This window comes from Macaca thibetana, chromosome 14 (assembly GCF_024542745.1).
Source record: "Macaca thibetana thibetana isolate TM-01 chromosome 14, ASM2454274v1, whole genome shotgun sequence".
Classification (NCBI taxonomy): Eukaryota; Metazoa; Chordata; class Mammalia; order Primates; family Cercopithecidae; genus Macaca; species Macaca thibetana.
Window position 1 is genome coordinate 102,252,590 of NC_065591.1, and position 72,089 is coordinate 102,324,678.

General features: G+C 41.0%; 1 protein-coding gene across 1 annotated transcript; it reads left to right on the plus strand.

Moving 5' to 3' along the window:
- The first annotated feature begins 2,880 nt into the window (after positions 1-2,880).
- FDX1 (ferredoxin 1) lies at positions 2,881-42,880 on the plus strand. The gene is made up of 4 exons (XM_050757752.1): positions 2,881-3,297; positions 9,412-9,536; positions 32,512-32,641; positions 38,304-42,880. Exons 1-4 carry the CDS (start codon positions 3,113-3,115, stop codon positions 38,416-38,418), a joined length of 555 nt encoding a protein of 184 aa, XP_050613709.1. The 5' UTR covers positions 2,881-3,112; the 3' UTR covers positions 38,419-42,880.
- The last annotated feature ends 29,209 nt before the right edge of the window (positions 42,881-72,089 follow it).

Here is a 72,089-nt window from a genome sequence, read left to right on the forward strand (position 1 = left end):
AAAAAGAAGGGAAAATGTGAATGGAAATTAAATCTTGAGACCCCAAACTCATTAAGCCAAAGGGAAAAGCTAAGCTGGGAACTGGGTCATGCAAACCTGCCTCCCCCTTTTGGTTTCTAGATAAGATGGCTGCAAGATGAAAAGCTACATGCCTCCTCCATATTTTGCCCACAAAGAAAATTCCTAGGGAGCTGCAAGATCTTTTAAGGTAGTTCTGTTAAAATTTCACCACGGCAATGTAAATGGATAGATAATCTTTACAGCTGCAGTCACCCCGCTGCCCACCAGACACAAATGCATATCTCATTGTTCCCCTGCCCCATTTTGTCTATGCTACCTTATGTAAAAATGTAGATGTCCTGCATTTTTCCTCTGCTCCATTTGTCTATGTCATCTTATATATATAAAATCAGATTCACTGAGCTAGACACAGGCATGAATGACTACTTTTCCTTATCCCCCTCATACATGAAAATTAGGTACTTCTCAAAATCCCACCTTTTCCCCTTTAAATTTGGAATCTTCAAAATCATCTTCAGAAAAGGCATAGAACTGTCTCCTGGGCGTGCATCCTTAACTTTGGCAAATCAATCTCCTAAAATGATTGAGAGTTGTCTCATAATTTTTCTCGATTGACACCTTTATAAAAGGACTGGAGGAAATTAGGCATGTTTGCCCTTCCTTCTTGCATCATGTGAGGACACCATCATATCAGGACAACAGGACAGGATCTTGGGACAGGACACCATCTCGGAAGCAGAGACTGGGCCTCTCCATCAGACATTAAACCGGCTGGCACCTGGGCGACCCACTCTCCAGACCTGTGAGAAAAGAAATTTCTGTTCTTTACACATTACCCAGTCTGTGTGGTATTTTGTTATAGCATCATAAACAGAATAAGACAAAAGTCTTTAAACAATGAATGGATTTCGAAAGGAGTAAAAGATGGGCTGGGCATGGTGGCTCACGCCTGTAGTCCTGGCATTTTGGAAGGCTGAGGTGGGCAGACTGCTTGAGCTCAGGAGTTCCAGACCAGCCTGGGCAACATGGCAAAACCCCATCTCTAAGGAAAAAAAGAAAATAAAAAAAAAAAAAAAAAAAGGGAATGGAGGGGTGGGAGTTTTATAGACAAGAAAACAATAAGCAAACAGATAAGCAAAAGCACGTCCTTAGTAATTCCGTGTTGCTTTATCTGTATTCATGACCATGTTTACAAATCCCTTTTGGAATTCTGCTGACTACTGGTATTTGCGATTTTTGGCATTACCCCTCATCCACCTTTGAAAACCTGGAGAACATTTTCTCTATCTTTAATCTTCATATACAGGCTTAATGAATTCTGATGATTATTAATGGAAATTACATAACATTAATTTATTCGCCAATATTTATTGGACCCTTGATATTCAAGATCCTGTAGCTGGTGCTGTCGGAGTTATTAAGATGAACTATACATACAACTACTCTATGTATACAAACAACTACTCTACAAAGCAGAAAACTGTCAAGTGCCTTAAAGGAGTTGAAACTGTATTTGCTACAGGAGGGCTGAGAGAAGAGAGAACGTCTACAATTTTTTTTTTCTTTCCAATTCTCTTCCTACAACTAATTCATCTGACCTTGGAGGTTTGATCTTATTTAAAAAAAAAAAAGTTAACTGTTCTTTTACAACCTCCTCTTCAAGATTACTTGTCAGGGTTTGCTGTGCCCTTCGCAGATTTTTCTTTACCCAAAGAGTTGAGGCAATTAGGAGCCATTGCCTTCTCTCTGCCATTGGGTTCGAGAAAGCACCATACATTGTCCGCAGAGACTTTACTCAGGTTTACACTTTCTTGTTCTGAATTATCAAAAATTAGTGGGGCGTGGTGGCACACGCCTGTAGTCCTAGCTACTCGGGAGGCTGAAGCAGGAGAATCACTTTAACCTGGAAGGCGGAGGTTACAGTGAGCCGAGATCGCACCACTGCACTCCAGCCTGGACAAAAGAGAGGCTCCATGCCAAGAAAGAAGAAAAAAAAGTATCTGATTGTGTTTAGCATATCTGCAATATCCCCTTGACTTTGGCCTTTAGCCTCTTTATGAGTACCCTGATGGAGGAAGGCCCAGGAAGTGGTAGCCTTCCTGGTTTGTGACGCACTGTATGTTTTGCGTGTTTGTTTAACATCGGAATGGCCCTGAAGGCTGGAACATCTTATCTGTGTTTGAAAATTATGGAAACTCTGATCCTCTAGGAGAATAATTTTTCCAAGGTCTCAGATCTCTAAGGTAGTAGACCTTGGATCTGAACATTGCTATTTCTGACCTTAAAGCCCATGCATTTCCCACAACATATTAACCATGATAAAGTGTTTTTAAAGTTAGTTCATCTTTTCTGGCTTTTGTGAAAGTCTTTTAGAAATCTCAGCTCATCACAAAGTTTCCTGTTCAGTCTCGTGGGTTTCATGTACTCAGCATTTATTTGCCAGTCAAGGTCTAGGATGGCTGCCTGTCCTCTGCAGCAGCCCCAAGCCTATTCATTATTGTCATTTACAATTTTACAGTCATAATTATTTCTTTGTATAATAGCATTCTGAGATTTTTCAAAATTTCCCCCTGTTCTTGTTTTACAGTGCGCAGAATTCACTTTTGCTCTAACTTGACTCTAAGATGACACAATTTCCCAGTTTTTTCTTTTTTTAACGGCTGGGGGATGGGGGGACACGGAACAGAACACAGTGGTCTAGCTAACTGGTTTCCGCTAGACGTCCTATCTTTTAAAATATTTTGTTTCTGCATGGCAACTCTGGGCGCTAAGAAACCACCCAGCTTACGACGGAACCTAGAGGATAGGTAAAGGTCCCCTGCGCTGGCCCCGCCCCGTGGGACTTGGCGGCGTGGGCGGGAGAGGCGGGGCGGGGCCTCACTTTGCTCGCCAGTGTCTTTATAGGTCACCCGGAAGGCACGCGGGGCCTCGGCGCGCTGCTCCCAGTGGGGCCTCTCCGCCACTCCAGCCCCGCGCCCTTCGCCACGGCCCTCTGGCGTCTGCGCTGCAGCTGCGGCCCCCGCCTCTTTGGAGTCTCTCGCGGCCGCAGCCCGCGGCCTGCGTCGCTTCCGGCAGTTCCGGACCGCGGGCGATGGCTGCCGCTGGGGGCGCCCGGCTGCTGCGCGCCGCTTCTGCGGTACTCGGCGGCCCGGCCGGCCGGTGGCTGCACCACGCTGGGTCCTGCGCTGGAGTCAGCGGCCTGCTGAGGAGCCGGGGGCCGGGCGGGAGAGCCGGGGCGAGCCGGCCGCTGAGCGTGTCGGCGCGGGCGCGGAGCAGGTAGGGCGCCATGTGGGCACGGGCCGGGGTCCCCGGTGGGTGGCGTCTGGCTGGTTGGGCCCAGTCTGGTTCCGCCGCCTTCTACGCGCCGGGCCCACACCCCGGAGGCCTGCCTCTCGCCTAGCTCTTCTGGGGTGCCCTCGCGGCTCCGTTTTGCTGCTCGGTGGCGTCGCTGCCTCCCTTCCGTCGCACCGCAAAGTTCCTTCGCGTATTACCCACTCCTGGCGGGAATCGGGGACTCTGGACGCCCAGCTACCTTTCCCAGCGCCTCCCGTGCCCACAGGAAAGCCGGGACTTTGCTGGTGCTTGTTCTCCGTGTGATTTGTCTGGGATCTGACCTTTGCTCTGCCCGAAACTGACAGTGACCTTCGCGACAGGCTCCGCTGCTGCTGTCCTGGCCTGACACTCCTGCCAGCCGTTTCTTTCCCGGCCTTGCCCTGCTTTGGGAGGACACCTAGGTCCCAGGTCTCTGTCAGGGGGTGTCCAGGTAGAATACACCAAGCCCATAACCTCTGCTGCTCTGTAGGCCCTTTGCTAGTTGCTCAAGTGTTGAAAGCCCCTGCGTTGAAGTAATCCGCCGGGACTTGAAACTTCGCTTTGGCACGGATTGTCTGACGTGCCTAACTTCGTCAGTCCTTAGGAACCCAATTTCCCCATTTGCAAGTTGAAGATAATAACAGTTTAGACCTCCTACGGTTAATTGAAGAATAAATGAGTTAATACAGCGATGCGGGTAGTCTTGTGCCTGGCACATAGGGCTCAGTAAATGCCACTTGGTGGTAGCAGCAGCAGCAGCAGCAGTCTCCTAGCCTCACAATGTTGAGAGGGTTTTGTTTTAAATATTTTAAGAGATGTGAACAATTTCCCCCAAATGTGTTGAAGTTTTAGGTTCTTGGGCATATTTGTTTTTCAAAGACACTCCCTAGATATACTAGAGATAAAATTTAAACATGATTTCTAGCAGCAAGGAGGCTAGAAACATGGTGGCGATTTATATAAAGCAGATCTCTCAACAGCCCTTTGACCCCGTAATGTAGGGTAGCAGGAATAGAGAACTAGAGGGAGAGTATGTTGGATTTATATGCTGCTTTTTCTAGTTTCTTCTTGAGAAGGTCTCTCTGAGAGTAGGGAGTAAGACTTTCAGTCATCTTTTCCTCACTAATCCCGTTATCTAGTGGGTGCTCCATACATTTTTGTTGTGTGAACTTTGGGGGAAATCAGGAAGAAGGCAAGCCAGATTTATTTGTTCCTGTTTCCTCTGCACTTCCCTGCCTTTGATCTGTGTGGGTGCCTTGCTTTCTGTTATACAATGGATGAGTTTTGGACAATTGTGTAAATTGGGACAGATACTGAACATACTTGTGTAACTGGTACAAGGGAATATGAATGTTTTTGTAATAATTGGGAGTTATCTTTCTCAAATTTGTTTTTTTGGATTTGGATATGTCAGGTTGTCTTAAAAGGGAGCACATCTATTTCCTCATAATCCTGCTGCCCTCTTTATTGGCACAATTTCTTTCTTTTTTTGTTTTTTTGAGAGGGAGTCTCGCTCTGTTGCCCAGGCTAGATTGCAGTGGTGCAATCTCGGCTCACTGCAAGCTCCGCCTCCCGGGTTCACGCCATTCTCCTGCCTCAGCCTCCCAAGTAGCTGGGACTACAGGAGCCCGCCACCACGCCCGGCTAATTTTTTGTATTTTTAATAGAGACGGGGTTTCACCGTGTTAGCCAGGATGGTCTTGATCTCCTGACCTCGTGATCCGCCCTCCTTGGCCTCCCAAAGTGCTGGGATTACAGGCGTGAGCCACAGCACCTGGCCTGGCACAATTTCTATTCATGGTCTTATCATTTCTGTTACAGACTTTGGAGCTACAACTGGATTTTCCAGTTCTTACTGTGTTAATGAAACTTGTGCTGTCCAATACAGTAGCTACTAATCACATATGGCTATTGAAGTTTAAGATAATTAAAGGTAAATAAAATTAAAGATTCAATCTCCCAGTTACACTAGCCACATTTCAGGTACTCAGTAGCCACATGTGGCTAGTGGCTGCTGTATTGGACATTGCAGGTATGTGTAGAACATCTTTGTTATGGCACAAAGTTCTTAGGGACAGGCAGAGCAGTTCTAGACACTGTAGTTCTGTGTTTGAAGTTTAACAACTCGATAAGCTATCAGTAATTGAGAGTCAGAAAAACTCCTTTTACTCTAAAATACAGTGACACAATACTTTACATTTTGCAGTGGTTTAGGTAGCAAAGAGCTTTCACGTGTATTATTTCATGTGACTCTTAAGATAATTCTATGAGGTAGGGAGGGTAGGTAAATGGGAATAAAAATTTCATATTAAGTAGCTGGCAAAACTAGGACTAGAACTCAAGAAGTTTTTGTGAATTTAAAATTTTTTTTTTTTTTGAGATGGAGTCTTGCTCTGTGCCCCAGGGTGGAGTGCAGTGGCGCGATCTCGGCTCACTGCAAGCTCTACCCCACCCGGGTTCACACCATTCTCCTGCCTCAGCCTCCTGAGTAGCTGGGACTACAGGCGCCCGCCACCTCGCCCGGCTAATTTTCTTGTATTTTTAGTAGAGACGGGGTTTCACCATGTTAGCCAGGATGGTCTCGATCTCCTGACCTCGTGATCCGCCCGTCTTGGCCTCCCAAAGTGCTGGGATTACAGGCTTGAGCCACCGCGCCCGGCCTTAAAAATTTTTTAAATTTTTATTTATTTTTAAAATTTCAGTAGTTTTTGGGGCTCAGGTGGTGTTTGGTTAATGGGTACATTCTTTAGTGGTGATTTTGGTGTACTCTTCACCTGAGTGCAGTGGTGCCATCATGGCTCACTGCAACCTCTGCCTCCCAGGTTCAAGTGATTCTCGTGCCTCAGCCACCCGAATAGCTGGGATTACAGGCGCGTGCCACCACACTTGGCTAAGTTTTGTAGTTTTAGTATAGATGAGGTTTCACCATGTTGGCCAGCCTGGTCTGGAACCTCTGGCCTCAAGTAATCTGCCTGCCTCAGCCTCCCAAAGTATTGGGATTATAGGTGTGAGTGACCACTCCCGGCATAGTGTCTACATCTTCGGACTCTTAGGTTCCATACTCTTTCAACTGAAGAATTACTTTTTTCTCTCGTTTCCACTTCCTCTCCTATTCTTTGGTAAACCTGTTAATACTCTTACTTGGCAGTTTTTTGTGGGGCTGTTGACTTTTAATGACCAACAGGTTAGACTTCTTAGCAAAAGGGTTTGGTCTTTAAATAAAAGTTATTAATCAGTGTTTGTTGAATTCTACTATGTGTTACATATTTTGCATACATTGTCAGAACTGTAAGATTAATGTTGTCCTGATTTTATAGAAGAGGAGGCTGATGTAAAAGAGATTTTGAATTCCTTTGCTGTAAGCTTAACTCTAGAGTGCTTCAGAAGAACAACAACGCTAAAACCTCTGGCTTTCAGTAGTGTGTATAAATGATGGAATTCTTTCTAATGTACTTCCTGTAGCTTTAGCTACCAGGCATTCATTGATGTCAAATCTCTAGACTTCCCTGCTGGGCTCAGACCCATACCCTTATTTCCATCTGGCTTTTGGACATTCTTATCCGGCTTTTTCATTATTAAATTCAGCAGGTCTAATCTTCAACTTATTTCCGTCTTCCCCAAAGCTCCTTTGTTTCCTGTCTTAAATCTAGGTTAAATGGTACCACCTAATTGCGTGAGCCGGAAATCCCAGTGTTTTTCTTCTTCACTTTTCAATTTAGCTTAAGTAGATGGTGAGTAAAACCTTTCGGTCTACCTCCTGGATGTCTGTTACGTCACTGTGTTCTCCGTCCTTGATTAGTTTATGCTGTTTTGATAACTTCCAAAGTGGTCTCCCTGCCTCTGGGGTATTTTCATTCTCAGTCATTCTACTTTGAAAAAAATTGCAGTTATTCATATTGAAAGTCATGAATAATATGTGGGAATACTAGTTTTAAAGCATTTTTGGCTGTGAAAAGAAGTTGGAGAGCGCAGGCCCTTTTGAGGAACATTCCTGAACACACACACCCTTTTGATGAGTTTTCATGAATAGAATCCTGGTTTTTTTTCCAGTGTTGTAATATTAGGGAGGGCATTATCCAGTGGGGCTTCAGTTGCCTCATTTGTGAAATGGGATCATTGGACTTGGTAACTTTTAAGATAGTGATGGCTCTGAAATTATTTAATTCTGAGTTTTACTTATATTAAAGATTTGTTTGATGGGCTATTGCCATCTATTGGTAGTAGTAAGAATAACAACTCATTATTTTAAGTTGAAGAGAATCTTTTCAAGTGTGAGGTAAAAATTAAAATGACCAATGGTGGAGGAATAAGGATCTAGTTGCTAGTATAATGTCTTCTCAAGTTTTGGAGGGATGTTTGTGAGAAGTGAAGGAAATTTAAGTCAGCTGATAGCTAACCTACTATCTTATAAAACATGTAAGGAGGTATTTATCTTACAGATTCAAACAAATAAAAAACTTTTTCTAGTCCCTTTGATTTGTAAGTATACAATGTGGACTGAAATGAGATGTCAAATACGCAGGAAACTATTAAACAACGTCACTCAGCAATAGTAGTCTATGTAGCACTTGCACAGCAGTTGCTGTGTTGAGAGCAGAATGATTTCCTTTTTTTTTTTTTTTGGAGACAGAGTTTCACTCTGCCACCCAGGCTGGAGCACAGTGGTGTGATCTCAGCTCACTGCAACCTCCGCCTTCCGGGTTCAAGCGATTCTTCTGCCTCAGCCTCCCAAGTAGCTGGGATTACAGGCATGTACCACCACATCTGACTAATTTTTGTATTTTTAGTAGAGATGGGGTTTCACCACATTGGCCAGGCTGGTCTTGAACTTCTGACCTTAGGTGATCCGCCCGCCTTGGCCTCCCAAAGTGCTGGGATTACAGGCATGAGTCACCATGCCCGGCCATGATTGGCTTTTTAAAAGCTCACTACAACCCTGGTCTAGTCTTTTATGGACACATTCATGTTTTTCAGAGTCATGTGACTACGTTTTTACGTGTTTTTTTTGAGACAGGGCCTTGAGCTGTTGGCCAGGTTAGAGTGCAATGGTGTAATCACGGCTCACTACATCCCTGAACTTCTGGGCTCAGGTGATCCACCTCAGCCCCCTGAGTAGCTGGTACTACAGGCAAATACCACCATGCCCTTTATTTTTCACACACCTACAATCATCTCATTTTTATTTTTATTTTTTGTACTATAGGGTCTCTCTATGTTGCTCAGGCCGGTCTCAAACTTCTGGGCTCAAGCAGTCCCCAGCCTCGGCCTCCCCAAGTGCTCCTGTACAGGTGTGAGCCACCACACTTGGCCTTTTCTTTTTAAACAACAGGGTCTTGCTATGTTGCCCAGGCTGGAGTGCAGTGGTGCAGTCATATCCCATTGCAGCCTCCTCCTCCTCCTGGGCTCAAGGGATCCTCCTGTCTCAGCCTCCCAATTAGCTGGGACTACAGATCACATCACCACACCTGGCTAATTATTTTATTTTTTGTGAAGATGGGATCTTGCCTTGTTGCCCAGGCTGGTCTCAAACTCCTGGCCTCAAATGGTCTTCTCACTTCAGCTTCTCAAAGTACTGGGGTTACAGGTGCAAGCTATTGCACTGGCTTGTATGAGAGTAAAATAGAGTTCATGAGTGATAATAATTGCCAAATGTTTTATAACTGTGACTATTAGGGAGACATATACTGAGGCCATTTGACCAGGTAGTCATTGCCATTTCCTGTAAGGTAGTAGAGCTGGGTAGATATAGATGCCTTTGATTTGTGTTGCCTTCTTCCCAAATAAGCTTTGGAAAGAAAAGAAAATACTTTCGGCTAGTCATGGTGGCTCAGGCCTGTAATCTCAGAGTTTTAGGAGGCCAGATTGAGAAGATTGCTTGAGGCCAGGAATTTGAGACCAGCTTGAGTAACATGGTGACACCCTGTCACTACAAAAAATGAAAATAAAAAAATTAGCCAGGCATGGTGTTGGGCACCTGTGTTCCCATCTACTCTGAAGGCCTTATAGGCTTTTAAACCAATTATTTTGAATTATGTTTTGAAATTACTAAAAATACTAAAGGACTGCTTTCTTTTCCAGCTCAGAAGATAAAATAACAGTCCACTTTATAAACCGTGATGGTGAAACATTAACAACCAAAGGAAAAGTTGGTGATTCTCTGCTAGATGTTGTGGTTGAAAATAATCTAGATATTGATGGCTTTGGTGAGTATGAAACGTTTCTTAAAATGCATAAGTGAAACTGTTAGATTTCAAATTTTTGTTTTGTTTTGTTTTTTTAAGAAGTTTAACCTATAGCATGCTAGGTAAAATATTAACATTCGGGATGTGTTAGTGTTATATTCTTGTTTATAAATAATAATAGAGTGACACCGTTGTTCTGTTCTTTGTAGATTTAAATAACTCATGATCAGAAATCTGCTGTGGCCTCATTACCTTACTGTTTATGTATGCGATGCAAAGCTGATGGTACGGAGTAGAGTTAAAAGATACCAGGTTAGAGAGAATAAATGTCCTAGCACAGAGGGGTACTTAAATATCTTGAATGTCAGCTCACCTTCCTAGGAAAGGTAACTTATCCTAGAAAGTGATTTATTTAGAAAGTTTTCATTTTTAGACTTCTGACCATATGCCTTAACTACACGTGCAAAGCCTGTGTTCCTGCAGCTGCCCTTTTACACTTCCTGAGGCATACCCTGTATATCACCTGTCAGTTTTGTTCAAGCACTGTGTGTCTAGATTAGCAGTTCTCAGAGGGTTTCCTTGACCATTAGCATGAGTGTCACCTGGGAAATAGAGATTCTCAGACACTCCTCCCCCACCCGCCACCCCTGCCCTTGCCCCAGACTTACTGAGTCACAAAGTCTGGGATAGGTCCAGCATTGTGTGTTGTAACAGCTGTCTGTGTGATATTGATGCATGTTCAAGTTTGAGAACCACTGGTCTGGAATAAGGTTCGAGGAGTGTATCTGACTCTGCTTCTTTCAAGGCACTGTTCACATTACCTTTAAAGAACCATTTCTAGATCAGAATTAATTTATCTTTCTTCGGTTTTCCCATGATTTATTAAATCTACCTCTCCTTGTTAATGCTTTTAACAGTTTTCCTTTTTAGAGAGAATGGCTATCTCTCTTATTAGATTATTAGTTTTTGAAAGACGGCTCCATGAGGTTACTCAGGTACAGTAGACTTTGTCGAGAGTTGGCACTCAATAATATTTGCTGAGTATCTTTAAAAAATTTTTTTTTGACAGGATCTTGCTCTGTCACCCAGGCTGGAGTGCGGTGGTGTAATCACAGTTCACTGCAGCCTCAACCTCCTGGACTCAAGTGATCCTCCTGACTCTGCCTCCTTAGTAGCTGGGACTACAGGTGCACCATCACACCCGGCTGAATTTTGTAATTTTTGTAGAGACAGGGTTTTGCCACATTGCCCAACCTGGTCCTGAACTCCTGGGCTCAAGAGATCTTCCTGCCTTGGCTTCCCAAAGTGCTGGCATTACAGGCATGAGCCACCATGGATATCCTTGGATATCTAAATCTAATTTTTTTTTTTGCTAGTTTTAAAATAATTATAACAACTAGAATTTGAGTGTATACTACATTCCAGCATATGTTAAATGAAGTAGACTTTTTTTTTTTTTTTAGCTCTCCATTTGATAGTTGAAGAAACTGAGTCTCATGGAAATTAAGTTTCCCTGTTTATACACGCAGGAAGTGAGAGGGCTAAGACTCAAACCTGTCTTGAAGTCAAGATTGGTGTATCTCATTGTGGTTTTGATTGCCGTTTCTCTGGTGATTAGTGATGTGGAACATTTTTCCGTATGTTTGTTGGCTGCTTTTGTGTCTGTGTCTTCTTTTGAGAGGTGTCTGTTCATGTCTTTTTTTTTTTCCCAACTTTTATTTAGATTCAGGGAGTATATATGCAAGTTTGTTAAATGGATGTATCATGTGATGCTGAAGTCTGGGGTATGAATGATCCTGTCACCTAGGCAGTATGCTTAGTAACCAATAGGTAGTTTTCCTCCTTGCCCCTCTCCCTTCCCCCTCTGGTAGTGCCCAGTATCTGCTGTTCCCAACTTTATGTCCATGGGACCCAGTATTTAGCTTGCACTTTTAAGTGAGAACACTTTGCTTTTCTGGGTCTCTATTAATTTACTCAGGATAATGGCCTTGAGCTGTATCCATGTTGCTGGAAAGGACGTAGTTTTGTTTTTTTCTAATGGCTTTGTATTCTGTGATATATATGTACTACATTTTCTTTATCCAATCCACCATGACGGGCACCCAGATTGATTCCATATCTTTGCTATTATGAGTAGTGCTGAGGTAAACATACAAGTGCATGTGTCTTTTGGTAGAATAATTTGTTTTCTCCTGGGTATGTACCCAGTAGTAGGATTGTTTGGTTAAATGGTAGTTCCATTTTTAGTCCTTTGAGAAATCTCCAAACTGCTTTCCGCAGTGGCTTAACTAATTTACATTCCCACCAGCAGTGGCTAAGTGTTTCCTTTTCTTTGTAGCCTTGCCAACATCTATAATTTTTTGACTTTTTAATGATACTCTTTATGACTGGTGCAAGATGGTATCTCATTGTGGTTTTGGTTTGCAGAGTGGAGTATTTCTTCATGTGTCATGTTTGTTGGCCACTTGTTTGTCAACAGTGAGACGAACTCTCACTGTCACCCAGGCTGGAGTGCCGTGGCACAATCTCGGCTCACTACAACCTTCACCTCCCAAGTTCAAGCGATTCTCATGCCTCGGTCTCCCGAGTAGCTGGAATTATAAAGGTGTGCCACCATGCCCAGCTAATTTATATTTTTAGTAGAGACAGAGTTTTGCTGCGTTGGCCAGGCTGGTGTTGAACTCCTGACCTCAAGTGATCCGCCCTCCTTGGCTTCCCAAAGTGCTGGGATTACAGGTGTGAGCCACCATGCTTGACCTCTGCCCACTTTTTAATGAGGTTATTTGTTTTTTGCTTGTTGATCTGTTTAAATTCCCTATAGATTCTGGATATTAGATCTTTGTCGGATGCACAGTTGGTGAATATTTTCTCTCATTCTGTAGGGTGTTTACTTTGCTTTTTTTAGTTTGTTTGTTTTTTGAGACGGAGTCTTGCTCTGTCGCCCAGGCTGGAGTGCAATGATGTAATCTTGGCTCACTGAAACCTCCACCTCCTGGGTTCAAGTGATTCTCCTGCCTCAGCCTCTTGAGTAGCTGGGATTACAGGCGCCCGCCACCATGCCCAGCTAATTTCTGTATTTTTAGCAGAGATAGGGTTTCACCATGTTGGCCAGGCTGGTCTCGAACTCCTGACCTCATGATCTGCCCGCCTTGGCCTCCCAAAGTGCTGGGAATACAGATGTGAGCCGCCATGCCCAGCCCTCTGCCCACTTTTTAATGAGGTTATTTGTTGTTTGCTTGTTGATCTGTTTAAGTTCCCTATAGATTCTGGATATTAGACCTTTGTCTCATGCATAGTTTGTGAATATTTTCTCTCATTTTGTAGGGTGTTTACTTTGTTGACAGTTTCTTTAATGTGTCAAAGCTCTTTAATCAGGTCCCATTTGTCAGTTTTTGTTTTTGTTGGAATTGCTTTTAAGGACTTAGTCATAAATTCTTCGCCAAGGCCAATTTCCAGGAGAGCATTTCTGAGGTTTTCTTCTAGAACTTCTGCAGCTTTAGGTCTTACATTTAAGTCTTTAATCTGTTTTGAGTTAAATTTTGTATATAGTGATAGGGGTCTAGTTTCATTCTTCTGCATATAATAGCCAACTATCCCAGCACCATTTATTGAATAGGGAGTTCTTTCTTCATTGCTTATTTTTGTTGACTTTGTCAAAGATCAGATTTTCTAGATGAATAGCTTTATTTCTCGGTTCTCTATTCTGTTCCTTTGGTCTGTGTCTGGGTTTTCTAGTTTATGTGCATAGGGGTATTGATAATAGTCTCTAGGATCTTTGTATCTTTATGGGATTGGTTGTAATGCCATCTTTGTCATTTCTGATTGAGCTTATTTGGATCATCTCTTTTTTCTTTGTTAATCTAGCTACTGGTCTATCCGTTTCGTTTATTCTTTCAGAAAACCAACCTTTGGTTTCCTTGATCCTTTGTATAGATTTTTGGGTCTCAGTTTTGTTCAGTTCTGCTTTGAGTTTAGTTATTTCTTTTCTTCTGCTAGCTTTGGGGTTTTTGTTTTTCAAGTTCTTCTAGGTTAATGTTGATTGTTATTTGAGAGCTTTCTAACTTCTCAATGTAGGCATTCAGTGCTCTGAACTTCATCTTAACACTGCTTTTGCTGCATCCCAGAGATTTTGGTACTTGTGTCTCTGCTTTTATTTATTTCAAAGAATTTTTTGATTTCTGTTATATGGTGGAGCCACTTTAGCTGGTAGATATATTTCCTGATCTTTGACAGAAGTGGGTCAACCATGCTGTTGTTTGTGTGCATTGGAAGTTGTGGCTGTTATGCCATTGAAAAATTTAAATCTTAGTATCTCATAACAGTGTTAACTAAACTTTCATTTAGTGATGGTGTGGTACTGAAATATATCCCAAATCAATAACATTGGAATGGATGCTAAACATGATCTTACATGGAAAAAGGCTAAACAATCAGCCTGACATTTGGTGCTGTTGATTTGGGAGTAGATACTGTATAGACAAAAGTGCTTAGAAAATAGGATTTTAAAAGGCATTACAGTAGGAATATTTTTAAGCTCACAAAAAAATCACTTGATGTAGGGTAATGGAAAACAATACTGGTGATACGGTCTGGCTGTGTCCACACCCAGATCTCATCTTGAATTCCCATGTGTTGTAGGAGGGACCTGGTGGGAGGTAATTGAATCCTGGGGGCAGGTCTTCCTTATGCTGTTCTTGTCATAGTGAATAAGTCTCCCAAGATCTGACAGTTTTATAGGAGGGAGTTTCCCTGCAGAAGCTCTCTGATTGCCTGCTGCCATCTGTGTAAGATATGACTTGCTTCTCCTCACCTTCTGCCAGTATTGTGAGGCTTCCTCAGCCATGTGGAACTGTAAGTCCATTAAACACTTTTTCCTGTGTAAATTACCCAGTTTCGGATATGTCTTTGTCAGCAGTGTGAAAATGGACTAATTAAACAAATTGGTACCAGGAGTAGGGTGCTGCTGAAAAGATACCCCAAATGTGGAAGCAACCTTGGAACTGGTTAACAGGCAGATGTTGGAAAAGTTTGGAGGGCTCAGGAGAAGAGAGGAAAATATGGGAAAGTTTGGAAATCCCTAGAGACTTGTGGAATGGCTTTGGCCAAAATACTGATAATGATATGGACAATGAAATTCAGGCTGAGGTGGTCTCATGGAGATGAGGAACTTGTTGGTCTCATGGAGATGAGGAACTTGTTGGTCATTGGAGTAAAGGTGACTCTTGCTATGTTTTAGCAAAGAAACTAGTGGCATTTTGCCCCTGCCCTAGAGATTTGTACTTTGAACTTAAGAGATGACTTAGGGTATCTGGCAGAAGAAATTTCTAAGCAGCAAAACATTCAAGAGGTGACTTGGGTGCTGTTAAAAGCATTCAGTTTTAAAAGGAAACAGAGCATTGAAAAAGTTTGGAAAATTTGCAGCCTGACAATGCGATAAAGAAAACCCCATTTTCTGGGGAGAAATTCAAGTCGGCTGCAGAAATTTTGATAAGGAATGAGGAGCTGAATGTTAATCCCTGAGACACTGGGGAAAATGTCTCCAGGGCATGTCAGAGATCTTCATGGCAGCCCCTGCCATCACAGGCCCAGAAGCCTAGGAGGAAAAAGTAGTTTTGTGGGCTGGGCCCAGGGCCCCCTTGCTGTGTACAGCCTGGGGACTTGGTGCCCTGTGTCCCAGCTGTCCCAGCTGTCCCTGCTTTGGCTGAAAGGGCCAATGTAGAGCTAGGGCTGTGGCTTCAGAGAGTGCAAACCTCAAGCCTTGGCAGCTTCCATGTGGTATTGAGCCTGCTAGTGTACAGAAGTCAAGAATTGGGGCTTGGGAACCTCCACCTAGATTTCAGAAGTTGTATAGAAATGCCTGGATGTTCCAGGCAGTAGTTTTTTGCAGGGTCAGGGCTCACACGGAGAACTTCTGCTAGGGCAGTGCAGAAGGGAAATGTGGGGTTGGAGCCCCCACACAGAGTCCCTATTGGGGCATCACCTAGTGGAGCTGTGAGAAGAGGGCCACTGCTCTCCAAACCTCAGAATGGTAGATCCACTGACAGCTTGTATGGTATGCCTGAAAAAGCCACACTCAATGCCAGCCCATGAAAGCAGCCGGGAGGGAGGCTATATCCTGCAAAGCCACAGGGGTGGAGCTGCCCAAGAGTGTGGGAACCCACCTCTAGTATCAGTGTGACCTGGATGTGAGACATGGAGTCAAAGGAGGTCATTTTGGAGCTTTAAGATTTGACTGCCCCACTTTATTTTGGACTTGCATGGGGTCTGTAGCTCCTTTGTTTTGGCCGATTTCTCACATTTGGAATGGCTGTATTTACCCAATACCTGTACCCCCATTGTAGCTAGGAAGTGACTAACCTGCTTTTGATTTTACAGGCTCATAGGCAGGAGGGACTTGCCTTGTCTTGGATGAGACTTTGCACTGTGGACTTTTGAATTAATGCTGAAATGAGTTAAGAGTGTTGGGAAGGCATACTTGGTTTTGAAATGTGTGGACATGAGATTTGGGAGGGACCAGGGGCAGAATAATATGGTCTAGCTCCGTCCCCTCCTACACAAACCTCATCTTGAATTCCCATGTGTTGTGGGAGGGACCCAGTGGGAGGTAATTGAATCTTGGGGGCAGGTCTTTCCCATGCTGTTCTATGATAAGACTCACAATATCTGACAGTTTTATAAGGGGTGGGGGGGTTCCCTGTGTAAGCTCTCTGTTTGCCTGCTGCCATCCATGTAAGATGTGACTTGCTCCTCCTTGCCTTCCGCCAGGATTGTGAGGCTTCCCCAGCCATTGTGGAACTAAGTTCAGTAAACCCTTTTTCCTGTATAAGTTACCCAGTTTCAAGTGTGTCTTTATCAGCAGCGTGAAAATGGACTAATACAACTGGTTATATAGTTGAAGGCACAAAACTGTGGCAGTGTACCTCAGTCTGCAATGACTGATGTTTATGGGTGCTGAAAATTCATCTTTACCCCTGCCTTGCCTCTCTATCTTTTTTTTTTTTTTCTGTAGGAAAATTATCTCAACTGAAGTTTTAAATTATGTGAAGCTTTCAGCACTAGCATCTCTTGTATAAAAAAACATGATTGGATTTAGATTATCTTCCCTCCCCGCCACATCATTTAACATGGCATCTGTTGTTTTTTGATTTTTTAATAATACCCTTTTTTTTTTTTTGAGATGTAGTTTAGCTCTTGTTGCCCAGGCTGGAATGCAATGGCACGATCTCGGCTCATTGAAACCTCTGCCTCCTTGATTCAAGTGATTCTCCTGCCTCAGCCTCCTGAGTAGCTGGGATTACAGGTGTCTACCACCACGTCTACCTAATTTTTAAAATATTTTTAGCAGAGATGGGGTTTCACCATGTTGGCCAGGCTGATTTCGAACTCCTGACCTCAAGTGATCTGCCCGCCTTGGCCTCCCAAAGTGCTAGGATTACAGGTGTGAGCCACTATGCCCGGCCAACAGCTAATACCCTTTCTGACTGGTGTGAGATGATATGTCATTGTGGTTTTGATTTGCATTTCTCTGATGATTAGTGATGTGGAGCAATTTTTTCATGTTTGTTGGCTGCTTGTATGGCTTTTTTTGAGAAGTATCTGTTCATGTCCTTTGCCTATTTTTTAATGAGGTTGTTTTTTGCTTGTTGATTTAAGTTCCCTATAGATTCTGGATATTAGACCTTTGTTAGGTGCATAGTTGGTGAATATTTTCTCCCACTCTGTAGGTTGTCTGTTTACTTTGTTGATAGTTTCTTTTGCTGTCTAGAAGCTCTTTGTTTAATTAGGTCCCACTTACCAATTTTTGCTTTTGTTGGAATTGTTTTTGGGGACTTAGCCAAAAATCCTTTGCCAATCCAATGTCTACAAGAGTATTTCCTTGGTTGTCTTTTTTATAGTTTGAGGTCTTACATTTAAATCTTTGATCCATTTTGGGTTAATTTTTGTATATGGTGAAAGGTAGGGAGTCCAAGTTCAGACTTCTGCATATGTCTAGCCAGACATCCCAGCACCATTATTGAATAGGGAGTCTCTTAAAAAGAGTAAGTGCTGGCCAGGTGTGGTGGCTCATGCCTGTAATCCTGGCACTTTGGGAGGCCAAGGCGGGCAGGTCACTGAGGTCAGGAGTTTGAGACTAGCCTGGCCAACATGGTGAAACCCCATCTCTACTAAAAATACAAAAATTAGCCAGGTGTGGTGGTGCACACCTGTAGTCTCAGCTACCTGGGAGGCTGAGGCACAAGAATCAGTTGAATCTGGGAGGCGGAGGTTGCAGTGAGCTGAGATAGTGCCACTGTACTCCACTCTGGGTGACTGAGCAAGACTGTCTAAAAAAAAAAAAAATATATATATATATATATATGTATGTATATATGTGTGTATATGTATGTGTGTATATATGTATGTATATATGTATGTGTGTATATATATGTGTGCATATATATATATATGTAACTGCAGAACAACCTCTGAGCTGCTACTCTGGGCACACTGCCTGTGGGGTAGCCCTGCTCCGCAAGGAGTCCTACCTCTGCTGCTGCTTACGCTGCTGCTTCAATGAAAGTTGCTGTTTAACACCACCGGCTTGCCCTGAATCCTTTCCTGGGCAAAGCCAAGAACCTTCCTGAGCTAAGCCCTAATTTTGGGGCTCATCTACCCTGCATCAATTTCATATGAATTTTAGAATAGTTTTTTTATAGTTCTGTGAAAAACGATGTTGGTAGTTTGATAGGAATAGTGTTGAATCTGTAAATTGCTTTGGGCAGTATTATTTGCCTATTTTTTGATGAAGTATTGTTTATTTTTGTAGGTTAGCAAAAGCTCTTTAAATGTCCTGTTTGATTGTGAAGACAGATTTTTAACATTTATTTAAATGGCTTCCAACTGCTGTTTTACATGAAGCTACATATTCTCAAAATAGTGTAAAATGCTTTTTGCATAAATAATTTGTGGATTGCTTTATATTAATTTCTTTTAAATTAAAACACAAGTATTATGATGTTAATACTTGAAAATATTCTTTTAAGTTTTTAAAAGTATTTTTTTCTTCATCACTTGTGACTATGTATTACAGTCCAGTTTTTTTTTAAACTGCAGGTGGCAACTATTACAGGATCATGAAATCAATTTAGTCACTCCCAACTAGCATTTTAAAGAAATCAAAAAGAACAGAACATATAAAAACATACCATCGGCCGGGCGCGGTGGCTCACGCCTGTAATCCCAGCACTTTGGGAGGCCGAGGCGGGCGGATCACAAGGTCAGGAGATCGAGACCACGGTGAAACCCCGTCTCTATTAAAAATACAAAAGATTAGCCGGGCGCGGTGGCGGGCGCCTGTAGTCCCAGCTACTCGGGAGGCTGAGGCAGGAGAATGGCGTGAACCCGGGAGGCGGAGCTTGCAGTGAGCCGAGATTGCGCCACTACACTCCAGCCTGGGGCACAGAACGAGACTCTGTCTCAAAAAAAAAAAAAAAAAAAACAAAACAAACAAACAAAAAAAATACCATCTTTTGCAAGAGTATTATCTTATTAAATGTTTATTTAGCTATTTACAAGTATGTGTGTACTGGGTCATGATGTAAAATGAAATTCATACTCTGAATCACAGTTAAACAAAGTGTTTTCTGAAAGTCATTGGTTGGAATGGAAGAATGTCCTGCCTGGGCTTCTTTCCCAGCTCTATCACTTTTTCAGCTTTGTGACATTGGGTTAGGTATCTAACCTACTCATACCTCATCTTTTCATCTGTAAAGAGGGGATAATATTAATATCTACCTCATAAAATTGCTGTAAAGATCAAATTAGTAAATCCAAGCAACTGCTAAATAAATATTAGCTAATATTGTTAACATAGGTATTAATACAGATTCATTGTTCATTATAGCAAATTTTGAAAATAGATTTAAAAAGAATTTAACCCTTCATATCATCACACAGAGATAAGCACTGGAATAATCTTTTTTCCCAATGCCCAAGAGATAAGAAAATTTAATGTAAATGTAATTAAAGAATTCTGCTGGTATCATAGAAATTCACATATTCAGACTCAGAAGAAAAGCTTTAAAGATAAGTATCTTGACATGTCCACAAATCTTTGTATTTAAAGATAAGCTCGAGATAAGTAAGCTAAACTAGATTCACCAAAGATAGAGTTAAGCCTAAGCCTCTTTCTAGAATAAAGATGAAAGAAATGAAATCAGGAAGGGTGCAGTGTTATCGTTATAAAGAAGAGCTTATTACCACAACATTATGGTGGCAGCTGTTTCATTAATTCCTAAGGCTGAATGCAGGAGCCCATCTAAATACCACACTTGTCATAAGTCCTACTCACAGATGAACACCGTACTCCAAACGTGGCTGACCAAAGTACTCAGTTTCTTTACAGTTTCTCCCTGGGTGATCTCATCTGTTCTATGACCTTAAATCCTTTCTAGATGTTGATAAACTCTTAAATTTACATCCTTAGCTCAGACCTCTCCTCTGAGCCCTGACTTACAGGTCTAACTTCTTGCTTTACATCTCTTCTTGGAAATCTAACATATTTAAAACAGGTTTTGGCTTTTTTCCTCCTGATGTAACCTGTCCTTCCTCGAATCTTTCCTATCTCAGTAATGAGCACCACCCGGCTGCTTGAACCTGAAACCGTAGAGCACCATTCCTTCCTCTTTCTGCCCCACCTGACATCCAGTCCATCGGCACCTCCTGCCAGTTGTGCCCCCAAGATTCGTCTCTAGCACCTCCTGTTGGCTCCATCCCTACAGTCGGCACGTGGGGCTGGCCAGCCACTGTGCGCCTGGAGCTGTGCTAACCTGCTTCTGCTGTGGAGCTTAGCAGCTGGGTAATTTGTCCTAACAGAAATCAGACATATCAGTCCCCTGATTAAAAACCATGAGTGGGCCTGGCACTCATGGGCTGATGCATGTAATCCCAGCACTTTGGGAGGCCTAGGCGGGCAGATCACAAGGTCACGAGTTTGAGACCAGCCTGGGCAACATGGTGAAAACCCGTCTCTACTAAAAATACAAAATTTAGCCAGGTGTGGTGGCACGCACCTATAATTTCAGCTACTTGGGAGACTGAGACAGGAGAATTGATTTAACCCAAGAGTCAGAGGTTGCAGTGAGCCGAGATTGCACCATTGCACTCCAGCCTGGGTTACAGAGTAAGACTCCGTCTTGGGAAAAAAATAAAAAAAAAAAACAAAAAAAAACCCGAGACAGGCGGATCACGAGGTCAAGAGATAAAAACCATCCTGGCCAACATAATGAAACCCTGTCTCTACTAAAAAAAAAAAAAAAAAAAAAAAAAACCCAAAAAACAAAAAAAGAAAACAGCTGGGCGTGGTGGTGGGCGCATGTAATCCCAGCTACTTGGGAGGCTGAGGCAGGAGAATTGCTTGAACCAGGGAGTCGGAGGTTGCAGTGAGCCGAGATCGCACCACTGCGCTCCAGTCTGGCAACAAAGTGAGACTCTGTCGAACAGAACAAAACCATGAGTGCCTTTCTTTGCACATGGGATAAAATCTGTATTCCCAACCATAAAAGGCTCTGCATTATCTGGCCCTATCTGCCACTCTTCCTCTTTTTTTTCTCAATGTCCTTTGTCTCACTTTGGTGATACTGGCCTTTTCTCAAGAGCTTGAACTCACCCAAAATTCCTACCTTTGAGACTTTATAGATACTTCACCCTCTCCCTGCGATACATCCCTCTCTCTCCCATCCCCAAAATTTAGCTTTTCATCTCTCAAATCTCAATTTATATACTTCCTTAGCAAGGCTTTGCCCAGCCACCCAGTCCAAAGTAGTGGTTCACTTGTTATCTTGAACCTATTATCCTCCTTCTCAGCATCTTGTTCATTTGTTTCACAGTATTTGTCACAGTTTAGTAATTATGTATTTCTTGTGTATCTTTCCCAATAAACTTCAATGAGGGATAAAGTCATTCCTATTTTATTCCTCATTGTATATGAAATGAAGTAGTGAATGAACAAATGAATAAAAAGGGACAGTCATACATTTTGGAAACAGTGCAAACTTATAAACATTCTCATTGCCAACTTTTATATTAATATAGGTCTTTTGGATGATGCAGGTACCTGTTTTCAGAGTGTATCATAATATTCTGTCACTAGGGGGCAGTTACACACCTGCGATTCAACTTACCTAGTTTACTCTCAAGACATTTTTTTTCTTCAATATTACTTATTTTCATGTGTCTGTTTTGAGGGAAATTATACAAATTGGAAGATCCTGATTGTGTTTGTATAAGTTTATATTTTTTCCCTTCATACTTGAGTCGCTATTGATATAATGTATTTCTGACTATGCTAGATCAATCTTTACTCGAGAAAATTAGATTTTGTGTTTACACATAATTTCCATTTCTAATATATAATATTCCCATGCAGCCATCCTCTAGATTTTTGTTTGGGAAAGGGGTTGGGTGTCGGGGCGGGCAATCTGTATTGTCAGCATCGTAGTAGATAATACAAAATGATCTTAATATGAGATGCATACACACAAAATGTCTTTTCCCATTGGCAAACACTGAAGTTACATGAAAGGAAAGGAAAAACAGTCTGCAGAGATCTAACTTTCTCTAGGAATTAATTTCGCAGCTAGAACTTCTGAGGATTTGCCCAAGTGCTTACTATCATTATTCCTGTTTAAAAAAAACAAAACTTCATTCATGAGTTCACCAACCTTGAAATTAGTAAGCATGCTTCACTATTCTTCGTGTAATTTTATATGCATATTTGAAATTGTGCAGATTAACAGTATTGAGATTCTTCCTCTAGCAAAATCAGAAGTATTGTGAAAACCAAAACTTTTGTCAGGAATCCTATAATTTTAAGCTGGCAGGCTGTGTGAGTTGTAAATTTTATGTTTGTTACTGCAGCTAAAGATGTACCATTTTAGCTTATAAACAAATCCCTGCCATCCTTTGTCAGCACCATGTGAACCACACTGTTTATAGACATCTGAATATCTGTATGATTTTCTTGACTATGGTGATGATATTTTAAACTGTGGTTATAATTTAAAATCATTTTTAAAGCCTGTATCAGTTTCAGCCAAGCATTAAGTGCTAATACTGAAAAATGTATCTGAAAATTAGTTATTTTGTAACAGAGGTTAGATATAACAAAATGCTAGGAAGAAAGCCAAAAACCTGTCATGATACCTATTACTGTTAGTTTAGGAGAAAGAACTCTGAATTGTTAGCCAAAATGTCAACAAAATCAAAGCAGTACTAAAATGTATATACTTTTAAGTTCATGAAAATTGTTGTATAACCAAGCCAGGATGGTGGGTAAAATGCTGGCCCCAGGGGCTAATATTAGCGTGGCTGTAACGTGTTCCTAAATCAGGTTATTTTCGGTGCTAAGGCATGAAATATGTTTTATTATTAATTTTAATTGACGATCATAATTGTATTTATGGGGTAGGTACAGTGTGATATTTTGATACATGTATACAATGTGCTTCACCTCAGTTATTTTTTGTGATGAGACATCTGAAATTTGCTGATAGTAACTTTTGAAATACACAATACATTATTATTAACTGCAGTCACCATGCTGTGCTATAGATTTTTTAAAATTCTTTTTAAATAATTTTTTGAGACAGAGTCTTACTCTGTCACCCAGGCTGGAGTACAGTGGCGTGATGTTGGCTCACTGCAGCCTCCACCTCCTGGGCTCAGGTGAATCTTGTGCCTCAGCCTCCCTAGTAGCTGGGATTATGGACGAGTACCATGACACCTGGCTAATTTTTGTATTTTTAGGAAAGATGGGGTTTCACCATGTTGGCCAGGCTGGTCTCGAACACCTGACCTCAAAAGTTTGCCTGCCTCAGCCTCCCAAAGTACTGGGATTACAGGCGTGAGCCACCGTGCCCGGCCTGTGCTAGACATGTTAAACACAAATTCCTCCTAACTGAAACTTTGTACCCTTTGAACAGCACATGCTCGTTTCATTTCCTCACCCCGACTCCCATCCGCTGGTAACTACCATTTTATTTTCTATGGCCGTGGCCCCCAACCTTTTTGGCACTAGGGACTGGTTTCGTGGAAGACAAATTTTCCATGGACGAGGTTGGGGTGGGGATGGTTTTGGGATGATTCAAGTGCATTACATTTATTGTGCACTTTATTTCTATTATTATTACACTGTATCATATAATGAAATAATTATGCAACTCATCATAAGGTAGAATCAGTGGGAGCCCTGAGCTTCTTTTCCTGCAACTAGATGTAGGTGTCATCTGGAGGTGATGGGAGATAGTAACAGATCATCAGGCATTAGATTCTCATAAGGAGGGTGCACCCTAGACCCCCCACATGCGCAGTTCACAATAGGGTTCTCACTCCTGTGAGAATCTCATGCAGCTGCTGATCTGACAGAGATGGAGCTCAGGCGGTAATGCGAGCAGCGGGGAGTGGTGGTAAATACAGATGGAGCTTCCCTCGCTCGCCCTCTGCTCACCTGCTGTGTGGCCTGTGGCCCGGGCCTGCTGTAAGACATGATGTATTTTTGGTTATTTGAATGGTGGGTATAGTAATGTAAAGAATTTTACTTCATACATTTGTTCTACTTAAGTATATTTTAAAACAAAAATGTTTGAGTATTTTAGATTTTTAAACTTTAGGAATCCACTTTCTATTTTGTTTCATTGAGAAAATAATTCTTGAAATATGAGACTTGTACAATTCTCAAAATCTTTGAGAATGCATTTCTCATAAAACATGATCACTTTGTGTTTACATATATGTGTATATCCATGTACATATATACATGCATATACATATATACATATACATACACATTTTCCCTATTCATTTACTTTTATATAGCCAACCACTTACAGGGACACTAAAAGCTGACAGCCACCAATATTACTCTGGGGCAGTGTATATAATAAGTTATATAAATTTTGCACCTTATTCCTTCATATACATAATGTATTAGTATGCCCATATTGTGATCAGCTGCAAGTTTTAGCCTTGTAGTTATTGTTTGTTATTTTATATCCTTTATTCTTTTATAGTTTTATAGGTTATCTTCTACTGTTTGTTTGTTTTGTGGGGTTCTCTGTGTATGTGAAAAGCAAAAAAAAAAAAAAAAATGCTCCCCATTTTGTGAATTGTGGATAGGTTTTGTTTCCATAATCTATTTTCAGGTCAGCTGCTTGTTATTTGGAATTTGTTTTCCCATAAACATAATGTTGGCTAAATTTTTGAGCCAACATGCAGAACCTATTTCTTCACAACTGACTTAATTACCATTTATAGCTTGTTTTTTTGGGATAAAATGCATTGCACCTTCTAACTCTTGTAATTATAGCTGTTGCTGCTTCTTTCTTCTACTTTTAAAAAGAGCCAGGGTCTCATGCCAGTCAGAATGGTGATTATTAAGAAGTCAAGAAACAACAGATTCTGGTGAGGTTACAGAGAAATATGAACACTTTTACACTGTTGGTGGGAATGTAAATTAGTTCAACCATTGTGGAAGACAGTGTGGTGATTCCTCAAAGATTTAGAACTGGAAATACCGTTTGACCCAGCAATCTCATTACTGGGTATATACCCAAAGGAATATAAATCATTCTATTATAAAGATACATGCACGTATATGTCCATTGTAGCACTATTCGCAAGAGCAAAGACATAGAATCAACCCAAATGTTAATCAATGATAGGCTGGATAAAGAAAATGTACATATACACCATGGAATACTACACAGCCATAAAAGGAACGAGATCGTGTCCTTTGCAGGGACATGGATGGAGCTGGAAGCCATTATCCTCAGCAAACTAATGCAGGAACAGAAAACCAAACACTGCATGTTCTCACTTGTAAGTGGGAGCTGAAAAAGAGAACACATGGACACAGGGAAGGGAACAACACTTACTGGGGCCTGCTGGGGGAGGGCACAGAGGGGAGAGCATTAGGGAAAAGAGCTAATGCATATGGGGCTTAATATCTAGGTGATGGGTTGATAGGTGTAGCAAACCACCATGGCACACATTTACCTATGTAACAAACCTGCACATGTACCCCAAAACTTAAACAAAAAGAGATGGGGTCTCGCTTTGTTACCCAGGCTGAAGTGTAGTGGTATGATCATAGCTCGCTGCAGCCTTGACCTCCTGGGCTCAGGTGATCCTCCTGCTTTAGCCTCCTAAGTAGCTGGGACTACAGGTGTGCGCCACCACACCCAGCTAATTTTTAACTTTTTTGTAGAAATGGGATCTTGCTATGTTGCCCAGGCTGTTCTCAAACTCCTGTCCTCAAGAGATCCTCATACTGCGGCCTCCCAAAGTGCCGGGATTATAGGCATGAGCCACCATGCCCAGTCTGTACCTTCTAATCTCAGATCAGGGACCCACCCTACACACATGAACGCACACACACACATCAGGAACACCTTAACTCCCTGGGCCCACCCTACACACACACACACACACACACACACACACACACACACACACACAAAACAAAACAAAAAAACAAACAGAGACTCCTTTCTCTGTGTTGCACCCAAGTCTGATAGTGGGAATATATGCATGGGTGATCTCAGTGCAGAAGATACCATGGTGGATAGGAGCCTGGGAATTCTGTGATGCTGAAGAAAGAAGACTTAGAAGATGACGCCTAATGACAATGTTATCTACTTTGTTTCTGCGGATAGGCTTTGGCATCTGGGGCTGTGACTCTAGCATAGTTGGGAGCTATAGGGATGCTCATTATGGCTCTGAACTCTGTGTCAAAAGAGAGAGAGAATTGGTGGCAGTTCTCATGTTTTAACTGGAAATAAGAAGGCAGTGCCAGATCAACTCTATGCAAAATAAGGTGCTGATAAAAGGAATCTACAAAAAACTCTATAACTGACATCATGCTTTATGGTGAAAAATGGAATGTCTTTCCTGTAAAATCGGAGACAAGGCAAGGATGTCTACTTTCACCACTCCTATTTAACATCACGCTGGATGTCTTAACCAGTGTATTAAGGCCAGAGAAAGAAAGAAAAGGCACATAGATTGAAAAAATAAAAGTGGTTTTAGATGACATGATTGTTTATGAGGAAAGTCACAAGGAATCTACAAAAAAATTCTTAGAGCTAATAAGTAAGTTTAGCAAGGTCCTAGAATATAAGGTCAACACACACACACACACACACACACACACACACCAGTTGTATTGCTATGTACTTAACAGTGAATGTTTGGAAATGAAAACTAAAAAAAATCCATTTATAATAGTTTCCTAAATGAAAATTTTAGGTTTAAATCTAACAAAGTATGTTTATGGAAAAGCAAATTAACTAGAAGAGCTAAAACAAGTTTAAAAGAAGAATAAAGTTAGAAGAAGCACAGTACAGGTCTTAAGACTTACAATGACACCACAGTGATGAAGATGGTATAATATCAGCAGAGAGACAAGCAAACATGTAGATCAGTGAAACAGAATAAAGGGTTCAGTGACAGACCCATAAAAGATGGGCAGTTTTTTTGATAACAGCTTTATTGAAGTATCATTTAAATACCAAACAAGTCACCTATTTAAAGTATGCAGTGAATTTTTTTTAGTATATTCAGAGTTGTGCAACATTACCTTAAAACATTTTCATCACTTCAAAAGGAAACCCCATCCTCTTTAGCTAGCACCTCTCAATCCCCCATTTCCCTAGCCCTAAGCAGCCACTACTTTCTGTATCTATAGATTTGCCTATTCTGGACATTTCTCATCAATGGAATCATATAATGTGTGGTCCTTTGTGAGCGACTTCCACTTAACATAATGTTTTCAATGTTCATCTTGTGTTTTAGTTTGTATACTTCATTCCTTTTTGCGGCCAAATAATATTTCATTTGATGAATGTATACCACATTTTCTTTGTCTGTTTATCACCTGAGAGATATTTGGGTTGTTTCCACCTCTTGGCAGTGGCCAATTGGTTTTTGACAGAGGTGCAGAACAATTAGTGAAGGAAGAGTATTGTTTTCAACAGGTGATGCTGAATCAATTGGATATTCATGTGGGAAAAAAAGGAGCGTCAACCTAAACCTCATAAATCTTATAAAAACAGTAATGCAAAATTGACTTAGATCTAAATGTAGAACTTGGAACTGTAAATTTCTCAAAGAAAGAACAAAGAAAAATCTTCAGGACCTGTGGGTAGGTAGGCAAAGAATTAGACATGACCAGAAGAGCACAATTTTTTCTTATATATAAGAAAAAATACATAAATTAGACTCCATCAAAATTAAAAACTTTTGTTCTTCCAAAGACACTGTTAAGGGAGTGAAAAGACAAACTACAGACTGGGAGAAAATACTTGTAAATCACATATCCAGTGAAAGGACTTGTATCCCCAATATATAAAAAGCTCTCAAAACTTAACAGTAAGAAACAACCCAGTTAAAAAATGGGCAAAAGATATGAACAGACACTTCACCAAGGAGAATGTAGAGATGGCAAATAAGCTCATAAAAAGATAATTGAGGGGCATCGGGACTGAACTTGCTTGTATGAACGACTCTGTGTTGTTTAGAGTTTTCTTCTAGAGGGACAGGAGACTAATGGTGATGTCATACTCCCAAGTGGCTTTGGAAAAAAAAATGAGGCAAAGTTAAAAAAAAAAAAAAGATATTTTACACCTTTAATTTCTTGTAGAGAATGTGAATGAAAGTCACAATGTGACACCACCAAATACCTATTAGAAACAAACCGTGGGACATTCAAACAGTGGAATGCTTCTTAGCAATGAAAGGGAGCAAATTATGGATAGACGCAACACATTGGATGAATCTTAGAGGCATTGTGTGGAGTGAAAGAAGGTAGTTTCAGTCATACACTGTATGATTCTATTTATGTGAACATTCTGGAAAAGACTAAACTACAGTGATAGAGAACAGATCAGTGGTTGCCAGGGGTTAGGGATGGGGTAGATTGTGACAACAAAGCAACAGTAAAAGGGAATGTTTTAGGCTGATGAAGCTGCTCTGTATCCTGAGTGTGGTGGTGGTTACACAAGTCTCTACATGCATTAAAACTCACAGAACTGGCCGGGTGCAGTGGCTCAACGCCTGTAACCCCAACACTTTGGGAGGCTGAGGCAGGCGGATCACCTGAGGTCAGGAGTTCGAGACCAGCCTGGACAACATGGTGAAACCCCGTCTCTGCTAAAAATACAAAAATTAGCCAGCCGTGGTGGCTTACGCCTGTAATCTCAGCTACTCCAGGAGGCTGAGGCAGGAGAATCGCTTGAACCCAGGAGGCGGAGGTTGAACCCAGGTTGCGGAGGATCACGCCATTGCACTCCAGCCTGGGCAATAAGAGTAAGACTCTGTCTCAAAAAACAAACAAACAAAACAAAACAAAACAAAAAACCTCATAGAACCGAACACCGAGACAAGTAGTAGTTGGAGGACACAGCTATCATGAAGTGGCAGTATTTTATGAGATAAAGAAAACAGAAAAGGAGGAAGTTTTTTTTTTCTCTTAAATAGTCTCTTGTTCTTCTCAGAGTTTTAAGCTCTTTTTATACCCAAATATTTACCTTATTTTTGCAGGGTTTTTTTCCCTCCTAAATACCCTTTTTGGATAGGTGTCTCCAATATTCTCAAAAATTCTTTATTTGTTAATAAACCATATAGGTTAAATCTCAAAACAAACTCTAGAAAATGAATCATCTGTCTTCTTATGGAATTTTGCAAGATTGAAAGTTTCTTTTTACTTTTTTAAATTTTTCTTTGAGCCCTGACTATGGCAAGGACAGAATAGTTGTTAAGTGCTATCCATGGGGTCTTGTAAACCCTTGCTACAGATCGTTTCTGTAGTAACACAGTCTGACCATGAGCTTTCTCTGGTTTAGTGCTAGCTCTCTCACATAGGCTGGTTTCATTCTGAGTCTTATAGTTATTATATTTGAACTTCTTCCTAGTACAGAGAATAAGAAAGGATAAATTGTTGACAGGTTTTTGTGGCAGAAAAGGTTCGAAAAGGATCATAAAATAATGAGGGATCATGAATGCGACGTGTTCATTTAAAGAATAAATAGGAACTTAGTGTGTAGACATCAAAAGTTGATCTGTACATATTCAGCATTTTTCAAATTCTTTTTTTTTTTTTTTTGAGACAGAGTCTCGCTTTGTCGCCCAGGCTGGAGTGCAGTGGCGCGATCTCGGCTCACTGCAAGCTCTGCCTCCCGGGTTCACGCCATTCTCCTGCCTCAGCCTCCAAGTAGCTGGGACTGCAGGTGCCGCCACCACGCCCGGCTAATTTTTTGTATTTTTAGTAGAGACGGGGTTTCACCGTGTTAGCCAGGATGGTCTCCATCTCCTGACCTCGTGATCTGCCCGCCTCAGCCTCCCGAAGTGCTGGGACTACGGACTACAGGCGCCTGCCACCACGCCTGGCTATTTTTTTTGTATTTTTAGTAGAGATCAAATTCTTATTAGAATAGTCTCTTCAGCGCTGAGCTTAGCAACTTAAGCAAGATGTGGAAACGATTGCCAAGGTTCCTGAGCCATGAAAATTTAAATAAGAGAATAGAAGAATACCTTTAAGAGAAGGTTAAAAGAATGGAAGCTTCCTAGGGAAGAGAGGGAGAGAATTTGAAACCTATGAAGGAGCTAGAACAGGATGGTAACTCTTCATTTCGACTGGCCACTGGTACAAAAAGCAGTGTCCTTTGTTTTTCAGGAGGGATTTGTTGGCATATGAGCCTTTTCTCTCCATTTAATATATAAGTAAGGCAACTTACATTGTTGTATGGTGATACAGTAATGATTAGTTGCCTACAGCACAGGGAAACTTAAGCTGAAGTCCTAACTCATCTCTAACTAGTGGTATGACCTTAGTCCATTTCTTTAACTTCTGGGGCTTAATTCTTAATTTAACCTCTTATGTTTACAAATAAAGTTCAATTACTCTAAGAGTTTCTGTGACTTCCAGATAATAATAATAGTTTGCCAACACTTACATAGCACATACTATCTGCCAGTCATGGTTGCCAGTATATATATTCATATATATTAAGTATGCAGTCATGTGTAATTCTTGGAACTACTATGTGAGGTTAGTGTAGTTACTCTTGAGGAAGCTGAGACATGGAAGGTAAAGTAGCCCAAGGTGACAGAGTTAATAAAAGGGAAGCTGTAGTTGAAGGGAGGAAGTCTGGCTGAAAGCCCATGCTCCTAACTCTTGTACTTCACTGTATGGTCTCGCTCTCCCATAATTCTATTATTGTTTTGAATTGGATTTAATAAAAATGAAGATTTAGAGAGACCTCTCAATGGTTCTTTTTCTTTTCTTTTTTTTTTTTTTTTTTTTTTGAGACGGAGTCTCACTCTGTCGCCCAGGCTGGAGTGCAGTGGTTTGATCTTGGCTCACTGCAATCTCTGCCTGCCTCCCAGGTTCAAGCGATTCTTCTGCTTTGGCCTCCCGAGTAGCGGGATTACAGGTGCGCACCATCATGCCCAGCTAATTTTTGTATTTTTAGTAGAGACAGGGTTTCACTATGTTGGCCAGGCTGGTCTCGAACCTCACATGATCTGCCTGCCTCGGCCTCCCAAAGTGCTGGGATTACAGGAGTGAGCCACCATGCCTGGCCTGTTTTTTGTTTTTTTTTTAAATGGTAAAATATGAATAACAAGTGCTTAAATTATAAGGAAGGAACAACTCTAGTGAAAATGATCCATTCAGAGGAAAATTAAGAAGGTTACTAGTTGTTAATAGTGGCTGTGTATATTTCATATAATGTTTAGTTCCAAAAGAGAATATAAATCAAACTGAAGTTATTCTGAGGACTCTATAGTCTTTGAAATTGTACAGTGACTTTAAAAATTCATGTAGAAACAAACCCGAATCCCTGTTTTTAAAGTTAGATTTAACCAGACTGTGATTCTGCATGCCTCTGTTGTCGGGTTCTCCCCTGGGATAGTAATATGTTCTGGATGCCATATTTTAAGAAAAGCCCAACTAGCCTGAGGGATGGGAGTTAGAACTGTGTTGTGTAAGAAACAGTGGAAGGACCTGGGGATGCTCAGCTGGGAGAAGGAAGAATAATCTCAAATAAATGAAAAGCTATCATTTAGAAGGATTAAACTCCATGGGATAGCACTGGACCAGTAGGTGCTAGTTACAGAGTGGCAGACTTTAGCTTGGTGGAAGCCAGCCGAATGCAAAATTGGCTGACTTATGTGGTGTTGGTTTCTTTGTCAGGAGATTTTCAAGCAAAGTCTGAGTAACACTTAAACATTTAACTTAATTTAGTGATAGGTTTGATTGCTTTCTAGTTCCTCTTATATACCGTAACTTACATTGCTATTATGTTAGTAATTACTATGTAAGTTTAAAAATGCACACACTTTTATATATATGCATGTCTCAGCTTATTAATTTTTAAGCTCTCTATTTAGGACTATGTATTTTCATAGGTATTCCTTCATAGCACCAAGCCAAAACCTTTGTGAAATAATACAGCGTGAGGGATTTCAAACTCGTGCGTGTGTGTGTGCGCGTGCGGCAGGAGATGGAGGGTTGTTGCCCCTATTCTCTTCATTTTCAACTTTCATTTATGTATTCTACTTTTCTTTTCTTTTTTTTTGAGACAGAGTCTTACTCTGTTGCCCCGGCTGGGGTGCAACCTCAGCTCACTGTAACCTCCGCCTGCCCCGTTCAAGTAATTCTTCTGCCTCAGCCTCCCTAGTAGCTGGGACTAGAAGCATGTGCCACCATGCCTGGCTAATTTTTGTATTTTTAGTAAAGACAGGATTTCACCATATTGGCCAGGCTGGTCTTGAACTCCTGACCTGAAGTGATCTACCTGCTTTGGCTTCCCAAATCACTGGGATTACAGGTGTGAGCCACTGTGCCTGACCTCACTTATGTATTCTAACGCCGATTCTAACATTTAGAAACCTTTACTGAACCAGGTTTGAATCATCTGATGTAAAAGGGAGTATTTTCAGTGTTTGTTGCTTTTGTCAGGTGCATGTGAGGGAACCCTGGCTTGTTCAACCTGTCACCTCATCTTTGAAGATCACATATATGAGAAGTTAGATGCAATCACTGATGAGGAGAATGACATGCTTGATCTGGCATATGGACTCACAGACAGGTAAGATTTTTGGACTGCTTCAATTGTACTAATAATCTGGGAACATAGATGTTTTATTATGTTGTCTATGTAAGACCAGACCCATGAAAGTAATAGTATTCTACCAGGTTAAATAACAGTCACAGATTTTGAGTATCATATATGTGGCAATTCTCTTGGTTTTCACTGCTATAGTTTAGACCTTATGAAACTTTACAAAAGTAAAAAAAATTAATTGGAAGTATTGGAAGTACAAGTTATAGATCCTAACACCTCTTCTTTAGTCTCTTTTTACTCCAGGAACTAATATTTATTACAGCTGAATGGAGGGGTTAAATTTAATGCTTTTATAGTATTCTTGAAGGACAGGTTTGATAATTGAACACAATTATGGTGGAAAGTTTTACCTATTGAAGAGAACAGAATTTTTAAAGAAACTTAATATATAATAGTAATTATGTTAAAATGAGTAGTTCTTTTTCTAAGTGTACCTTAATCAGAGCTTATTCTTGTTATTAATTAATAGGTAGAGTTACTCTTGAAAGTGGTGAGATTTCCAGTAGCAAGTGACATTAAGTGATAACTTATTTTTTCTTAAAATATCTAGTCTTTCAATTAGAGTCAATGAAGGTAGCTAGCTGATATTCTGTTTCAAGGGGTAAGATAGAGCTTATTAATTAAGGTTGGCTTTGTTTAACTCTAGTTTGGTGACCTTAATGACAAATAACTTTTTAAAAATTAAAAATAGTAATAATAGTTTTATTTCATGTGTATTATATAGCTACAATTTTGTTATATACTTAACATAAACTACCCCATTTAATCCTCACAAAAATTTTCAGGTCATTTGTATTTATTTAGAGAAGAAGAATCATTTTGTTCCTTTTATAGTTCATTTCCCTCTTGGTAGATGTGAGACTGATAACCCTGGGAAGAGAAACTGGTGAAATAGTATCTGTTTGGACACCAAAGCAGAGTGGATTGTGGCTACTGTCTGCCTGTCCCCTCACATCTTCAGTGCCATGTTCTCTATGAGCACCTCCTTTTTTCCCCCTTAACACAGAAACTAAATCCAATGACTGTATTGGTTTGGTTCTGAGAATTGTGTCTCTTAAAAAGAGGTAAATCATAACTAACTGTTTGCCCTTTTATACAGTTACAATTGTAGATGCATGTGATAGATAATTTTCTAATTGAAAAGAAAGGGAAAAGGAAGAGCTACAGTTAGATACAAAAGGTCTGTAATAAACGTCAGCTAGCAAGAATATTGATGATAAAATTGCCAAGTTTTAGAGCTAGATAATGGAGAGCAAGGAATAGCTTTTATAGTGTTTTATGGCTAGTATTTTTTTTTTTTTTTTTTTTTTTGAGATGGAGACTCGCTCTGTCGCCCAGGCTGGAGTGCAGTGGCTGGATCTCAGCTCACTGTAAGCTCCGCCTCCCGGGTTTACGCCATTCTCCTGCCTCAGCCTCCCGAGTAGCTGGGACTACAGGCGCCCGCCACCTCGCCCAGCTAGTTTTTTTTTTGTATTTTTTAGTAGAGATGGAGTTTCACCATGTTAGCCAGGATGGTCTCGATCTCCTGACCTCGTGATCCACCCGTTTCGGCCTCCCAAAGTGCTAGGATTACAGGCTTGAGCCACCACGCCCGGCCTATGGCTGGTATTCTTAAGTACACAGCATTTTAGTAGAAATACTTTGTGGCAAAGAGTATAATGAGTTTCACAGGTAGCATTTACAAAACACACTGACATATTTGGAATGGAAAGAATTTTGTTCAAAACTGGTAACCACAGGTAAACTTATTTTTAGGGTATCAGAAAGTTTCAAAAAAAGAAATAAGGAAATTCAGCCTTTTAGTTCATGTACTTACTTTACTTTAAATACTATGTAAATGTTTTTAATTTTTAAGCAAAAACACCATCATTTCATTTTTTTTTTTTTTTTTTTTAGAGACAGAGTCTTGCTTTGTTACCCTTGCTGGAGTGCAGTGGCATGATCTTGGCTCACTGCAACCTCTGCCTCCTGGGTTCAAGCAATTCTCCTGCCTCAGCCTCCCAAGTAGCTAGGATTACAGGTTCCCGCCACCATGCCCGGCTGATTTTTGTATTTTTAGTAGAGACGGAGTTTCACCATGTTGGCCAGACTGGTCTCGAACTCCTGACCTTGTGATCTGCCCGCCTTGGCCTCCCAAAGTGCTGGGATTACAGGCGTGAGCCACCGTGCCTGGCTTCCATGTTTTATTGGTTGTCCTTACCTTGATTGCTGATGGATGGATGATACATGGACAGCCTCATTGTTTTTTTCATACTGGTTACCTCTCTCCCTTTTCCCATTAGAGGAGCCGCCATGTCTTATTTTACCATTGTATCTCTAATGCCAGATTCACAATAGAGGTCACCAACTGCTTGCGGAATTAATAGTTGATGGAAAGGGAGATTCAGGAATTACCTGTGAGTTTACACTGGATGATTGTCATTGCTCCCTGCCACCAGTTTGCATGGATAATCTACACAGAGGCTTGATTCCTTATATGTAAGATGAGGTTAATAATAGTATCTACCTCACAGTATTGCTGTGTGGAGTTGATGAGGAAGTATATGTGAAGCTCTCAGAACAGTGCTTGGTGGAGAAAGCGTTCATTAAATGATAGTTGTTAGCATTGTAACTACCATCATATCGACCTATCTATTGGGAATTTACTGTAATGCCTAGGCACTTAAATGTTATTTCTAACCTTCAGGGTTAGGCAGTACTATCACCGTATTGTAGGTGGGGAGACAAAGTTTAGTTGTTGCGGATTTGCTTAAGGCTGCACAGCTAGTGGGTAACACCCCTGATTTAAATCCAGCTATGCTGGGCCACAAAGCCTTTAGTCTTTTACTGTTTCAAGCTGCTTCTCTGAATTGAAAACCAAACCCTAGATCTAAACTAAACCCAGTACCCAGTATATTTTCACCATCAGGGATATGTGGCAAGAGTGACTGGAGAAAATAACTTCGAGGTTTGCACAAGTGTCAGAATGTTTTGGGACTCAAAAGTGTGAAATCAGGGGAGCCTTGTTGTCTGTTTCCTTCTCCAAAGTATGAGACACCGTCTATATTGGTGGATCTTGGAGCCAGAGACCTTTAAGGAAGCAGAAAAAGTAGGAGAGTGAGGAAATAGCCACGGAGCGCCACTGCCTTATTTTCTAGAGTGAGCGGGAGCCTTTTGTTCCGTCTCTTTCTGTGTTCCCATAACAGGCTTATTGTTCTTCTATCACCACACTTCTGGTGTCCTGCCATGTTTCACTGATAACTGTTTCCCTCTCTGTTTCCCTTACTAAAGTAACAGTTCCTTGAAGACCAGCATCATCTTGCTATCTGTATATGAATACCAAGAGTAATTAACAGACTCTCTAGAGCTCACTGCTGTCTTAGTGAATTTGTCCAAATTGGCTCGCCACTTTTTCTCTCTTGCAGACAGAGCTTAATGCATACTTGAGTATTGTGAAGGCTGTTTCCAATTCTACAAATAAAGAACTCTTGGTAGAAGGGATTTTTTTCTATTAGTAATCAGTATTTCTCATGGTTAAGCATACCCCTTTACTCCAAAACTTCCTGGTGGTGCCTCCTTGCTCACCAGTGAAACACAGACCCCTTAACTGATATTCACAGCTGCCTGTGCCTCTGGCCGCCTTTCTGGCCCATCATTCCCCTTGTCCTTGTTTACACTGTGCAGCAACCAAGCTAAAACACCCATCTTGCCTTAAATGTTGCTTGAGCTTCTCTGCATTGTGTTGCCTTTGCCTCACATACTTTTCTCCTTTATCTTTTATTAAATAGTAAATAGTAAATCCTACCTATCCTGCAAAGCCAAACACCACCTCCCATGGCCAGAAGTAAGTGCTTTCTTCTTAGACCTCTCAGAGCCATTTGGCTTTCTCCCTCGGTGGCATTTGCCACAGTCTCACATGTTAAGTGTCTGAATGTGTCTCATCTCATCCCTTTGATTGAAAGTTTACTCATTAATGCTGGCATTAGCAACCAATCCTCACATCAGTCCTGTGAGGAATTCTCCTACTCATCTTGAAGATCAGGTTAGGAAACCAGCATTTGGTGAGGTTAAGCAAGTTGCCTGTGAACATGGTGTATTAAGTGCTGGGTTCTGCACTGCTGGTCTTTTTGGCTGTAACTCTGATGCTATCTCTTTAGTGCATCCCAATGCCCAGGAAGTAAGAGGTGTTCAACAAGAAAGTGTGGAGTTGAGTTGGTCTTCGTCACTGACATTTAGTATTGTGCCTTTAGGTACTCCATAAATGCTTGATGAATACATTAATAAAACCAAGACCTGAATATCACATTTCATCAAATTGAAGACATGTCGATTGTAAGATTAACATTTCTTTTTATATGCCACTAAGGAAGAGAAAAGCACTGCTAATTCAAATAAGACACAGTGTTATCACTTAACATATTTTCTGCATATTGAAAGAGTGAGTTAGACTTCTCTAGACACAGATTTGAATTATATATCACTGCTAAGAAAAGAAAATGGCTGAGTGCTGTGCCTCTTGCCTGTAATCCCAACACTTTGGGAGGCTGAGGCGGATAGATCACTTGACCCCAGGAGGTTGAGACCAGCCTAAGCAACATGGTGAAACCTTGTCTCTACAAAACATTCAAAAATTATTCAAGCGTGGTGGTGTATGCCTGTAGTCCCAACTACTCAGGAGGCTGAGGTGGGAGGATTACCAGAGCCTGGGAGGTAGAGGTTGTAGAGAGCTGAAATCATGCCAGTGCACTCCAGCCTGGGTGACAGAGCCAGACCCTGTCTAAAAAAGAAAAAAAGGAAAATAAACACAAAAGAAAATTAGTAGTAATTCTAAAAAAAAAAAAAAAAAAAAAAAAAAAAAAAGAAAATTATAGTCATTCTTAAAATGACAAATATTTATTAATTCCAAATTTATACCCTGCTTTCTTTCTGTATTCTTCTTCGTTTTCATTTTGCAATCTTTTTATACTTATTTTGAAAAGTAGGTAAATTCAACATGTGGAACTTACATACTTTCCATAACTAAGTTGAAGAGACCCCTATATGAATATTGTCACCAAATTTATAGCTGTGAGATGACCATTACCTGACAGTGTAGCAGTGATTGGAAGATTCCACTGATTTTAAGACGCTTCTTGATTTTCAGAGATGGTAAAAATTTGAGAAAAAAATATGCTGTTATAATTGATGACTTAAGTCTATGTATTCCAGATTTCTTCTTTTAAAGACTTTAAAAAGTGTAGCTTCCTTTTATAGTCTGTGTAGTTTTAATTATCTAGGAATTGATTAATCATTTTCTTGGCCTTGCTAATAACCTCAGTTCCCCACCATTATGCCTTTTGATTGTTTCCTTGCTTGTCAGCTCTTTGACCAAAAAATAGTGGTCTGGTGAAACAGTTAATAGATAATAGGAACCACAGGCTAAAATGAAGCTTTACTACACTAGGTTTATTGTATTCATATTTACCTTTTGTTACTCTCTAGTTGATAGGGTTGGTTATATCTGTTTTGACATGAAGGAAATTTAAAAGATTAATAAGTTCCCTGACTGCTTTGGGTAAGAAAACATAAAGACTATCTTAAACAACTGCATTACCTTGTGAATATATATATGTAATAGTAAACCATATCTTCCCCCTTCTCCATACAGGTCACGGTTGGGCTGCCAAATCTGTTTGACAAAATCTATGGACAATATGACTGTTCGAGTGCCTGAAACAGTGGCTGATGCCAGACAGTCCGTTGATGTGGGCAAGACCTCCTGAACTAGAACAAATGGGAATGTTTTCATGGAATTTTACCTATTTTTATAATTATTATTTCTTAAAGTGATTAAATGAGAACATGGATGAGTGGACTTCATATTATGACTAGCTTTTACTATTTTAATTCACGTTGTATAACTACAGAATTTTGTCATTCTTGAAAGTATGCAATTTTTATTTTGGTTATATTACAAAAATGTCAATCAAATATTAAAAAATAGTTAATGTGATAGAAAAACCTTACATATTTTTTTCTTATTTTTGTTTAGCGACTTTAGCAAAATGTTTTCATATAATCTCATCTGTTTACCTAGAAGATAGGTTAAGGAAATATATTATTATTCCTGTTTGATGTGGGTGAAGGCAGAGATCTAACCTGGCTTGTTTAGGGCCATACCACTAATTAGAAAATCTGTACTAGAACCTGTGTCTTATTACTACTATAAGTTATGTGTTCAGACTGAAACTGGAGAAATTATGACTATTTATAGCGATAGTTAAATCTGAATGTGTATGGACAAAAATATTTAATTGCTCAGTAAACTGCTTAACTTCAAAGGTAGTTATTAACCTTATAAATAAATGTTTCAGAATTTTGATTCTAAAGTCTTAGTCTGAGCATAGAAATTATAACGCTATCAAAGAAGTTTGATCTCTGTTTTGACTATACTAGAGGAATAACGATTGGTTGTGTTTATTCTTTTCTAAGCAGAACGGTTTAACTTTGTACTCTTTGAAAAATCATGCTGATTTATAAATCTCTGCCTATAACAGAATGGAAACCTTATGAATGAATTGTTTTTCTCTGTCCTGAGCTGGAGAAGGGAATGAGCAGGCTGACACATCGCATAGCCCCAGGTGGCGCCATTCTCTCACGCAAGGATGGGGCTGCAGTGTGAGCAGCGTGGGCTGCAGTGTGAGCAGCGTGGACTGCAGTGTGTCAGTCCCAGGAGGGAGGGAGTGGCGAGCACCACAGATTACCATGTATGTGTGGAAGACATTTGTATCCTTATCTTTACTATAAATAAATTCATAAAAGTTAACAAAGGGGTACACAGTATGGTCTTTGGAAATACAATAAAACATCAACTAACTTGGAATAATTGTGAGGAAGAGCAGAACAAATTAGTAGAAAGAAGGTGAATTGTAAGACAATTGAGTTGGCTTCATGTGTATTATTGCAGCTTGATCATTTATGTAAATATTTGCCTAGTACAATGCTTGACATACAGCATCGTGTTATGCCCATTGGGGACACACAGGTGAACAAGACAAGGAATGTCATCAGGGAATTCACCTTTTATTAGGAAAAGATAAAATATGTATGTATGTGCAAATAACTTGCTTGAACTAAACTGACTAGTTCTACAAAATAAGATTTTAATTCATATGTGAAAAGTGATTAGGAAGAACTTGAAGAATCTGATTTTCATTTGATGCTTAATAACTATTGAGTAGCGTTTGTTTGTTTGTTTGTTTTGAGACAGGGTCTGACTCTGTCACCCAGGCTGGAGTGCAGTAGTATGATCTCCGCTCACTGCAACTTCTGCCTCCCAGGTTCAAGCAATTCTTGTGCCTCAGCCTCCTGAGTAGCTGGGACTGCAGGCACAGGCCACCACGCTTGGCTGATTTTTGTATTTTTTGTAGGGATGAGGTTTTGCCACATTGCCCAGGCTGGTCTTGAACTTTGGAGCTCAAGTGACCCACCCACCTCAGCCTTCCAAAATGCTGGGATTACAGGTGTGAGCCACTGCACTTGGCTATTAACTATTGAATGCTTTCTATATGGAGAGTGCTTGTCTTAATTTTCTGTAGCTATAATAGAATACCACAGACTGGGTAATTTATAAAGAAAAGAGATTTATTTGGATCATGATTCTGGAGGCTGGGAGGTCCAAGAGCATGTCACCAGCATCTGCTTGGCATCTGGTGACAGCCTTCTTGCTGCATCATTACGTGGTGGAAGGGCAAGAAAATGCGAGTGAGAGCAAGAGGGCAAAATGATTATCCTTTTATCAGGAGCCTACTCCTGATATAACTAACCCACACCTGTGATAACAGCATTAATCCATTCATGAGGGCTCTGCTCTTAAGAGAGATCACCTCTTAAAGGACCCACCTTTCAATGCCATTTCACTGGCAATTAAATTTCAACATGAGTTTTGGAGGGGACATTCAAACCATAGCAGTGCTGTAATTTTAAAGTACTTAAAGCCAATTTATTCTCTTAATTAGCTTCAGTATTCTCGTCTTTGTGTGTGGATTACTGAAGCTCTCCTTCCAGAGCTACTTTAATGATTATATTCAACCAAAGTGCTCTAAAATTTAGAGTATAAATTGTCTTATATTTTCAAATTAGACAAATTCAAATAAATGAAGTTTAATTGTGTTATTAGATAAAACCTTCTAAAATTATTAAATGGAGGATATAATCTATAATTGGTTTGTATAAAGGTGATTTTTCAGTTTGAAAAATCATTCTGTATTTGATGTATGTGTATTGTAGGTAAATATGTTGGTTTATCTGTTGCTGCAAAACAAATTACCCCAAAACTTAGTGTCTTAAAACAAGAAACTTGTATTATTTCAGACAGTTCCTATGAGTCGGGAATTCAGAGTACAGAGTAGGGGTGGCTTGTCTCTGCTCCACAGTGTATGGGTCTTAAACTGGATGACTCAAAGGCCAGGTTCTGGAATCATCTTCGGGCGTATTCTTCATGTGACTGGTGTCTGCTGTTGGCATCAGCTGGGGCGTCTAGGAGAAGATACTGGCTGGAACACCCACATGTGGCTTCTCTGTGTGGCCTGGACTTCCTCACAACCTGGTGCTTGGGTTCTAAGGGCAGCCATCCTCAGAGGAGCGTGCATGCCAGGCAGAACTGGATCCTCTTTATGAGCTAGTTGTGGAAGTGACAGAGTATCACTCCCAACTATTCTTTTCATTAGAAGTGAAGCACTAAGTCTGGTCCATCATCGGAAGGGATGAGTTTCCAAGTATTTGGAGATATCAGAGTAACTGTTAACTTACTGATAAACCCCTTATCTCCTGTGAATATTGACCTTTTAACTACCCGTGTTCTAAACTTAAGAGGAGCTAGCTTTTTCTCTTATATTTGAAAGATTCTTGTGTCTGCTTTATTATGATGGCTCACTTGTTTTATTCTATAACTCCCAACATTTTGCTTCTTGACTATTGATTTAAATGAAAGGAAAAAATAGTGGGCTCCCTTTCAATGCTGTATAATTTTTTAAAAAACTTTTCGTAGTCATTTTTCTACCAAGAAAGGCATCTTCCTTTGGTATAGAGTTCTATGTAATTATTGGTTGTGTGCTAATACTTAATATTGTATTTGGCTTTCACAGATAAAACCAACCTATAATTTAAATAATTCAGAACCACTGAATTTCTTAAGTGAACCATTCTAAGGAATTCTAAAACCTTTTGCCTTTAACTGTGAAAATATTTCTAATATGTCTATTTTTTCTGTCTCAAAAGACAGCTTTCCTATTTTCTTACTAGCTATTTAAGTATCATATGATGATCTATGTGGTAACTGTAGTGGTCATTCAGCAGTTACTAGAATGATTATATTTACTTGAAAAGTTGTTTTCTAAGAGAGACTTCAACTGTTCATATATTTTCCCATTTTTTCTTTTTCACAAGTCTTTTAATTGTTTTTCCTTCCTTACACTACCTGAAATTTTGTGGTAAGCCACATTTTAGATCAGAATTTGTTAGATGGCTTTCTTATTTATAGCACAACTTATTGTTCTATTACCCCACAAAATAGGAATAATGTTGTATTTTACATTACTAAAACTTTATATAAAGTGTAAATAAACAGTAAGACATTCATACATTACAAATAAGCTTTGTTTTCTATTAGAGAAATATTGAGAGTAGAAATACGACTTTGGTTAGGCAATGACAGGATTTTTTTAATGTGTCAATATGCCACATGATATCAGGTTATTTTGAACAGATTTTTTTCTGTTTATAATTTCTAGAATCTGAAAAATTAGAAAACCAGCTGGCAGGAGGAAGGCATGATCAGTAGCAGACACAGATACATGTGGTTACAATAGAACAGAAATGGGCAGTTAAAGGATAATTTACATCTACCAGAAGCAGCTTCTGAGGGGAGTTGATAGAAAGGATCTCGGCCAAGCGTGGACGCTCACGCCTGTAATCCCAGCACTTTGGGAGGCTGAGGTGGGCGGATCATGAGGTCAAGAGATCGAGACCCTCCTTGCCAACATGGTGAAACCTCGTCTCTACTGAAAATACAAAAAAATTAGCTGGGCATGGTGGTGCACGCCTGTAGTCCCAGCTACTTGGGAGGCTGAGGCAGGAGAATTGCTTGAATCCAGGACACGGAGGTTGCAGTAAACTGAGACTGCCCTCTGCACTCCAGCCCGGCAACAGAGCGAGACTTAGTCTCAAAAAAAAAAAAAAAAGAAAGGATCTCACAATGAGGGGCATCACGGCTGCAGTGACTGTTAGTAGTAAACTGTCTAATAAAGGTCTCTTTCCTTTTTCCTTTGACTCCCATTTGCTTATCTAAGATATTTGTCATTTAATTTTTAGACTTGATTTGATAGTAATATAAAATTAAGCAGAGCCTTTTGCCTTTCTGGCTCCCTTGCTTACTAGCCATTTCTGAAATCATCAGCACTCAGCTTGGTTTACCTCACTCTCTTGTCTGTCCCATTACTCTGCTTTAGGCCGCCCTTTAGAGCATTTCCTACGTCTGACATATGTAGCACTTATTCCATCTAGCAGTTAGCACACCAGCGGTTTTCACCATCAGTTTTTCCCTGAGAGAACAGCACCTCCTTTCTTCTTCTTCTTCTTCTTCTTTTTTTTTTTTTTTTTTTTTTTGAGATAGAGTCTTGCTCTCTTGCCCAGGCTAGAATGCAGTGGCATGATCTCTGCTCACTGCAACCTCTGCCCCACTTGTTTCAAGCGATTCTCAGGCCTCAGCCTCCCAAGTAGCTGGGACTACAGGTGCATACCACCAAGCCTGGGTAATTTTTTGTATTTTTAGTAGAGACAGGGTTTCACCATGTTGGCCAGGCTGGTCTCGAACTTCTGACCTCAAGTGATCCACCCACCTCGGCCTCCCAGAGTGCTGGGATTACAGGCCTGAGCCAGCACTTAATATTTTTAAGAATAAGGACTTTCTTGTGTTCAATTTTATAACTGCAATGTCTATGATAGTATTTAGCCTACAGTAGGTATATAGTAAGTGTGTGAATGAATCGAATCCTGGTCTTACAAGGAATCTGCTTTTAGCATTTGGCTCTGTGGCAGTCACTTGTTATGGATGGGACTACATAAGCTCAATACAGACCAATATACTGAGCCTGCATTCTAACTAACTAAACGGGAGTCAAGTTACACAGGAATGTTTTGTTGAAAAATGAGGTAATTTCCACTGCATTGAAAAGGACAGTGTTCAATTATCAACTTTTTTTTTTTTTTTTTTTTTTAACATATCTTGAAGGAAACTGCCTTCAGATGAGCCAAATGCAGGTCCCTCTGCAAGTTTTGATCTTGTAGGTCAGTGGTTCTGAGGCATGCGTGCTGAAGGTCCTATAGGTGGCACATGGACTCCACCCCCCTGTATCATGTGGTTCTGTCATGATCATGCCTCCACATGAGTGCTCTTCCGTCTCTCGGAAGCACCTGGCCTCATGCATTTCTGATAGCCCTTGGTGACGTCTTGCCAGCCTTAGGCTTCCCATGGATTCGAATGAGGATTCCTCAAGGTGTGGGAGAGGAATAGCTGGTCCACAGAATATTCTCCCCAAGCCAGCAAGCCGAAGACTGAGAATTACAGAAAAACACTTTTTTTAGTATTTTAAAATTTTAACCTTTTTCTTTCATTCATCTTTATTTGTTTCTTATCTGAACTCTAAGGACTGAATGAGCCTCAGAGAGATAGCAAAGTCAGCTCTTTTACGTATTAGGGGAAAAGCATCAAATTTATCATTTGAAGACCTGGATACTGTTTACAAATTATCTGAAAATTGGAAATGAAGAACTGCATGTCTCTTCAAAATTGCATATAGAGGACTGTCTAACTGGGTCACTGAAGGATCACTTGATGTTTTAGTAGGATGGGGGTTAGCAAACTGTGTCGTAATACAGTTTTATGGGAACACAATCATGCTCATTCATTCCTTATTGTCAATAGGTGCTTTCATACTACAGCGGCAACGTTGAAGGGTTGTGACAATGACCACATGGCCTACAAGGCCTAGAATATTTGCTGTCTGGCTCTACGCAGATTAAGTTTGCTGACCCCTGTGCTAGGGGAAGGTAACTTTGACTTACTGCGTACTATTGATTAGTACCCAAACTCTGTAAAGTTAGATGTTAACTTAGAAAAAATTGGTAAGTTTCAAAAAAATTTCTCTTTGGTGGGGAAGGTAACTCCAAGTTAACGGTTTTCTTGCCTTGAAGGGCATTATCCAGTTTTGTATCTATCTCTGCAGTCTTATTTCCCATCGACATTCTTTTTTTCCATTGACTGTATGTGTCAGTTTCTCATGTCCTTCTTTGAGCCACCCTTTGTCATTCTGCAGGTCCCTTCATTAATGAATTAAAGAAATCTTAGACACACGCTCACTGTATATTCTTATGAGAGTCTTTATTGCATGGAGAATTATACGGTGTCTCCTTGAGGCTTGGCAGTGCCTCTTGAATGTAGTCATTTATCCCTCTTGGGCCTCAGGTAACTCCTCTGTTAAGTGGAAATCATTATACCCAGTATCTTAGCCAAATTACTGTCTCACTCAAATAATAACTGGACATAGTTTTGTAATTAAGTTAAAAGATGTTATGTTTATGAAACAGTTTTGTTAACTGCAAAGCATTTATTTGATGGTTGGATATTGCTTCTTGAAAAAATATAGATCTTAGATATTAAAGAATATGTAGAAGCCTGTTAGGTGTGAATTACAAACAGATATTTGATTATTTGACTTCTCCATTCAGAATAGTTATTTTTAAAAAGCAAACATGTAAAGGTCTTTCTACTCTTAAGCCTAACCACTCATCTGATGAGTGTACTGAAAATAGAAGTGGTTTATTGAAATATGTCGGAGAAATATTCTACTGATAACCACCCATACATGAAATCTTTAAGAAGTAGTTATGAGTTGGAAACTTCTAGGTTGTAATCAGAAAAGGGAGCAAATGACAGAATACAGCTGTGCATTGTTTGGAAGTGGGCTGGAAAGAATTCATTGCCTCTTTAATTGAAAAAATGTAAGGAGTGATACTAAAGTAAAAGAAGGGAAGTACTCATAGCTAAAAATGGAACTATAAATTGTTTTCTTTTTAGAACAACATCAGTTCTTTGAAACCCATACAGTTCCTTATAATATTCCAAAACAAACTGCCATATGGAAACCTGTTTAGAAAGGAATAATAGCACTCTACCCTACTCCCCAGCCACTAAATTGAAACATACATGAAAACTTAATGTGTTTTTTAAATCAAGCTCAGAAAAGTTTTTTTTTACATATTTTTTGACAGTCTGATCTAATTTTTTGAAGTATGAACATTGGGTAGATCTTGCACAGTAGATAAACCATTCTTTTTTATTTTGTTTTGTTTTATTATTATTTTTGAGATGGAGTCTTGCTTTGTCACCCAGGCTGGAGTGCAGTGGCACAATCTCGGCTCACTGCAACCTCCGACACCCAGGTTCAAGCAGTTCTCCTGCCTCAGCCTCCTGAGTAGCTGGGATTACAGGTGCGCACCAGCACACCCAGCTAATTTTTTTATTTTTAGTAGAGACGAGGGTTCACCATGTTGGCTAGGCTGGCCTCGAACTCCTGACCTCAGGTGATCCACCCGCCTTGGCCTCCCAGCTCATGCTGATATTCCAGGCAGGAACCACCACGCCCAGCCAAGAAACCATTCTTTGAGCACAAGCAAATATACTTTGGAGACAATTTTAATAATCCTAGCAGGGCTACATTCACCATAATTCTGTTGTGGGGTGAGGCAGCATGTTCTGGCTGCTCTTTTTTTTTTTGGGACAGAGTCTCGCTCTGTCTCCCAGGCTGGAGTGCAGTGGCATGATCTCAGGCGATCTCGGCTCACTGCAAGCTTCACCCCATTCTCCTGCCTCAGCCTCCTGAGTAGCTGGGACTACAGGCGCCTGCCACCACGCCCAGCTAATTTTTTTTGTATTTTTAGTAGAGACGGGGTCTCACTGTGTTAGCCAGGATGGTCTTGATCTCCTGACCTCATGATCCACCCGCCTGGGCCTCCCAGAGTGCTGGAATTAAAGGCTTGAGCCACCGCGCCCGGCCTCAGTGAGCTATATTCTGTGCAACCAAGTGAAATTGTTCAAAAAAAAGATTCTCATGTATACAGTAACTTAAAGTGATGCAGTCTACTTAAGATCAGATCTGAGTTACAAAATCAAACGTGATAGCTCCTATGTTCTTTTAAAGTCCAATCTCTTTTATTCATTGTGCTCCAAATGCCTTGAGTACCTGATGTAGAGTAGGTGGCCAATAAATATTGGTTGAATTTCTTGAACGAATCTTTTATGAAAAGATCTACTTTGCTCATCTCTGTGCCCCAATAGCAGGAGCTTGAGGAGAAGGATAAAAGCTTGGATCAGAGCTTTTGATTAATATGTGTGATTATATTAAATGGGTTCACTAAACCAAAAAAAGCAAAGGAAAACAGTTAAGCCAAGAGTTCTTGAGGTTAAAGTCTTGTGATGATTAAAATCGTCATCCTAAGATAATGATGACAAAGTTTCAAGTATTTTTCTGTCTTGACTGCTTTTGTAAGTTGGTCAAACTCTTTAGTTCTTTTAAGAAGACTGCCGGAATTTACAAAACTGTTGATGTACACAGTGGAGTGGACATACTTTGACCCAGCACCCACCTCCAACAGCCTCTACTTGTTGTGTCCTGAGGGGCACTGCAAAGTGGCTACACTTGTAGGATATAGAGGTTTCTTTTATTGAAAGATTTAAAGAGAGGTAACCCCGGGAAGCTGACTTTGCTGGCTTTTCTTTCCTCCATCAGGGACTAAAACCTATGTCCAACCATTGTGCCAGCTCTCAGTCAGCCAGCCTGTTACTTTTGGGCAGTACTCAATGCACAGTCTTGGAGCTCTTCTGCAACCCCGGTGAAACCCCATCGTTTGGAGGCCATGGCCTCATCTTGATGTAGTTAAAGTACACACCTCAAAATGCCCGTCATCAGGCTCAGAATCCATGCTGAGTGGCAAGATAACAACTGATCACAAGGTATTAGATTATGAAACGACCTGTTTGCACTCTTCTGTCTCCATTATTAGCCAACTTTTTAATGCTACAAGTCCAATTTTGTGGATCAACTACAGCCTTCCAAGAGAAAAGTTGTTTGGAGAGAGAGCAAAGCAAAACTGAACAGGAAATAAGTAAGCCAACAGTCATCACCTAATGCAACTGCATAGAAAAGCTGAAAAATATTTTAAGTGATTTCAAAATGTTTGTAGATATCAAAGAGCCAAACCATCTGGGTGAAACATTCCATAACTCTTCATTCTTTTGTAGGGGCATTAATTTTGAACTGGAAAAATCTCACCCCTGCCCAAGTTAACATATTTTGTACTTAACACCTCATTCAAAACTCTCAAGTTAAGTTCTAATTAGTAATGAAACTTAGAAGTGCATAGCCATTAATGTTTTTCTTTCAAACATTTGTCCATGAGGCTTGAAAAGGGAGGAATCCCTCCCTGTCCCACTCATATTTCCTGCCAAAATATTAATTCCATTCTAGCTCCTCCCCTATGCCAGAAAAGTCATGCCCTCCCCATTCATGTCTTTTTTTTATATATTCTATCCAGCTGCTCTACCTTCTGCACTAATTCTCTGGGGTGCTCTGCCTAGCCTCTCTCCTTACCTGGGTCTATGCTTTTCTCTGTCCTCTCCTTCAGGTAGTGCCTGCCCTGCCCTCCTTTTCCAAGGTATCTTCCATGCCCAACCAAATACTGGCCCCGGACAGTTAGCAGGGGAGACTTATTGGTAGGACTCCTTAATCTTGAAATAAATGATGAGTTTGGTCACCTGAAAAACCCAGACTGGAGATTGGGGACTATGATTTGAATGAGGAGGAGACATCCAAGAATGTTTAGGGTCAGTCTCTGAAGATCAGGTCACCTGTAAAGGCCATGAGGGACTGGCAAATGAGATTATGTCCACTTGGGAGGAAGGAGGACCAGAGGGGTCAGGAGCTGCTGTTTCACTCTAGCTTGCTATTTCCAAACAGCAGGGCAGGACACTGTTTTCAGAATTTTAGAAAGAGAAGCTGGAACCTAATTATTTATTTATTTATTTATTTATTTATTTATTTATTTATTTTGAGGCGGAGTCTTGCTTTGTTGCCCAGGCTGGAGTACAGTGGCACAATCTCAGCTCACTGCAAGCTCTACCTTCAGGGTTCACACCATTTTCCTGCCTCAGCCTCCTGAGTAGCTGGGACTAAAGGCACCAGCCACTATGCTCGGATAAGTTTTTGTATTTTTAGTAGAGATGGGGCTTCATGGTGTTAGCCAGGATGGTCTTGATCTCCTGACCTCGTGATCCACCCACCTCAGCCTCCCTAAGTGCTGGGATTACAGGTGTGAGCCATGGTTCCTGGCCACTGGAACCTAAATTTTGATGTGAAATCTGATTTTTATTATGTTCGCAAGGATTTTAAGTAGTTTTAGTTTGTTTCTAATGTTATATGGGACAAATAAAACATCCATGACAGATACAATGGGCTACAACCTCTGGTCTAGAGGATCCCTTGGGACGGGGTTAGTTAAGTCCTAATTTTCAAAATTTTTATTTATTTTATTTTTTAAATTAGAGACAAAGTCTTGCTGAGTTGCCCAGGCTGGAGTGCAGTGATGCAATCATGACTCACTGCAGCCTTGACCTCCTGGGCTCAAACGATCCTCCCGCCTCAGCCTCCTGAGTAGGTGGGACTACAGACATGTGCCACCATGCCCAGCTAATTTTTGTATTACTTGTAGAGCTGGAGTCTCACTATGTTGCTCAGGCTGGTCTCAAACTCCTGGGCTCAATTGACTTTCCGGTCTCATCTTTGCATAGTGTTGGGATTACAGGTGTGATCCACTGTGCCCAGTCTTAATTCCTAATTATTAGGACTTTGGTTGTACTCAGTGGGCTCTGAAATGTCAACAGGGGTCTTGGGTGAGTTTGAATTTCAAGGAAACTCACACTTGATTATTTACCTCCTAAGGGATTCTCTGGTCTTATGAGGCTGGCCAGACCTGGAGTGAACCCTGTAGGTTGGCCATGGACTGGAACAGACCACCTAGTCTCTCTCTAGGTTATATGCCTGATTCTAAGGGGGCCTCTAGGCCACACAGGTTTCTGAAGGGTCTATGTCCCCTCCTGTTATCATGTGGAAAGGGCAAGGTGTGTCATCTAAGCTTAAGTCGTCAGGGAATTCTCTCTCCCTCAAAAGCATTTTAAATAATCTCCTGAGTCTTGCTTTAATTGGCTTTCAAAATCTTTAATAAGCCTGCATTAAAACCATCCTCCATTAGGATGATCAATCTGAAAACAAATTAGATCAATTTCACTAGTCCAAGCCCCTTCGTATAGCCTATAAGAGATGCCGAGCCCTGTAGCTTACGTTCTGAAAACTCAAGCCTCCTTGTGTTCCCTGAATACATCATGCTGTTTCATAACTCTGCATTTGCTTAGACTGAGCTCTGACTGGAGCTCCCTCCTGCTCTGTCTTGGCCCGGCTAACTCTCAGTTATCCTTCGAGATGTCTCTGGGAAGTGTCCTCTGAACTTTCAGCGGGGATTAAATGCCCCCCCGCCGCCCGGCTTTTTGGGACCGCCCCCCCACAGGATAGAGTTCCATCTTAGCCTTTGCCATGTTATAGTATATTGAGCCTGGTGGTGGGTGATTGTCTCTGCCAGTAAGCTGTAAGCACATCCTGTGTACCATCCAGCACAGAGCATGGAGTCTGACACCGAGTAGTCAGTTAATACCGAAATATTGGAAAGCAGAGAAAGGGTGCCTTCATGCTACAGGGACAAGCCACGTGAACACTTAAAGAAAAAAAAGGAAACAGAGTCTAGACACCTCAAACTCAGGAAGGACTTATAGTGTGGGTAAAGAGGCCCAGGCAACATTATTTGTCTCTGGTTTAGACATGCCCTTTGTCTTGGAGCCCGTTAACTGTGTTTTGTACTTACTGACAGTTCAAGTTTTTCTCGTTTTTTTTTTTTTTTTTTTTTTTTTCATACTTTGGAAGGGCAGAGACATCTGATCTAATACCATCTGTGACCAAGAGAGGAAAGGTGGGAGGAAGGAAGAGAATATCCGTTTATTCACGTGACAAACATTTCTCGAGCATCTGCTAGGTGCTGAGGATTCAGCAAGGACAAAACAAATGAATTCCTGCCTTCGCAGCTTCCTCTCCAGTGTGTGGGGGAACAGAAAATGAATAACAATAGAGAGTGCCTTAGGCGGTGATAAGTGCTACGGAGAATGTAAAGCAGAGAAGAAGGATACAGGTGTTGAGGGTGGGGAGCAAGGAGCTGCAGATTTTGAATAGGGTGGTCTCTGAGGTGGATGCCACAGGAAGGCATGCTCCTCTGGGAGATGGCCTGGGAGGGCAGGAGAGCAGCAGGAACGGAGGTCAGGAAGGTGAATGAGCCAAAGGGGAGTTTGTAGATGGTGCAGGCCCTGTAGGCCAGGGCAGGGGCCCAGCTTTTACTTCATGGGATGGAAGCTACTGGAAGGTTTTGATAAAAGCAGTTCAGTGCTCTGACTCACCATATGTCCAGCACTGTGCTAGGTAGTCACATAAATGACCTCATTTAATTTTGTAAAGTACCCTGCAAGATATGTGGTTTTATCATCATTTTGCAAGTGAGGACTTAACACAGACCTCCAAGATCAAATATGCATGGGGAGTCAGGAAGACTTAACTTTTCTAAGGCCCTGCTTTGACCTCTGTAAACTAGGAATGATGCCTAGAAACCCTATGCAATTCTGAAAATCAAATGATAATGTAAATAAAGAGAGTAGCAAAGCACTTGAGGAACTCAATAAATGTCAGTTTCCTTCTTTGTTCCAAGGCCACACACACAATAGCAAAGTGAACACTAGTTAGAAGATCTGCTCCATCCTCAGTGAACCCAGAGTAGGCACATCCATTGCACTTAACAGATTTTTGTTTCTTCCCTCCTTTCCCCTCCTCCTGTCTCTGGGTTCAGTTTCCTTATCTGTGTATTGAGTCTATTGGTCTGCTTTCCAAGGCAATTTCCAGTTATAAAGTTCGTTATTGCTTCGACATTGTCTTTGCTGTTGGGTACCCACCTTCCCTACTAGCTGGCAGAGGGTGATGCACACCGTGGGAACTTCATCAATCCCCAGTGAATGATTTGCGAGGTGTGATGATAGAACAGGTTCAATGCCAGTGTCCTCTTCAGGTTTGATTGGGTCAGTGATCTTGTCAAAGGGGCGTGATGAAGTGCCCCAAGGAGGATCCTGGAGTTTCTGAAAATGGATGCAAAATACAAAATGTCAATGCTTTGCCAGCGATGCTGGAGCACTTCTGCCTCTCGGATGTCATTCTTATTACTTTATAATTACCTTCTGACCTTTACTGACTCTGACAGTTGTGAGTCTTTAAAAAAAGGATTCAAGAATATTATCATTATGCAGTTGCCTAGAAACAGGGCCTAAAATACATCTGGCTTTAATAGAAGAGCTAAAATGAGTTTTCATTTTTTGGCATTGTCTCTCTTTCTCCTTTCTCTTTTCTCTCCTCCCTCCCCCAACGTTTTCTTTGTATTAACCAAGAATTGCAATATAATTTTTCACTAATCTTTTCTGAACTGTCCAGAGCCAAGGTACCCAAAATAGAGAGCATTTTTCCATCGTGGGATGCTTTAGCAACACTAACTGGGCGTTATGAAATCTAATCCCTAGCCCACTTACACAGCAGGTATAGAATCTGGAATGTCAAATCTCTCATCGTGCTCTCTATAAGAAAGCTTTGCCAATACTCATAAAGATGCGAGAAGAAGGAGATTCTGTTGAGATTCTATTTCTGTCTTCATCAAGGCATGTTCTAGAACACTATGCCAAATGGCTCCAAATGTAATTTTCTGACCCGTAAACATTTCTCTTCACCACTTTAATGTCTCCTCCCAGATGTACCCTCTTGCTTTCCTCTATCCTTTTTATCATTGCAATGTTTAGTCAGTCTGTAGCTAGTGCACCTTGCAAACACAAGCCCTTATCATCTGATAAAAAGAAAAGAGAAAACAGTAAAAAAGAGCAATAGAATATATTCCATTTTTTCTATGTCTGTTATTAGATTTCTACCTGTGGAAATACACTGATTTGCAAAAATTCTTCTGGTGGCAAAGGTTACATCAGCCTTACTAGGTCAAGAGGTGTAGAAGCCTGCTGGCCAGGTCAGCACAGCACCCTCTACTCACCATGCAGGTGCTTATGGAGGTTTAGGGATGTGGAGTTCTGTAAGGGGAGGGGTGCCTCCAGGGATCCAGACCCTCACCGTTCAGAACTGCTGCAGAATTAATTTCCATAGCTGACATCACTCCCAGGCTGTTTCCAAACTTGCCTGATCATAAGAACCATCTGAGGGCTTGTTAAAAGTACTGATTCAAAGCCTCTTTTCTGAAGACACTGATTCCGTAGATCTGGTATAGAACTTGGGGAAGAGCTTTTAACAAGTACCCTGGTGATTCATGTCAGGCAAGTTTAGGAAACAGACCAGTGGTAGAGTCCAGGCGCCTTTCAACTGCAGACAAGGCTGTCTGTGATCTTGCTGTAGATTCCACTGTTAGCTCCAGACACACACTGGTTTGTGCTGCACCGTCACACAACTCCAGGCCTTGACTCCTTGCTATGCACACTGCCCAGTGGCTGTCTGCCGTCTTCAACAGGCTTCCCCATGTCTTAGGACTCAGCGCAGGCATTGTTTCCTTGTGTTTCTGGAACACCTGCTCTTGCTTCTAACAAAAGAACAGCACTTAAGTTTATGACAGGTATTGGTTTACCTTCTGCAATCCCATTTTCTGCTTTATATTTTTCATAGGATGTCTACCCCATACTCCTCAATTTGAATGAAAGCGCTGCGAAGGAGGACTCTGCCTGGACTAAATTGTATCCCAGGCTTCTACAAGAGGCCCTGGCCCACAGTAGGTGCTCAGTAGATATTTGTGAATTAACTTCTGTCTGCAGCACTAGACTGTGAGCCAGTCTTTAATCTCTGCAATCCTAGCACCTTGCTGAGTGTCTGTCACTCTAATGATAGTTGGATGAATCACTGAGAGATTTGACTTTATAACCAGGTTTCGGTCCACTCAGCTCTTAGTGAGGAAGAATTAGGCAGATACAACCTTGAAAGGGAAAAAAGGAGCCAAATGGGGGAACAGCATGGAAACCTGGAAGAGCAGAGGAAACAGATACATAAAGACTGGACAATGGTGGGGAGCAGGGGAAGTTATCTTAGTCCTGATGGTAAGAAAAGTATCAAGAAGGGGATAACTGTTGATTGTTTCTAAACAACTCAATTCTTACTGGTAGTTTCCAAAGACAGCCCAGAGATCACCCAGGGCCATCTCCACAACCTGCCCTCCCCTTGAAGTGGCTCTGCACACAGTCTAACCCAGAGAGAGCATTAACCCAGTACCATGGTTAGGAGGGCAGATTCTAGAGTCAGAGGACCAGGTCTCCAATCCTAGTCCCACCCCGACTGACTTTTTCCTAGGGCAAAACGTTCCAATTCCCTACTGCCCCAGCCTCCTCATCTGTAAAAGGCTGTACTAATGGTACCTGATCCTAGGGCTGTGGTGATAAATATGGTAATCCATACAAGGTGCTTAACACCGTGGCTGGCACCTCGTAAGTGATGAGCTGTGGCCTGTGTGGCAGGCACTCTGCTAGGGACTGGGTATGTACAAAATAGCTAAGGGGCCAAGTGCGTAGACTTCGGAATGAGATATGTATGGTCTGGATTGGGAGCTCAGGGAAGTGTACTTAGCCTCTCTGAATCTCACATCATCAAATGTAAAGTGGGGATAATAGCTTCTGTTTACTGAGGCACGTCCATTTGCCTGTGATCCACACAACTATCCTATAAGGGTATTACCTCATGTAGTCATCACGCAGATTCAATAAGTGTCAATTAGTGATCACTTTATAACCTCTACCTACCTTTCACCCTTGCCTATCCCCAGTACCCTGGTTATTTTCACACAAACCCCAGATAGAACATCACTTCATCTGTCAATAGACCTTATAATGTTTGTTGGCTTCACTGTGTCTAGAATTCTAAGTAAACAAACTTGGTTCTGGACGAGGCACACAGTTGAACACGGTACCTGTGGTCCAATTTCAGAACCATCCTTCTCAGCCCACGGATGAGCTCATCCCCTTCAGGCTATAGGGGTCGCCGGAGCTAGAGGAGGAATGACAGCCAAGCATCCTGCTGAGAAGGCAGACTGAGAGCGTCCCAGGGAGTGATCTCTGTGGCGTTGGCTTCCTGCGGAGAAACCTGGAAAAAGGATGCCTCATACGATGGTTTGAGGCCACCGCCCAGCCTGGCTCTCCCAGTGGAAAGCTGTATCCAGACCTAAAACTGTACACACAGTGCACTCTACAAGGGCTTGGGAGAAACTAGGGTACTCGTCAGGGGACTGTCTGGAGGCATCGAGGACTCCTTGGAACTGGTCTCTTTTAAGTAACGTTAATGAGCTTTAGCTACTGCATAGGTAAAATGGCAAAAAGAAAAGCCCATTTTGACAAAATTGTTCCTTGGTCCTGGTCCTGTCACATCAGGCTGTCATTTTGGCTAACTTGTCAAAAGTCCTTTGCATCTCAAATCTGAAAAAATTCTAAAATGCCTGAGCTCTATGGTGAGCAGAAAACTGTCCTATTTCTCCTCCTTTTCGACGTGGATGTCTCTGCCATTCTGAGTCTATTGTGCAGTTTAAATTCCCTTTTCTTCCTTCTCCCAGAGCTCACTTTGCCATGTAAGCAGTGAGCTCCAAATAGATTGGTTCAGCACCACTCCAAAAAGAGAGCACTCCTTGTCTGAGAGGAAATATGGGTAAGTTGCAGCTTCCTCATTCTTCCTGTAGATAATATCTGTTCCTCTTGAGGAAGACTCTAGCCCTGATGCAATCATTTGATGCATTCTTTGTGATTGCTCCAAGGCAAAACTAAGGTAAGCTTGGAGCCAGAGAAAAGCGCTTTATCTATTTATTTATTGGTGGTGGTGCTGGTGGGGAAGGTAGAGCTGCCAGTATTCCTATTACAGTGTGATTTCCAAGGGAGACAGTATTATGTAACCAGTGAATCATGAAAACCACCTCCAGTCTTCCAGCTGAGGAGGGCTTCTCCCTCCCCCATAACAAGCTGCAGATTGGCAGTAACAAGAGGCAAGTACTTCACTGCTTTGTCCTGTTGCAGAACTTTTGATATCACCCCTTGGCATGAACGGAAACCTAGTATACCTCTGGAAGTGAAGCCTGCTTAGCTGGGTTCAGCCCAAGGGAAGGCAGCAGTTGCTATTCCTCCCGTCTGCAATCCAAAGTATAGTAAACAAGTAGGGGATAGAGTTCTTGTTTACAGGGGTTGCTGAAGTTTCTGTTTCAAGACACCATTTTTATCATGACACAAAGGCTGCTCTCACTACCCTTGGTCGTCATTCTGTGAGTGGTGACTGAGCTGAATTTCACTGCTAGTTTGGAAGAATCAAAGGCAAAAAGGCATTTGCATCAGCTCCCTCCATTTTAGCCAACAGCACTTGATGGTGGCTCAGCCTGACTTGGCATTATGCCAAGAGACAGCTTCTCAGCTGTGTGAGGTTTGGCTATACTCATTATCATAATTAACGTTAGCTGTCCTAACTGACAAACCTCCCCTAAGCCTTGACGGCTTAATACACAAAGGTTTATTTCTCATTTATGTGAGGTCCAGTGGGGGTCCGGCTGCCCTCCTCTCTCTGATAGGGTTATCTGGAACACAGGGCCCCCAAGGTCTCTGCTGCAGGGAAGAATAAGTTGGAGGAAGTGCCTGGCTCACAGTCCCTTGGCCAGAATCAGTCACATGACCCCAGCCTAACTTCAGGGGAGGCTGGCAAGTACAGATTGGAAAACATGAAATACCTGGTAAGTACTGATCCTCTCTGGCTATCATAATTCCATGATTTTCTGTGTTTTCCAGCAACTCACTGATGAAAACGTTGAATAGGTTAAACCAGGCAGGAGGACTGTCAGAGAACAACAGCACCTTAGTCTTCAAGGAAGTTATTCTTCACAGGGCTGTGGGCAAGAAGAATGCTTTTGAAAACAACCAGAGTCATTCCTAGAAGCAAGGACTATGACAGTAAGCTAAGATAGTTCTCGTTTGCTGGTTGTAGTTGATAACGCTTATTTTATTCCTTCGTCGAGGTAGAGTCCAAGTCCCAGCTGGAGGATACATTCTGTTATCCTGTTGCTCAGTTCCTAATGGACACAAGAAATGTCGTAGCTACTGAAAGTTTCTCAGCAAGGAAGCTACTGAAAAATAAAATAGAATCCTTGTCCTATGAACAATTCCAACCCTTACCCTGACTGATCCAGAAACTGTGAGATTGAGTCTTGCCATGTTAAAAAAACAAAACAAAACAACAACAACAACAACAAAAATGGACAAACAGGGAAAAATTTAGCAACCCTCAGAAGTCAACAGTTTTCTCTACAGCTTGGGAAACAAGTAGAGCTAGGCGAACTTTCCACCTGGTACATCAGCTTAGTGTGAATGACAAGGGAGAAGTGAGGTGAGAGACACACACCTCTCTCTCTCTCCTTTTTTTTTTTTTTTTTCTTTTGAGATGAAATTTTGCTCTTGTTGCCCAGGCTGCAGTGCAGTGGTGCGATCTCAACTCACTGCAACCTCCACCTCCTGGGTTCAAACGATTTTCCTGCCTCAGCCACCTGAGTAACGATTCTCCTGCTTCAGTCTCCTGTCTGCAATTACAGATGCATGACACCGTGCCTGGCTAATTTTTGCATTTTTACTAGAGATTGGGTTTCTCCACGTTGGCCAGGCTGGTCTCAAACTCCTGACCTCAGGTGATCCACTCGCCTCGGCCTCCCAAAGTGTTGGAATTACAGGTGTGAGCCACCACGCCTGGCCGAGACACACACCTTCCAAGGGCATACCAGATTCTCAAAGGGAGGATGGTTAGAGAGATGTAAGATGTTTATATTTATCAAAAGAGGACTTAAATTTAAAAAGAAGGAAAGAGAGAGTGAGAGGGGAAAGAAAGACGAAGAGAGAAAAGCAGAAGAGAGAGATAAAAAGGAAAGAGAAAAACTAGAAAGAGAAAAAGGAAAAGAGAGAGAGACTCCCTAAACACATCTGCAACCTTCCAAACCTGCATATGATTGTAAGGTGGTTGAGTGCATGTGTATCATTAGTTGCTAGGACAACAAATTGCAATCCAGTGCTCTGGAGCCTTATATCATGTGGGCAGATTTTCTGAAGTGCTACGGTTGTGCTTTTATCGCTCTGGGGACAGATCCAAGGTGGCATGGCTAATGGGGATTTCTCTTTCCGAGAAGGGGCTCTCAGTCTATGACTCAGCTGTCATCTTCTGGCCCCTGAGATCTAGATAGTGTTTCTCCTGAACCATCAGTTTTACTGCCCATAGAGGTCCACTGCCAAATTTCTACTGATTCTTCGGGACTTGCCTTCCCATGAGCCCTCTGCTCTTGGCTCTACACAGGTGGCTTTAGTCCTTACCATGATGCTCAAAACATGAAACTTGGCAATTTCCAATATTATCTTCTAGAATCTTTGTAGTTTCAGGTCTAAGATTAAAGTCCCTGATCCATCTTGAGTTGATTTTTGTATAAGGTGAGAGATGAGGATCCAGTTTTATTCTCCCACATGTGGTTTGCCAATTATCCCAGCACCATTTGTTATATAGGGTGTCCTTTCCCCACTTTATGTTTTTTGTTTGCTTTGTCAAAGATCAGTTGGCTGTAAGTATTTGGGTTTATTTCTGGGTTCTCTATTATGTTTCATTGGTCTATGTGCTTATTGTTATGTGAGTACCATGCTGTTTTGGTGACTATGGCCTTATAGTATAGTTTGAAATCAGGTAATGTGATGCCTCCAGATTTGTTTTTTGCTTAGTCTTGCTTTGGCTATGTGGGGTCTTTTTTGGATTCATATGAATTTTAGGATTTTTTTTTTTTTTTTAGTTCTGTGAAGAATGATGGTGGTATTTTCATGGGAATTGAATTATATTTGTAGATTGCTTTTGGCAGTATGGTCATCTTCACAATGTTGATTCTACCCATTCATGAGCATGGGATGTGTTTCCATTTGTTTGTGTCGTCTATGATTTCTTTCAGCAGTGTTTTGTAGTTTTCACCTCCTTGGTTAGGTATATTCCTAAGTTTTTGTTTTGTTTTGTTTTGTTTTGTTTTTGCAGCCTCTGCAAAAGAGGTTGAGTTCTTGATTTGATTCTCAGCTTGGTTGCTGTTGGTGTACAGGACAGCTACTGATGTGTGTACATTAATTTTGTATCTGGAAACTTTGCTGAATTATTTTGTTAGTTCTAGGAGCTTTTTGGAGGAGTCTTTAGGACTTTTTAGGATACAATCATATCGTCAGCAAACAGCAACCCTTTCAATAGTATTTAAACAAACACACAACTAAAGCACGTTTACAAGCACACATTTATTACTTTACAACTTTGCAGATGACTGCTACTGAAATCAGCACATGCCAGATAACATTTTTAAAAATCCCTTTTATGGAGAGATATACCAATTTTGTGGATTGGAAGATGCAATATTGTTAAGATACCGATTTTCCTTAGATTAATTTATGGATTTAACATACTCCGAATGAAAATTCTAACACACTTTTTTTTTTGGTAGAAATTGGCACAGGTAGGGAAATGCAAAGGAATTAGAACAACCAAAACAAATTTGAGGGGAAGAACGAAGTTTGAGGACTTACACTACCTTCGTTGAAGACTTTACAAATCTATAATCAAGACAGTGTGATACTGGTGTAAAGATAGATGTATGGATAAATAGAATAGAACAGAGAGTTCTATTGACCATGCATATATGGTCAATTGATTTTGGCAACATTACAAAGGCAATTCAGTGTAAGGAGGACAGTTTTTCAACAAATGGTGCTGGAATGATTGTTATCCATATGCTGAAACATCATCTTTGAGCCATACTTGCTCATGAACTCAAAATTGATCATGGATCTAAATGTAAAGCCTATAAGTATAAAACTTCTGGAACAAAAGATAGAAGATATTTGTGACCTTGCATTAGGCAAAGATTTTTTAGCTATGACACCAAAAGCATAATCCATAAAAGAAAAAAATTGATAAATTGGACTTAATAAAAATCAAGAATGTCAGCTTTTTTGAAAGACACTGTTAATGGAATGAAAAGTCAAGCCACAGACTGGAAAAACATTTGCATATCACATATCTGATAAAGTATTTATATCCAAATATATAAATAACTCCCAAACTCAATAAAACAACTCAATAAGAAAAATGGGGAAAATATTTTAATGGACACTTCATCAAGAAAGAGATATGGATGGTAAATAAGCACATGAAAAAATGCTCAACATCATTTGTCATTAGGAAAATGCAAATTAAAATCACAATGAGATGCTACTACACATCTTTAGAATATTTAAGATTGAAAAGACTGACAGTATCAAGTATTGGTGAGGATACTGAAGAATTGGAATTCTTATATGCTGCTGGAATGACCACTTTGGAAAACAGTTTCAGAGTTCAACAAAAAATATAACTCAGTAATTCTGTTCCTAGTGGAATGAAAACAGATGTTCATACAAAGACTTGAACAGGAATGTTCAGAGCAGTTTCATTGTAATAGCCCCAAACTAGAAACAACCCAAATATCCATCAACAGGTGAACAGATACACAGATTTTTGACATATTCATATAATGAAACACTTCTCAGCATTAAAAGGAATAAACTATTTATACATACTAAAACATAAATGAATCTCAACTACAAAGTGAAATATACCAGACAGAAAGGGAGTATATAGTATATGATTCCATATATAGATACACAATTCTAGAAAATGCAAATCAATTTATAATGACAGAAAGAAGATGTGGTTGCTTGGCTAGGCAGGGATTGGATTGGGAGCTTACAAGGAACACAAACTTTAGGGTGATGGACGTTTGTACTATCTTGATTGTGGCGATAGTTTCAACTTATTGTATACTTCAAATATAGTTTACTTTATGTCAATTATACCTCAATAAAGCTATTATTAAAAATCTGCTTTAGACAGATTTTCTCTAAAGTCCTATTTTTGGCTTTCCACCACTGTCAAGTTCTTCTCTTGGTCCTTTCCCCATCATCATTTGATTCTTCTCTCTTTTCCTTCATTTTCTACCTCCCCTCCTGTTGTTGAACTCTTTCAACGACAGAGTTCCTCTCCTTGTCTCATGCTGAGCAGTTCTGCTCTTGTTCTTGGACTTTGAACTTGTGACTCCAGCTCACACTTGGACCCTTGCCTCTTATCATCCATCTTGTACTTCAGAACGCAAGTGCTGGAGCCAAAATGCATGTATTAAAAGCTATGCTCTCCTACTTCCTAGCTGGGAGCTTCAGCAAGTTCCTTGCCATCTCTATACTGTGAACAAATGTGAACCTAAAAACGTCCTTTGAGATGGATCCTGGGTGGCTAAGCCAGTCCTTCAAGATGGAGCCCAGGAGGCTAAGTAGGCCTAAATTTAAAAATAAAGCCACATGGCCATACTCTGAGTTTCCAGAAAAATCTCACCTCTGCTTAACTTTGGGACTTTCAGAGCTCACCAGAGCCAACCAATCAGGGCTGAGCTATATCAACCAATCAAGGATCAGTTGTATTGACCAACCAGAACTCAGCTGTGCCAATCAATGGAAACTAGGCAAGTTTGCAACTTTTATTTGCATACACAGATTTGATTGGACATCTGGGCAGGAACTTTTGCTATAAAACTGGAAACTTCTGTTTGTTCGCTGGAACATGCCTTTATTTCACAGGTTTGCAAACTGTTACCTACCGCATGATAGTAAAATTAATAGTACTCTTGTTTTAACATTTGCTGTGAGGATTAAATGAGTTAATAAAGAATGTTTAGAATATCTGGCATGTAGTGAGTATTCAATTATTATTACTATTATATAGTAATAGAGCAATTATTATTACTTTAGGACTTAAAAGCATCTAAGTTTAGAACAATTCCTCCCTTAAGAGGAATTATGACAATAGAGAAAGAGTTCAGTAAATTATGGCCCATTGGCTGAGTGGAATATTACATGTCCCCTAAAAAAATGATCCTTCCTATGAGTCTATAATAATTTGGAGAAATGCTTGTTACGTGAAAACATAGTAGGCTTTATAATCATACATACAATGTCATCTCAGCTATACTCAAAAGTCCAAACAAAAATTATGCACAGAGTAAAGACTGAAAGGAATTATACTAAAATATTAACAGCTACCTTTCATAATGGAAAAAAAAGTGTTTTGTTTCTTCCTCCACAAAGAACGCTCTCATTATTAGTGAATGTCTCTGCAGGGGAGCTGGGCACACCCTATGCTTTTATTAGTTAACCTCTTATCTAGCCAAGGCTTGGCAGGAAATACAGCAATGCAATACAGGGTGGAGGAATATGTTTGAAGGGGAGGAGAGAAGATGAAAGAAGAGATGCCCATGGTATCTACTTTGACTTCACGCCTGTGTCTGTCGGAAAGGGTATTACTCATTCATGATGGCAGCTGCAAAGACTATGATTAAATTATTAATAAACTGCAAAAATCATTTCCTGATCTTCCATCCCAAGCAGAAATTCAGCTTTTGTCACACTGACAACATTTTGACCCTAACTTCTCCTTTATCTATGCATATTTGGTTGCAGGGAGAAGACAACCTTCCTCTTCTTTCCTGTCTGTTACTCTGTGATTTTTGTGGTGAGTGACTTATTTTTCTAATCACACATGTAGCTCATGAACTGAGGCAATGCAAGGAGTTATCTTGGTTCTTGGGTGCTGGTTTCTGGTCAGCCAACCCTTTGTTGTCTGGAAGATTTGATAATTTTAGCTAAGTGTCCCTCTTAGTCAGACTAATTAGATCCGTAGCACTGTGAAGAACATCTTACCAGGGAATTGGCATATCATGCTTCTATGTATTAACTCTACCTCCAAGACTAGGAAACAGGAGACTGCCCTAATGTCCATGGACACCCTTTCACTTTTTCTCCATAAATCAAGAAAATGGAGCTTATATTATTTAGGCCGCCGTGTTGGAAATGTGGGTCTCATGTTTTGAGGGAGCCAACTGATGGAAAAAATATTTGGAACATTTCCATGGGGCAGCCTGGCTAGAAACCATCCAAAAACTGCTGGCAGCCAGCCTGGGGTGTGCCTACCTGGTCTCCCTGTGGGCAGCTCAGGGCCAGCTGGAGGGAGAGGGTGTGCCCACAGTCACCACACTGCAACCCTGACAAACGGAGGTCATCACTAAGGGCAATCTGAGGCTGTATGTATTCAAAACCAGTTATTTTATTTTTTTCTTCTTCAACTTTTAAGTCCCGAGGTACATATGCAGGATGTGCAGGTTTGTCATATAGGTGAATGTGTGCCATGGTGGTTTGCTGCACAGGTCAACCCATTACCTATGTATTAAGCCCAGCATCCATTAGCTATTCTTCCTGATGTTCTCCCCTCTTACCCCCACTGACAGGCCCCAGTTTGTGTTGTTCCCCGCCAAGTATGTCCATGTGTTCTCATTGTTCTGCTCCTACTTATAAGTGACAACATGCAGTGTTTAGTCTTTTGTTCCTGTGTTAGTTTGCTGAGGATGATGGCTTCCAGCTCCATTGATGTCCCTGCAAAGGACACGATCTCATCCCTTCTTATGGCTGCATAGTATTCCATGGTCAAAACAATTGTTTTAATTTTCCCCAATTATTAAAACATACAAAGTCATTGTTGCATTGGAAAATACAGAAAGAAAAAAGCAATTGTAAAACTTAATATTTTGGGCCAGGTGCGGTGGCTCACGCCTGTAATCCCAGCACTTTTGGGAGGCCAAGGCGGGCAGATCACCTGATTGGGAGCTCAAGACCTGCCTGACCAACATGGTGAAACTCTGTCTCTACTAAAAATACAAAAATTAGCCAGGCATAGTGGCAGGTGCCTGTAATCCCAGCCCTCAGGGGGCTGAGGCAGGAGAATCGCTTGAACCGGGAGGTGGAGGTTGCAGTGAGCTGAGATTGTGCCACTGCACTCCAGCCTCGGTGACAGAGCAAGAGTCTGTCTCAAAAAAACAAAACAAAACAAAAAAAACAAAAAGAAACTTAATATTTTGTAGTATTTTCTTTTGAAATATTGTATTGTCCTTTTTTACCATAGTCAAACAAATACAATGTATAAAATGTTTGTGTCCTGCTTTTATTACTTTATGTGGCATGAATATTTTCATATAGTGTTAAAGATACTTTGCAATAATCAGTTTTAATGGCTGCTTAGTATTCTCTCTGGCTGTAGTTTCTTTAGCAATTCTTCTATGGTTGGGCATTTTTCATATTATAAATAGTATGAGCCAAGCACGTTGATACACTCCTGTGGTCCTAGTTACTCGAGAGGCTGAGGTGGGAGGAACGCTTGAGCCAGGAGTGATCATGCCACTGCACTCCAGCCTGGGTGACAGGGTGAGGCCCCATCTTTAAAAGAAAAAGAAAAAGAAAACTTAAAAATTGAAAACATTAAAAAAAGTAAAAAACTTCTTTGATCATAAAATGTTTTCATATTTCAGGTTATTTCCTGAGTATAGAGTACCAGAAGAGGAATTTATAAGTGAAGATCATAAAAATGACTACCATATGGTAGCACTTATGTATTGGGCATTTTACATATATTTTGGAATTTAATTCTTATAAGAATCCTGCAAGATTTGTATTATTATTTCTATTTTACACATGAAAGAAGGCTCAGAGAATTAAACAACTATTAAGTGGCAAAATTGGGATTCAAATGCAGGTTGGTTGGTCTGAGTCCAATACACATTTGTGATGGTTAATCTTTTTTTTTTTTTTTTGAGACGGAGTTTCACTCTTGTTGCCCAGGCTGGAGTGCAATGGCACGATCTTGGCTCACTGCAACCTCCACCTCCTGGGTTCAAGTGATTCTCCTGCCTCAGCCTCCCAAGTAGCTGGGATTACAGGCACCTGTCATCACGCCTGGCTATTAGTAGAGGCGGAGTTTCACTATATTGGCCAAGCTGGTCTCCAACTCCTGACCTCAGGTGATCCACCCACCTCGGCCTCCCAAAGTGTTGGGATTACAGGCGTGAGCCACTGCGCCCGATCAGTGATGGTTAATCTTACGTGTCTTCTGAGTATAGAACCCAGGAATTCCTGAGTATAGAACTTCTGAGCATAGAACTCAAGAATTCCCTGGACTTGGATTTCTACAAAAGCTTTGCCAAAAAGAAATCAGTATCAGACCAAAGCAGTATATGTTTCCTCTAAGGCAATCAGGCTCTGGTTTATGGTTTATTTTGCTGGTTAACTTTTGTCCTGGACTATCCTTACCTTTGCAATCCGCAGATTGTCCCTGATGGCATTTCTGCTAGCCCTCGCCCTTCACACATCTCAACTGGGATATAGACTCCTCAGGAAGTGATTGTCAAGCCAGAATGAATGGTAGATCCCATGGGGAGGTTTTTTTTTTTTTTTTTTTTTTTTTTTTTTTTTTTTTTTTTGAGACAGTCTCATGACACAGATCTTGGCTCACTGCAGCCTCCGCCTCCTGGGTTCAAGCGATTCTCATGTCTTTGTCTCCCTAGTAGCTGGGATTACAGGCATATACCATCACACCCGGCTAATTTTTTTTGTATTTTTTTATTAGGTTGATGCATAAGTAATTGTGGTCTTGCCATTACTTATAATAGCAATTATCCATCTCTAATAGTAGAGACAGGGTTTTGCCATGTTGACCAGGTTGGTCTCAAACTCATGGCCTCAAGTGATTCACCTTCCTTGGTCTCCCAAAATGTTGGGATTACAGGTGTGAGCCACTGTGTCTGGCCCCATGGGGAGCTTTTAAAAAATGCGGATGCCATGGTCCTACCTCCAGAAATTCTGAATTTGTCTAGGGTAGGATTAAAACACCAGGTAATTCTCATGTGTAGCCAGATTTGATATCCACTGCCCTGGGATGTGATGGTGCAGATTCAAGTTGCAATTAAGGAAAGAAATATTGTTGAGAAAGAAAATTCTAGACAAATTAATTTTTATTTTTATTTTAGTATCAAAGGGAAAGAAAAAAAGAGGTAGATGGCCTCATGCAGATAAACCATATTCAAGGGCCAGAACTACTTTAAGGTAGCCTCAAGCAGGAAGCATACTGGGGCCTGAGCTTCACTATAGCCAGGCAGATACTGGTGGGATAGACATGGGAAAATTTAGATTAGCTCAAATGGCACTCAGATGGGCCAAAGGGCCTGGAAAACTTGGAGGGCAGTTGGGCAAGTATTTGCTCTCTGGCGAGTAAATCCAGAAGGAAGGCCTATGTCAGGTAGACAGTCGCTTTCTAGTTCTGGGCAAGCAGTTTATGTAAGGCAATGGCCCAGCTAGTGTTTAGGGACATGAAGATCAGGATACAACCCCCACAAATGAGTAGGAGGAGAGCATGACACTGTGGCTCCATCTGCAGGGAGGAGCGGGGTTAAGAACAGGGTCCTTGCAAAATCATTTCTGAGGAAATTTTTCTCTTCTGATTCTTTTTATTGGAAGGTAAGCTCCCTGAGAGCAGACACACATACTTCTGTTGTCAGCCACTCTATCTCCAGCACATACCACAGTGACAGTTGCATAACAGGTTCTCAAATATTTTGTAATTGGTGGTGGTTTGTTTTTACCACATCATAAATCTTTTTTTTTTTTTCCCCTGAGACGTTGTCTCACTCTGTCGCGACACTGGAGTGCAGTGGCACAATCTCGGCTCACTGCAACCTCCACCTCCCAGGTTCAAGCGATTCTTCTGCCTCAGCCTCCCGAGTACCTGGGACTACAGGCACGAGCTACCATGCCCAGCTAAGTTTTGTATTTTTAGTAGAGATGGGGTTTCACCATGTTGGCCAGGATGGTCTCAATCTCTTGACCTTGTGATCCACCCAGCTCGGACTCCCAGAGTGCTGGCATTACAGGCGTGAGCCACTGGGCCCCTCCAGCACATCTTAAATCTACAAGCAGCAAGGCATGGGTTCAGTCCCCTCTTGCTAGTAAGAGGCGCGTGCTAATATCCTCTCCACTCAGATACAGTGGGGTAGGCAGATGCTGACAGGAGGGCCTGTTGATTGCTGTGCTGGGAGGAGAAGGGTCTTGAATGGCAGGACTATTTCTGCCAGGTTACTTCCCGCAGACTGCCTTAATCACTCCTTATTCCCTCGGACTGCCCCCACCAGATCCCCCACATCTGCTGTGAGGCAAAGCCCCTGAAGAGAGTTCCTGAAAGGAAAATGCCTGGGGCTACCTGTTTTGACATTCAAAAAGAAGTCAGCAGACCTTAAAAAGGGCAAATTTTTCCTTCAAACACACATTAAAAGCTAACCTACTGCCTTTGTAACAGTTTGCGTCTTGCCAAACGCTTCAAAGATTGCTTTTTCAACTTGGAAGAGGATTTCCTCAACTTTAGAAAAGGTGGAATAAGCTATTGCCAAGGCAACCAGTAGAATCCATAACATTTGGCCTCCTTCGCTTTAGCATGCCCAAGTCAATTGGAGGGGTCCATGGGTGGAGGGAATGAGCTGTTCCAAGCGGCTGATCTCTGCTGCCACTTTCCCCAGCTCTTCAGGTAAATGCAGTTTATTACATCTGACAGCTGGCTCTGCAGCTGTGGTGCAGGCAAGCCATCTCGTCTTTCACCTCATGGTCTGAGGCTGCTCCCTTATTAAATACACTTACTGAGTCAGAGAAATGGAGTTTTAAAACAGTCTTTCCGGGAAGTTCAGGGAAATCAATCTTTCCCAACCCCTCTTCCTGGATAATGGCAACTGCCTATTAACTGGCCTGCCTGTTTCCATTCTCACCGTCCTACAGGCCAGGCCTTTCACAGCTCAGCCAGAGGGATCTTCTTAAAATGACAGTCATGCCATGTCACTCCCTGACTTCGTTTCCTCTAGTATTTTGTTTCCCCCTCATCTCAATCAGGATGAACTCCAAGCTCCTTCTGAGGGAGGCTCAGGAGGTCCTGTGACCTCAGGCCTACCTGGTCAGCCACAGCTCACAGAACTCATCCCTCTACTGGCCTAATCACAGCATTCTTTTCTGTCACTTGTAGCCTTCATTGGACCATTTCATTCATTTCTTCCCAGATCCATCAATCTGAGTGTTGGTGATGCTGTCATAATGAGCGCATCATTTTCTCTAAACAGATCAACTCTTAAATGAATTCTCAGTTACTGAAGCAGCCTCATTGTCTGGGGTGATAACCGAGGTTCATTGTCTCACGGTCATGGAGATCAAGGATGCGGACACACCAAGAGTAAGGTTAAGAGCAGAAATGTAATAGGCGAAAGAAAGAGAATAGCTCTCTGCTACAGAGAGGGGTTTTGGAAAAATGCATTGTTGATCTGTGGTGAAATGCAGGCATTTTTATAGATAAGCTAGTGAGGAGGTGGTATCTGATCCATATATGGCGTGAAAACCAGGTCAGGACCAGGTGTGCCATCTGCATAGGGTGTGAATCTCTGGCAGCCTCCACCCGAATCTTTTATTATGCAGGTGGGTTCTCTGCCTGAGCTTCTCCATATTGCCCAGTTCTTTCTTACCATACATGTGCTAAGAAAAAAGGGAAGGTGGAGCTTCCATGGTGGACACGCCTGGCCCCAAGTAGACCCTTTCTATTGGCACCGCTGCTGGTATTCCCCTGTGCAAGCTTCCAGCTTCCTTATCTATGTTTGCAGCTTGATCTTTCAGGCTGCTCTTGGTTAGAAAAGATATGATTTCTTGGGCTGCTTTTTGTTACAAGGGAAATTCTGCTGAGGACTCTCTTGCCCCCAGCATCTGCCTAAATAATTTCTATCTTCTGTCTGTATCATTACTTTATGGGAAAATCCAACATTAACAGATATGCTGTAGTCTGTAAGATGGGGTAAAAACCTGGCCTCGTGATGAGATCATTTGGCATTGAGAAAGATGAGAAAAGAAAATCAGAAGGGAAAATGGAAGGCTTGAGGGAGAGGAAACTGTAGAAACTGGTGGCACAAAAGATAAAAGAGGAGTTACTGAAATAATACTGCTTTCAGATTTGTTCATTATGGTCAGGCACAGTGGCTCACGCCTGTAATCCCAGCACTTTGGGAGGCCAAGGTGGGTGGATCATGAGGTCAGGAGTTTGAGACCAGCCTGGCCAACATGGTGAAACCCCATCTCCCTAAAACTACAAAAATTAGCTGGGCGTGGCAGCGGATGCCTGTAATCCTAGCTACTTGGGAGGCTGAGGCAGGAGAATCGCTTGAACCCGGGAGGTGGAGGTTGCAGTGAGCCAAGATCTCACTACTGCACTCCAGCCTGGGCAACAGAGTGATCCATCTCAAAAAAAAAAAAGAAAAGAAGACTTATTCATTATTTGTGGAGTGGTATAGTGTTAATTCTGGGTTGACTGTGATAAGTTGAAGAGCCATATTATATTATAATCTCCACAGCAACCACTTTAATATATACAACAAAGAAATATTGATGAAAAAACCAACAGAGGAAATAATTTGAAATACAAAAAAAAATGCTATATTAATTTAACATTTTAAAAGACGGAAAAGGAAGACAAAGAAATAACACAAGGGAAATAGGGAATCAAAAATCACCATGGTAGATGTATTAGTCAGCATTCTAGTAGAATAACAGAACCAATAGAATATATAGAGACATATAAGAGGAGATGTATTATTGGAATTCATTCACCCAAAAGGAGGCTGAGAAGTCTCATGATATGCCATCAGCAAGTTGGAGAACTAGGAAAGCTGATGGTGTAATTGAGGGGAGCTGATGGTGTAACTTTTACTCCAAGGCCTGAGCACTGGAAGGTGGGATGTAGGGGAGAAGGTAGGAATGCTGGTGTAAGTCCCAGAGTTCAAAGTTTCGAGAACTAGGAGCTCTAATGTCCAAGGGAAGGAGAAAATGGATGTCTAACTCAAGGAGAGAGCAAATTCTCCCTTTCTCCTCCTTTTTGTTTTATTTGGGTGGGTCCTTAATGGTTTGGGTGATAGCTGCCCACACTGGTGAGGGAGATCTTCTTTACTTAATCTACCAACTCGAATGCTAATCTCTTCTGGAAACACCCTCACAGACACAGTAGTAATGTTTTACCAGCTATCTGGGCATCCACTGACCTAGTCAAGTTGACACATGAAATTAATCATTTCATTAGACATGAACACAATCATATCAATGATTACAATAAATATATTAGTTTCCTAGGACTGACACAAATTACCACAAACTAGGTGGCTTAAAACAACAGAATTTATTCTCTTATAGTCTAGGTGGCCAGAGTACAAAATTAAGGTGTTGGGCAGCATTAATTCCTTCTGGAGGCTCTGAGGGAGAATCTGTTTCATACCTCTAGCTTCTGGTTATTACCAGCAATTCTTAGTACTCCTTGGCCTGTAGCTACAACACTTTAATCCTTACCTTTGGGTTCACATAGCCTTCTTACCTCTGTGTTTCTTTGTGTATCCTTTCCTCTTCTTATAATTGGATTAGATTTAGGGTCTGTTCTATTCTAGGATGACCTCATCTTAACTAATATTTGCAAAAACCAATTTTCAAATAAGGTCACATTCTGAGGTTCTGGGAAAACATAAATTTCGAGGGTACATTATTCAGCCCACTACAAACATTAATGGATTAAACTTTAAGTAGGCCGGGCATGGTGGCTCAGGCCTGTAATCCCAGCATTTTGGGAGGCTAAGGTGGGTGGATCATGAGGTTAGGAGATGGAGACCATCCTGGCCGACATGGTGAAACCCTGTCTCGACAAAAAATACAAAAATTAGCTGGGCGTGGCAGCGTGTGCCTGTAGTCCCAGCTACTTGGGAGGCTGAGGCAGGGGAATCAATTGAGCCCGGGAGGTGGAGGTTGCAGTGAGCTGATATCACGCCACTGAACTCCAGCCTTGTGACAGAGCGAGACTCTGTCTCAACAAAACAAAACAAAACAAAAACCACACTTTAATTAAAAAGGGGAGATTATAAGGCTTTTTTTTTTTTAAAGCAAGACAACTATATGCTGATTTAAGAGATATACTTTAAATATAAAGATACAGATAGGTTAAAAGTAAAAGAATGGTTAGAAAGGTCTACTATGCAAATTAGTGTGCCTATAATAATGTCAAGAATGTAGATTTCAAGATAAGGAACATGACTAGAATTAAAGAGGTACATTCCATGATGGTGAGTCAAGACACAAAACTACTAAAAGTGTATGTACCTAATAACAAAGCTCCAAAATATGTAAAATAAAAATAGATGGAGAAAACAGACAAATTCATATTTATATTTGGGGATTTCAACATCTCTCTGTTAGCAAATACTAGAAATAGACAAAAATCAGTAATGATATGGAAGATTGGAACGACAGTATCAGCCAACTTGTCCTAATTATTATTTATAGGACATTATACTTAACCACTATAAAATACAAATTCTTTTCAAGTGCACCTGGGACTTTTACTAAGGTAGACCTGGTCCATAATACAAGTCTCTGTTTTATAAATTTTTTTGACAACTAATAAGATTTAACAGTTTTTCTTAGTACACCTTTGACTATTCTCTGGAAAATTGTGTTTTTTTGTCCCTTTTCCAGGCATCTATTGGGTTAAAACTGAGTTAGCCATTTGACTCATCACTTATTCTATCTGGACCCTAACTCTTCTTCCTATAAAATGTTTGATCATTCATTCATCTGTGCACCCACCAAATATTCATTGATGTTTTATGTATCAGGCATTGTTCTAGATGCTGGAAATATAACAGTGAGCAAAACATAAAAATCCTTGTTTTCATGGAACTGACTTTCTGACGGGAAGAATAATACTGCCTACCTTACAAGGTGGTATAATCCATGGGGAAGAAAGCATGTTTACACGATAGAGTAAAAACATAAGTGGTTATAGCTGTTATTATTTTACCCTTCCAACAATTGTGTGGTCAGAAGACACTAAACCATCCCCTGTACCTCCTCATAGCAACCCCCATGGCCTTGCTTTGTACCTTATATGACTGATTTCTTCAAGCTAAAGCATTTGAAGAAGACTAACACACGGAATTTATTATAATTCCTGGTTTACAAATTGACCTAGTCACCTAACAGGGCCCTGAAGGAACAAGGTACTGCTCAAGTTTTGTATTTATGTCGTAAAAAGGGTCAGAAAAGGCAAGAACATGGAAATTACCGGTGAGGACCCATTACCCGTGAGAATGAGGCAACACCAGCGACCTGTGCTGGGAACTGATTGGAAAGCAGAAAAGAAGACAGGCGTCTTTATCCTAAAAACCAAAAACCTCCACTGGAGTC

Bases quoted from the DNA above. Each gene is read 5' to 3' on its own strand.
- FDX1 (XM_050757752.1), top strand. From the start codon at position 3,113: ATGGCTGCCGCTGGGGGCGCCCGGCTGCTGCGCGCCGCTTCTGCGGTA. The intron at 9,537-32,511 runs GTGAGTATGAAA...TGCTTTTGTCAG, and splicing joins TCTAGATATTGATGGCTTTG to GTGCATGTGAGGGAACCCTG. The intron at 32,642-38,303 runs GTAAGATTTTTG...TTCTCCATACAG, and splicing joins GCATATGGACTCACAGACAG to GTCACGGTTGGGCTGCCAAA.